This window comes from Xenopus laevis, chromosome 4S (genome assembly GCF_017654675.1).
Source record: "Xenopus laevis strain J_2021 chromosome 4S, Xenopus_laevis_v10.1, whole genome shotgun sequence".
In the NCBI taxonomy this organism is placed as follows: Eukaryota; Metazoa; Chordata; class Amphibia; order Anura; family Pipidae; genus Xenopus; species Xenopus laevis.
Genome location: NC_054378.1, coordinates 70,759,684 through 70,820,631, shown reverse-complemented (window position 1 = coordinate 70,820,631; position 60,948 = coordinate 70,759,684). Strand labels below are relative to the sequence as shown.

The window sequence follows — 60,948 nt, the reverse complement described above, 5'->3', positions numbered from 1 at the left end:
TGACTGTCACCAGCTTTTGTCGGACATAACTTTCATACGATTGCTGTCAGGGGCAGAACATTGGCTGATCTGTAAGTGGAAGGTCGGGAGATGGCACCGATCGTTCATCAGATATGAAGGTAAATGTGCACGTCTATGGCCAGCTTTATTGACACTCCCAGTGAATATGACTTCTTGTTCTTTAATCTGCCATGTCACAATTAGAACATAACTAGAAGTTATTGAGCCCCACAGCAAAACCATTTCAGGGTTACCCTATCCTTTATGAATATATCATCTTTCATAAACATGTAGTGTAAGTGTGAAACTGTTAATTGGTCAGTGTCCCACTGCTGCCTGGGCTCCTACGTGTTTTGAGCCCCTCAGGGGTCGCAGCGTCCGCTTCCTGTCTAGTTACAACCCTGGTTGATCACAGCTGTTTTTAACAGAATTAATAAGCGTTATTGCTTTTTTTGTTAACTAACACCCAGTCCTTTGCTAGCCGTGACCCACCATAATAGTTTGATAGTTTATATTTCCTGCACTTGCAGCCCTGACTGGAACCCACACTTAACATTCTTTATTTCGCTTTATGGTAAGCGTCCAATCGAATGCCACAGCTTCCTGTTAGCTTTTGGCCAATGAGCGTCTGTGCGCGCCGCCGCGACTGCACCACACACCCATGTTACTGTGCGCGGTGTGCGCGCTTATCCGTCCGAGCTGCTCTGCTAGTTAGTAATAGAACGCTGAGCGGACATGGCGGAGGGTGAGGGCGAGGGTGCTCCGCCATCGCTACCGCCACCTCCGGCCAAACGCCTCTGTTCACGGGCTAATCCGCCTTCCCATGCTGCTCAGCAGCACCGGGGCACATCAGGAGTTGGTCGACCCCAACAGTACCCTCAATATGAGCCGGAGTCGCTGCTGGACTGTGCAGCCAAGGCTGTGGCGGAGAAATGGGCCTTCGAACGGGTGGAGGAGCGCTTCGAGCGCATCCCAGAGCCGGTGCAGCGCCGCATAGTGTATTGGTCATTCCCCAGAAACGAACGGGAAATCTGCATGTACTCTTCCTTCCAGTATAGGGCCGAGGAGCAGGGCCCTGTTGGCTCGGGGAACGCGTCTGGGGGAACCTTGGGGAGCTCGGGGGTGAGCGGACAAAGCTCCGCTATAAATGGACTTGTAAACGCTGGAACTCCCGGGGCTGGAGGAGAGGGGTTGCCCTTTCGCCGCGGAATCCGGCTCCTGGAGAGCGGCTGTGTGGAGAATGTGCTGCAAGTTGGTGAGTACGGCCGGGCTGGCCAGGGGACGTGCGGCCTGACGCTTCCATTACTGCACCAGTCACCCACTATGGGCAGCAGGAATGTGCCGCCTGCACTCTCAAGCATTTATTTGAACTGTGACTAGGACCCCTGTGTGACGGTGTCCTAATGCTAGTACTAATGCTACTACTGTGTCCTAATGGTAGTACTAATGCTACTACTTGTGTCCTAATGCTAGTACTAATGCTACTACTGTGTCCTAATGGTAGTACTAATGCTACTACTGTGTCCTAATGGTAGCACTAATGCTAGTACTGTGTCCTAATTGTAGTACTGTGTCCTAATTGTAGTACTGGTGTCCTAATTGTAGTACTGTGTCCTAATGGTAGTACTAATGCTAGTACTGTGTCCTAATTGTAGTACTGTGTCCTAATTGTAGTACTGTGTCCTAATTATAGTACCGTGTCCTAATGGTAGTACTAATGGTAGTACTGTGTCCTAATGCTAGTACTGTGTCCTAATGCTAGTACGGTGTCCTAATGCTAGTACGGTGTCCTAATGCTAGTACGGTGTCCTAATGCTAGTACGGTGTCCTAATGCTAGTACGGTGTCCTAATGCTAGTACGGTGTCCTAATGCTAGTACGGTGTCCTAATGCTAGTACGGTGTCCTAATGCTAGTACGGTGTCCTAATGCTAGTACGGTGTCCCTAATGCTAGTACGGTGTCCTAATGCTAGTTACGGTGTCCTAATGCTAGTACGGTGTCCTAATGCTAGTACGGTGTCCTAATGCTAGTACGGTGTCCTAATGCTAGTACGGTGTCCTAATGCTAGTACGGTGTCCTAATGCTAGTACGGTGTCCTAATGCTAGTACGGTGTCCTAATGCTAGTACGGTGTCCTAATGCTAGTACGGTGTCCTAATGCTAGTACGGTGTCCTAATGCTAGTACGGTGTCCTAATGGTAGTCCTAATGCTAGTACGGTGTCCTAATGGTAGTCCTAATGCTAGTACGGTGTCCTAATGGTAGTACTGTGTGACTTGCTGGCTGCTCTAAAAGACCAGTATGAGTCTGGGTGGCCGCAAGAGAATCATGGCTTCTGTTGACAGAGCAGATAAGAGCACAGACTGACTCATGAGGTGAAGGAAAGGTGACACTGAGGGGGCCTTAAGTGGTCCTCCATCCTCAAACTGTGGTGTTTTTTTTCCCCATAAAGAAATACATGTATTTCTAAGCAACTTTTCAACAAACAGTCAGATTCTCAGTAATTTCTAATTAGTTTAATGCTTTTCTATTGAAAGCAGCGATTGATTGTATTCTCTGCACTCTTGGCACTGGCTCCTGAAACAAGGTAGCCTGAAGCCAGCTCATTGAAAGAGATATGACATCAGTAATGTTGTTTTAAGACCACTGACCAAAAAGGGATAAATGCACATTGATTTTCAATAGCATCTGCTTTTAGAAATAACTTTAAAAATCATTTAACATTTTTGAATTCTTATTTAAATTGCTTGGAATTAGCTTCTTTTTCACTGTGTAAAATACAGTTTTTTTCATAGAGATCACCATTAAGCTTTTGTGCTGTGGATGAACTGCATTTCATCCTATCACAGAAGGCAAGGATGTGTGTGGCATGGAATAGTGTCAGGATGGCTACTGGACTGAAAAGGCTGGAAGGGATAGATGCACAGATAGAAGCTGGCTATGGTGACGCTCTGGAGATGAAGACACTGGTAGACATAACATAATGAAGCTTATTTCACCCAAGAAGAGAATACTGTATAATTGCCTTTTTTTTTTTTTTTTCAGTCTATCAGTCTATAGGGATGGAGGATTGCTGCACCATGTTTGTATAACTTACATTTCATTATAATAGTAAACTATAAAGTCTTTCTAAAGCAAACGTAACTTTTACCAATACATAGCAACAGTAATTTTTATTTCAATTACTTTAAAATGCTTTTATTTGTTGGTATTACTGCTCTTCAAGGGGGTGGAACATGTTACAAGTTAGCAAGTTCCACTTCTTGTAAATTAATTAATGCCCAGGATAAGGGACACAAACTTGCAAAAAATAGTGGGAACACTTACCAGGTACTAGGATTCACCTGTGCATGTCACAAAACCGAAGATCCCAACGGTTGCTTCCAATGAGTAGAGATAAGTTTGTAGGTGCAGCACCAAGGAATCCAGGAAGTTGAAAAATTAAAAATATAAACTTTTATTTCAGCATTTTAAAATGATAGTAGAAACAAGCATGCCCCACACTGAATATTGGGCTGTTCACTCAATGCGTTTCATGGCTCTCGCCACTTCCTCAGGATAAGGGAGTATGACCTCCATTTTCTCAGTGTCACTTGCAGTCTTGTGAAAAATGAACCCCTTTTAACGGGCTAAGGGATAGAGGGTAGGCTATGATTGTGGATTTAAAAAGTTGATATAGTAACTGTGGAAAATGTTACTTCCTCTATTGGCTACCTTTTATGATTAGATACTTTGTTTAATCTTGGCAAATGTTTATTAATGTAAACGTTTTATATACCGGTAGGTATTATATGCCCATATGAAAATAGGGTTTTTATGTCTTCGTTGTTACAATTTGCTTCAGTTCTGTTGAATGAGAGTTTGGAGTATGATTCTACTCGTATAATACGTAGAACCAAAATTGTAGCATGTTGCAAGATTGGGATGCCTCTGTGATGAGTTGTATACACTGAACATAAAGGGAAGCTTTGCACAGAGCATGCACTTGAATATCCAATGCATGTACAAAGGGGCCATGGCACCAAAGATCTTTTTCGGGAGAGTGGTTAGGAAGTGATTTTTCATTTCACAGACAAGTGCTGACCATGAATATAATCTGATTTGGACAAAATCAAAATAGGAGTGGTTCAGTAGGCTTTTGTTTCCAGGAGAATTTGCCTTTTTTGTTTGAATGTGAGTTGTTTTTACCTATCCAAGCAGATAGGGCCATTTGACTGTACTTCGGCATTAAAAAGTCTGAGTGGTTTAGTGCAAGTCAAATGTTGTAACAACCTCAGTGTATTTAGGTTCAGCCTCTTCTTATATCTCTCTGATTTGACATTTTCTAAATGTAATGTTGCTACTGATAACTGAAAAAGTGGTAATGGCCGATAAAGGAATAAACTGAACATTTGTGTCATGTTAACCTTCACTTGTAAAAACTGTGTGTGTGTGTTTCAGACAAATAGTCCAATGAAACATGCAAAGTAACTCACTTCAGACATTTAATTGTGCAAAATCACCAAAGCAGAAAAAAGTGAGACTTAATATAAAAATAAAGGCATTGCATCATAACATACAATAAGGCAGTGTCTTCCACCTGTCTGCATACCTCATGTCGGCCAGTTCCTCATGACGCGTTTCACGCTTCATCAGAGGAGGTGTGTTTCAGACAAGAGACTTTCACACAGCACAAACATGAAAGTCTCTTAATATGCCCTGCAGCATTTGGCAGTGGTTGTGGCCAAATGGGCCAGTATCGCTAGTGACATTCGCTTGAGAAAGCAATTGTAACTGCCTATGACCACAACTATAAACAAGCAAGTGCTGAAAGTGCCACCGTACAGTACAACCAATGTGCTCTGGGTCTCTCTATATGATGTTCATGTGTCTCTTCTGCCAGCTACCATCGATTTGGAGCAGAGCTAGCTATATCAAATGTGGCCAGTCTGGGGCACCTAGTAATCTTTGTGTCCCAAGACTGAGACTATAGATATATAAATGGAGGCTGCAGTTCATGGTCCTTTAGGGCCCACTTTGCATACCTGACAAGTTTAATAAAATGATTTGTTTTACCACCCATGTACCAAAATAACATGTTATAGACATCATTCATGTTTTATTATTTATAAGTATTTCTAAAGCACCATATGTAAAGTTTGGTGATAGCTTTTATTGGCTAGCTGAATAAGTAACAATTGCAAGCTTTCGGAAACCCACAGGCCCCTTCGTCAAAATACAAATGAAAGGCTGGAAAGGCACATCGTCTATACTGTTAGATCATTGAAAAAGGGTTTATGGGCAATAAATTAGAAAGTTACAGATAGACAGAGATAACTTGTAGAGATAATAAAAGTAATTATGGTGGGTTGTAAATAATCCAGGGGTCTGGATTCAGTCAGGTCACATAGCTGTAACTAGACAAGTCAGAATAGGGTAAGGTTAACACAATAGTGCAAATTAGGAATTGGAAAGCACCATAGTATTTCACTGCGCTGTACAGAATCATTGTGTACATGTTTTTAGCTATAGTTACCTATGATTAATAAAAACCATCAATAGGGCACTAGCAAATTCCTATTTTAGCCTCTCTGTGAATTATTCTTTGGTAGTAGGCGTCAGCATAAAAAAGTCTGTATAAAATACATACGAACAAACACTTTCCCCTGGCACATGCTGTAATTCCTGCCAGCTGCATTGGGCTGTTATTGTTATGGTTCACAGATTTGTGTTTAGCTGTAGGGCTAATCCATCCCTTGTGCTTTACAGAACCTCTATTAATTTTGCATTCATATAATATAGGCTGAGGGGTACAGTTTTTTTGGGAAGCCCCCAGTGACTAAAATCCTTGAGCCTGGTAGCCATTCTTTAAAAAAAAAACCTGACTTGGTGCAGGTATGGGATCTGTTATCCGGAAACCCGTTATCCATAAAGCTCCGAATTATGGAAAGGCTGTCCATTTTTTCCAAATAATCCAAATTTTTAAAAATGATTTCCGTTTTTCTCTGTAATTAAAAAAAAGTAAAAACAATACCTTGTACTTGATCCAACGGATGAGCATTTGAAGCTGCGCTCCCCTGCATACCGTTTTTATGCGTTCAGCCGCAGGGGAGCGCAGGAGTAGATGCATTCAGTTTTTTCCATTGGGGCTGTACTCACACAGGCGCATGTAGGCTCCAAACGCAGGAAAAATGCAGCATGTTGCGTCTCAACCTGCGTTCGGCGCCTACATGCACCTGTGTGAGTACAGCCCCAATGGAAAAAACTGAATGCGTCTACTCCTGCGCTCCCCTGTGGCTGAACGCATAAAAACGGAAAGCAGGGGAGCGCAGCTTCAAATGCTCATATGTAAGTGCCCTTAATCCTTTTTAGAAGCAAAGCCAGCCTGTTTGGTTTATCTAATGTTTACTTGATTTTCTAGTAGATTTAAGGTATGAAGATCTAAATTACAGAAAGATCCGTTATCTGGAAAACCCCAGCTCCCGAGCATTCTGGATAACCAGTCCTATACCTGTACTTGCCTACAGGTTACCCCCTTGGTTTCCTTACTCCAAAGGTACTGTAAGCCAGCAAGAAGTACAATACTGTGTGTGTGCCTAGCCCTATGCACTGCTTTATTGCCTGCAGACCAGGGTTAAAGGTTAGTGATGTTAGTCACTGGGGGTGCCTAAGAAACACTCATCTCTACATTTTTTACTTTGTACTTTTATAAAGAGTATCAAATGCATACTTTGGAAACCATTTATTGGTCATACATCCAGTGTTCTCAAAGAAAGCACATTCCAGTCAATATGTTTCAGATTATAATTTAGCCACCCCCAATGCTTTCACAATGAATTAGGTTAAATCCATGTAGCAGACAAGTCACAAATCAGACAAACTGACAAAGTGTGTAGTCTTTTCTATGCAGAGCCATTGGGCAAGGATTAGGATCTGATCCTTTGGATAAACTTTTTTTTTTTTTTTATTAACAAGACTGCATTTCATTCTGTTCGTATACTAACAGTTATACTTAAACAGTTACATTAGTCACAATTAAGATGACTTTTACTTGTTTTGGGCAAAGCAGAAGGCTTTAGTTGTGGCCTATGTTCTTTCTACTTTGTGGCAATGTGAATATGTGCAAGCATTTTCTTTTGTGCTCACATATGTATGTTTATGACCACCATTGCATTTTTCTCTTTATTTAAACTGACTGAATGATTGGGACAGCAGAAAGTCACCCAACCACAATTTTCCATCATGTCTCACATTATTATGTCAGTCAGAATGGCCCTTCTAATGGCATACATGCCCAAATGGATAGGTAGCATGGTTGACATCAGCCATACTTCCCAACCATATCTGGGCACGTATGACCAGCTTAAGCCGTGCTCTTCGACACACAGGAGTTGTCGCATACAACAAATTGGGGAAGAAATCTTGGGGAAGAAATCTTGAATCCACATTTTTAATTCATTATTCTGTATTATTACATTAAGATTCACTTGCTGTTCTGCATACAATTTTTTTGTAAGGAGCTTACAAAATAAAATGTTGGCAACATAGTTTGTGCAGAACACAATATAACATTTTATCAACTTAATTTAATCATTTATACTGTATAGTATTTCTCATTCAGATTCTTTTTTTTTTTAGCCATAGCATATTTTGATTTAATCACCAATTGAAGAAAATTACAGTTTGTTAAATGTTGTTTTTAACATTTTATAGTCTTGCAGGTATGGGATCCATTATCTGGAAACCCATTTTCCAGAAAGCTCCAAATTATGGAAATCTCCCATAGACTCCATTTTATCAAAATAATACATATTGACTTTTTCCCTGTAATAATAAAACAATACATTGTACTTGATCCAAACTAAATATAATTATTTTTTTAGTCTATAGTTGTTACTGGCTCTTTGTGTTTGTTTTATATGTATATCGCAATTGCTTAAAGGGCACCTGTTGGCAAAATATATTATCCCCAACCAAAGGTGCAGGCTAATACAGCCCACAATCTGGCTGGGGTAACAGTAGTTTTTAGTTTTTTTTTTTTAAATTGTCCCCCACCAGTGCTAGGACACGCACACTAGGAGGGAGCTTTCAGTGCGAGCAGCCATGTCATCAGAACACATTCGCATATAGAGCAATTACCGGTATTTGCTCATTATGCGCGTGCCCCAACATGGCTGCTCAAACTGGGAACTCCCTGCCCGTGCAGGTGGCCTAAGCATTGGTGGTAGGCATTTAGAAAAAAAAATTAATAATACTCTTACCTCCAACCAGAGTTCTATTAGCCTGCACCTTTGATTGGCGGTTATATATTTTGTCAACAGGTGCCCTATAAGACAATGTCATTAATATATACACAAACATTCTTTATTTGTATTATTTTTTTTAGCAGACTAATAGAGTTTGTGTAACTTTCCAGAACTAAATTTCATCATTTGGCATACAGTGTTTCCATGGGGAAGGATCAAGGAACCATTGGATAGAGACTCCAAAGCCTTTCTCTAGCTGCTGAAAACTTTAAATGCAGTTTCTTTCATCCCTAAAACAGTCTTTTTTTTTTTTTTTTTTTTTTTTTTTTTTTATAAATCTCAATGCAAAATTCAAAGGGATTTAATCAGGCATTTAGAAAAAAAAATCAGGAACAAAGCTGCTCACAAAGAGGCCATCCGCTTTTGTAGCATGCAGAGTTTGATGTCTGCTGAGGATATGCAATCACATGCGTTTTCATTTTATTTGTTACTACTTTGCAGAAGTAGGAATATACACAGTAGTGATAATAGATTAGCTGTTCCAATAAGCCTAAACACTTTGATTTTCTTCTATAATTACTGCATTATTACTGCCTTTCTTGATTGGAATGATAAGGGTCACTGAACCAGGTTCTGCCAAAGGACATTTTTGTCATCATAACAGTTAGAGCTAAAATATTTGTGTGTGTGTACACACACACACACACACTGATTGAGTTAAACTACAGTGTGTGCCTCGTAACAATCATACCCAGAATTTCCTATGAGAGTCAGATGAGCTGAAATTTGCCACTGGATAACCTCATGACATTGTACATAGATCCATCAATTTCTCTAGGAAATTGAGCACACTCGATGCACACTGGGCAAACAAAGCAGCATGCATGTATGGCTGTTAGAATGTTTATGCACTAATACATGTTTGGAATCTCACCTTCTGCATCTCAGTCCCAGGGGGGAAATGGGCATAGCCAGATTGGAAATTCTCTGAATCAATGTACAATAAGGGCATATATGAATAAAAAGCATTGCAGGTAAAGTTGCTCTACCGTGTTAGCCAGTAAAAATGTTACAGGGCAACCCTTTTGAAATAAAAAAATAAAATAAAAGTGGTATAAAGGTGATACCTTTATTGGCTAACTCATATAATCATAGCAAGTTTTTAGAACATGATTACAATAAAGCTAAGGTGTTCTCTGGTATATACAACATTCAGCTCATAGGTCAAATGACCAACTAAAAGGAATATCAATGTTTAAGGTGTCAGTCATTTACGAGGGGATTTGCAAGAGACAAGCAGATAAGGTACAAGATAATGTGGGTCAAAGAGGCCGAGTATAAATTAGGGCTGAATTATTGGAGTGTAAAATCAAAGGAATTCCATATGATCTCTTAGTCCATATCCAGACACGTTGGTATTTCTGACCTGGTGCAGTCCTTTCTTAGTCCAGATAATTAGCCATAAATCCAATGCCCGGGTTTAGTCCCTTTTTCAGAGTATTGAAAGTTTCCATTAATTTGTTTTCCCACACTTTTCTTTCATTATCTGTTTTAAAATTGCCCTTAAACAAAATTCTTAAATCCTTAAGGGTAAGGCCACACGAGGAGATTCGGGGAGATGATTTTGTCGTCTGCAGTGAGGCAACTTCGAGCGACTATAGAAAACGCATCGCCGTGTGTGCATTAGCGCAGGTGACTTTTCATTGTAGCCTATGGGGAAAACTGATGAGGCAGTTCGCGGAGATAGTCGCTCAAAAGATGAGGCGATTAGTGGCCAGGCGACAAAATCTCCCGGAATCTCCTCGTGTGGACTAGCCCTTATGGAGTGATGAGGGCCATTGAAATGATTTCCTTTTGGTGTATCCAGTTTTTTTATTGTTTATAGTGAATCTGTGGTGTGTATTTCTCTTTCTCAGACTCAGAAATACACACCGCCGTTTTACTATAACCAATAAAAAAAACTGGACACACTAATAGGAAATCATTATTAGCCAACAAAGGTATCGCCTTTAAACCACTTTAATTTCTTTTTTTTCAAAAGGGTTGCCCTGTAATGAAAAGCATGAAATATGAGGATGATTTAGTCAAGCTGTTTGGTCACAGTGTCTTGAGATCTACTGATCACCAGCTAAAGATCTACTGGTAGATCCAAATCTACTTTTAGATGATTTGTGCACAAGCATGCAGGTTGATTTACAGCTTTGGAGGTGGTTGGCAAGGGTGGAAATGCTCATAATGGCCTGTCCATTCATTTGAATGATAATCTTCTCTATAGTGAATTCCAATGTTAGACCATTATTGCTCTGGGATAATTGCCTAACCTGTCAGTGTGCTTTGACATGAACAGTGCACAAAATGCACTTAATGCTACCACAATGGTAGAACTTTGCAATACAAACACAATCCCATTGTAATCATTTTACATAAATCTATTGTTCCCCTTATATTAAAATGTAAAGATTGCACTTACCCTATGTCAGGATGAAACACAGATGCAGATATTGGAAGTGAGTAAAAAGTTTAGCAGAGGACAGCAGCAGCAGCTTTAACCAATCGTGCATGCCTGGGATTCACATATGGAGTGTTGAACTGATTGGCTGTCAGGCAGTGCATTGGCAATATGCAAACACAGTTTCACTTAAAGCTGGGCTGTTCCTCCTCGAAACTTTGTCTTTTGCCAATCACAGGGTGGAGTAAGTCAGCGGCACCCTTCTTCAGAGGAAGGCCGACCTAAGGTGCCTAAGGGCAGTGACACTTATTTTCAATTTGAACAGCAGGGAATTACACTGATAGTCGGCAAAAGCACTAAGCTGGTATTGAGAAGCATGAGAGAGATGGTTTGATTTTAAAACTGACATGGTGAAAAACGGCAAGTAAAAAAAAAAAGTTTGTGACGATAAAACTGCCCGTTCAAATTATTATTTTTATGTTACAAATGCTCATGCTTAATTGAGCACTAAGCATAACTGTGCTGAAATGTATTTGTCCATGAAGTGTATATACCAGTAGCCCCCATGATACCTTTAACTGATGTAGGTGTGCTGAATTCTATGCATTACCTGAAACCGTGACATGAAAGTGGAAGGATGCTGTGTGCCCTATACATGAAGGCTTTCAATTGGAGAAGTCTCTTGTGTAAAGGATTAAACTTGTGCTGCAGCCTTGATCTTTGCAAGAGTTGTGAAAATGGCTTTTAAAGCTTGTATTTAAAAAAATGAATTAAAAAAAAAAAAGCTCATTTGAAAATGTAAGCAAGTTGCACATTCTCACGGGAGTGCTGTCTGCATATTACATTTAATTTTGAAGATTTGCATCCTCTTTAACACAGCAGTGTTCCCCTATAGGCTTACTTGATTCGCATCCCGAAAGTGCAGATCTACAGAGTGAGTCACCCTATCGCCATTTTTCAGTAGACTGGAAGCTGTTTTCAAACAGTATTTTTTTAATAAAGCATTAATATTAATAAACTTTATACAGGGTAGTTCTATTATTATTGTGGGTAGAATTGATTTTTTAATATTTTTTTTGTTACTGGTCCTTTAAAGGGGTTCTGTAACAGGAATACATGGTTTTTTATTTTTCAAAACCCTCAGCTACAGCAGAATTCTGCACTGAAATCTGTTTTTCAAAAGAGCAATTAAAAAAACCCAAAAAACTACGGTTACCCTCAACCGAAGTGCGGGCTCTATTAGCACCTTTGGTTGGGGATATTCTATTTAGCCAACAGGTGCTTTTAATCAAAATGTAATGATGATCAAAGTCACCTTTGACTTGTAGTTCTGTATAACAGAACAATATACTGTATGTTGCGATTGTATGGTCATTGAACTGCGCAGTGACTTCTGAAGTCTCTTTATTTTTGGGTATACATTTTTCCTTATATAGTTTTAACGAATAAAAAGCTCTCATCAACTTAGTCTGGTTAAAAAAAAGTTGCTGTAATATATACAGTGATCTCATTAAAGGGTCACTAACCCGTCACCCTGAATCCTGAGCAAATGCTAGAGCCGGTGCATTCCTACTTTACCCAGAGAAAAGCAAAGAAAACCTGTTTCTAACATATTCTAATCGACAGCCACTACCCAGTTTGTTTGGGCTGAGAGTTTGGAACTGCAGGAAGTAAAGAGGAGCTGCATCTTCTAACTTCCTCATGTGCTGATGCATCATGCACTGACCGATATGGTGTGTTGTGAGATACAATTTTAAGCCAGCCTTGAACAACAAACCAACCAATATCCATGGTACATAAAAATAGATTGGGCTTGTCTGGCCAGCATACATGTCCCCAAAATTGCACTGGATATCTTGTTTTATCTGTTTGTATGGCCAGGTTCAGGCTTATTGTGTCTTGTGCGTAGTCATCTCATGGAGAATTGTGTCAAAGTACTTTCCCCACCTGCAGCCATTCCCATGTATTTGAATGGAAAACACACTGGCACCATCTTTGCTGTACAGAGCTGCAATTTGTTGCCAGTTAAGTCATGTGTCAAAAATATGGCAAGTGCCCTGTGCAGGAACATTCATGTTGCCTTTATACTTGTATGTATAGTTTTATTTATAGGCATGCAGTACTGTAGTTTTTCAAATTTGCTTGTTCTTTTTGCACACTGAGGGGCAAATTTACTTACCTCCGTAGATCCGCCAGCGTTGTCTTTGCCGCACTTCGCCAGGTGTAGATTCGCCAGGACATCGCAAGTTCATGAAGATCCGAAGTTCTGCACAAGTTACCAATCGTTTCCGATGTTGTGCTAGCGAAGGCTAATTTGCATACGGCGCTAAATTTGAATTTAAATGGACGTTTATGCAGCAGCTCATACAGAACACTACACAAGCGCAGGGAAACTTAATACAAGTTTATTTAGGTGTTCTAATGCCCTACACAAAAAAAATTTAGATCTTTTTCAGCCTATCACCCAAAAAACACCAGCGGTTTTTGGGACTTAGAAAAAATTTCAACTATTTTGGGACATTTTTAAAACTCCTATCTACTCTATTGCACTTTGCCTACTCTAACCTGGCGAAGTAAACTCTGGTGAAGGAGCTCACGTTCAGAAAAAGACCAATGTAAAAGCAAAATTTGCGTATTTTCACCCCTTTCGCCAGAGTACAACTTCGCCAGCGTTAGGGTGCCGAGTTGCGCTAGGCTATCTGTGAATTTTCGCCAGGGTGACTGATAGTAAATTTGCGAAGTTGCAAAATGACTTCACGCTGGCGAATTTTTCGCCAGCGTTAGTCACTTCGCCCTTTAGTAAATTTGCCCCTCAGTTTTATATAGCACTTCCATCCCTGGTGGAGAGGGAGGGATAACAAATATTTGCTTCATGCTCTGCAGCATGGGCTTGAGGTGCTAAGATTGAGAGTCGGGCTTATAATAATAAAACCTTAAAACCAGCAGGAGCAGTAAACAGACTTTTTGAAATACAATTGCATTAAACAACTAAAAAAATGAAAACTAATAGCTAACATTTTCTTTCCAAGCCACCAAAATACTGTCCGTTGTCATTTGTAAAACTGCACCTAATCTTTCTTTTGAAGAATATAAATATAATTTTAAAAATCTGTGTTTTTCTTTGAGATTTTGCCAGCTGTAGGAGTTAATTGAATTCCTCTCAATTAATCCTGATGCATTCACTGCAATAATTGCATTTTGTTATGCTTGGGTAACCTTAATTAAAGATCTGTCCAGTCTTCCATTTGGAAAGAGGAATGATTTAAGAGGAAAGTTGTACCTGTGAAATCATTGGGGCAGAAATTCTAGCGCAGGGATAACAAAAAATGTTTTTTGTTCCCTACAGTAGCTTTGATTATTTCATAAAATGACAAACAGTGGATGTAAATAACCTCCCTAGTTATTTTTTCTCTGTGCTTAGAAGTCTGTATATTTTTATTTCCATAAACCATGCTTTTACTCCATCACTGCCTTGGTCAGTCATGGCTAGGTTATTTATGATATTAACAAATTTGCTTAGTCATATTTTGGTGCACTTGGGACTCTTTGTTTAATGGCTAAAAGCAAGGGGAACCATAAGAGGGGGGGGGGGGATTGGTACAAGCATTACATCTGTAGAAGATCCTGTAATTGCAAGTCCCTGATAATCCCTAGATCTTGTGTGTGTGTGTGTGTGTGTGTGTGTGTGTGTGTGTGTGTGTGTGTGTGTGTGTGTGTGTGTGTGTATGTATGTATGTATGTATGTATATATGTATATATATAATATATATTATATATATATATATATATATATATATATATATATATATATATATATATATATATATATATATATATATATATATATATATATATATATGGTCATAGAGAAAAAGATGAGTCCTGGCAAACCAGTAATCAGATTTAAAACTGTGTATAATGATGTGTCTACTGACCTGGAACCAGCAAATGGTTTGTAGTGATACAAGAAATCAGACTTTGGGATATGATTAAATATGTGCCAGATTGTTCAAATTAGGTTAGCAATGTCCAATCCATTCGTTCATATTTACAATTTTATTATTTTATATGTACTCCTAAACTTTTTAGTCTCCTTACAACACCACACCCCTGATTATTGTCCATAAAAGTGCCAAATTTTAATTTGTATAATGGTAAGCCTTTGGTATACTGTTTTTGTGTTTTTTTTTGTTCAAAAGGAAAGGCAACAAGTAGTTTGCCAAATAATGCCATCTACTGTAGAGTGGCTGCTACGTGGTTTAACATTTATCACCGACCCCTCAACTCAAAACAGTCAAACAGAGTTGATGTATTCTGCAACTCTTTACAGATGTCACTGTCACACACAAAACTGTGGTCAAAATGTCTCTCTTTCCTCTAGTTTGTGTCCTCATGTAAAGCTGTGCTGTTTTTTTTGCCAGACTAAGTTTATGGCATTGCTTGCCTCTTAATACTCTTTATACCTCTTAAGACACTTTTTTATTGGTATTAACATGCCAGTATCGCTGTAATATCAACTTAGATTTTTGAAAACTTTTAATTACAGAAGAAAATTTATAGTGTTCTCCGCAGCCCCCTATTTTCGTGATACCTCACTTAGCATTTATTGTAAGCCATCTAGATCTGCTCCCTTCTCAAAGCCTGCCCCAACACTTTTTATAGAATCCAGTATGACTGTACACTGCCCTTTCGGCTTCTGTAAAACATTTTCTATTATGGTGGCGATGTTGGGGCAGGGTTTTGAGGAACCATTTAGTTTGCCCCAACTTCCACTACCTTTTTATTCCTCCTGAAGGTAACATTTTGTAGGGGAGGGGGCTATTCGGTTCTAATACTGCCTTTTTGACTTGGTTGTAGGAAAGCTATTTTCTGAAATGTTGCAGGCAAAAATTACAGACTGTTACAATTCATGACTTGGTTAATTGCATCCCTTTGTTACTATATCTTATTTAAGTTTTGTCCCTCCGCAAAATGATCTCAGCCTGGGAAAAAAAGAACCACAGCAGGGCTCTTGCAAAGGCTTCTTCTGTTTTGAAAACCTCCCTCAGCCCCTTCTGCTAATTAATGTAATTACAGCTCAAGTGAATATTCATAAATTACTCTGGGTCTTAAGGTGGCCATACACGGGCCGATAAAAGCTGCCGACAGACCAAGTCGGCAGCTTATTGGCCCGTGTATGGGGGCCCCCGACGGGCTTCCCCGATCGAGATCTGGCCGAAAGTCGGCCAGATCTCGATCGGATGGGGTTAAAAATCCCGTCGGATCGCGGCCGCATCTGTTCGTTGATGCGGTCCCGCGATCCGACCGCCCGTTTGGCGAACGCTAGGATCGATCGTTGGGCCCTAGGGCCCACGATCGGATCAGCCCGATATTGCCCACCTCAAGGTGGGCATATCGGAGGGAGATCCGCTCGTTTGGCGACATCGCCAAACGAGCGGATCTATCCGTGTATGGCCACCTTAATTTGTGTGAAATGACAGGCTGTTCACCCTTAGAATGATTGAAGAGGTCCGGATTAACTCTGTTTGATTACAATCTCTTATAACTCCCTGTTGCAGTTTTCTTAGGGTAAGGCCACACGAGGAGATTCGGGGAGATTTAGTCGCCAGGCGACAAAATCTTCCCGAATCTCCTCGTGTGGACTAGCCCTTAAACTTGCACTTTTCTTACATTTTATGTTACTTTGAACTCTGGACTGATTTTCTGTTATTGTTCAAGGGGCAATGTCACTCTTTGTAATCCAAGTTTTGACTTTAAATTAGGACGTGTTGGCATCAAAACTCAGGATATTCACACACACACAAACACAAAAGAAATGAGGCCTGCTTATAAAGCAATTCGCCCCTTGTGTCCCGAGTTGATTCTGACATGGGTACTATCTGTGATGGGAAAAAGTAAGTCTTTGTAAAGTGCTGCATAAATATGTTGGCACTATGTAAATAAAGAGTAGTAAATACAAGTTTGTTGCTGACCATTGGTTGATTTCTGTTGACATCATTGGGAAACTATGAGCCCCTTTACAAGTGCAGCTTTGGTCAGTAAACGGTTTTGAACAAGTAATTCTCATAATTGCTCTGGGTATCATATTTGTGACTAAAAGGTATTTTCTGGCATGTTTTTGCCTGTGGCAAAGGAGATCTCCCCATAGGCGACCAAGTGCGACATATACCCTATAATTTACCCTATACACATAATCAGTAATAATCTTGTTGTGCAATTCTGGCTACCCTCTAGTCGATCACTATTCAGATTTTCCCCATTTCCCTACCTCTGTCTTCCAGATAATATTTAGTTTGTTCTTAGTTTTTTTATTTATTTATTTTTTATATTATGAATATCAAACGGCTAAGCTTGTTTTCTCCATTTAGGAGTCCATCAAGCACATATGCCTCTTTACAGTGTTCCAACGGGCTTTCTGCATTGGACAATTAATATTTTGGGCAAAGATTTCACCTTTGATAAAATAGTTATTAGGGAAGTCGTGCCATAATTGTCCATACTTGTCCATTAAGAACTAGTGTCACATTGCTTAAATTCTTAAAATATGGACTATTTTCCAGTTTTATTTTCTTACATTTCATCATATTGCCTGTGAAAAGCTGAAAGCTCTATGGTCATGTGCTTTTTTCCTTTCTTCTTGGATTTTGCAATGTAGGTTACAATCTTTATTTATTGTGATTTTTTTTCTTTTCAGCCCCTTGCTGCATTATGTCTTTGATTTCTCCTCTTGTTTCTGTCTGCAAAGACCACTTAGAGTACAATTGCACAGATTGGAACCTATTTTATGTGAATACTGATGAATGAACATATTGGTATGTAACCCTCTTGTGACTATTAATCTGAATTTTTTCTAGTAGACGAGAGTTAGCAGACTAAGCCAATTTTTGAAGGACTCCTATTCCTTTGTATTTGTCCCCTCCATGTCTGTGTCTGGAGATGGCCTAAAATTTTGCTTTATTTTTCCTTCCCCATTTCAACTTTTTCTAAACCTCCGTTGTCTTTCTACTTGGCCACAACCTTCCATATCCCTGATATAACTCTTTAGGTGTTGTATTGTAATTGGCTTACAATAAGGCTCCTGATGCATTGGAAGTCATGGTCTGACGTCAAAGTAACCCAAGAAAAATGTCTACTTCTGATAATGCTATGGCAGAAGCATTCACGTACAGGCCTTTAGTCTGCTAAGTTATGGATGCACTGAACCCTGTGCTGAAGCTGAACCCTCGTTTGTGCCAGAAACTCCCAGCGAACAACTGTGCATTTTCTTACGGTTATATCAGTTCGGCAATCCAGCTAGCAAAAAGCCGCATTCAAATGTAAAAGAAGTTGGAGAGAAACATAAGCATAACGTGGGGGTGCCTGATATGTTGTGATTGACTAGTGGTATCCCCTATGTGGACTGGCAGCCTACAGGAGGATCTGTTTGTCACTACCCCTGAAATTCAAGATCACACTCCTGCGTTGAGGCTATTGGTAGCAACATCCAATGGGTTGGTGAGCAACATGTTGCTCATGATCCACTTGTTAGGGAACACTGCCCTATATAGGATCAGATTCTCTAAAGCACTGAGCTAAATGATCTAGTGGTATCTGGTGATTAAAAAGAAAGATAACTTGATAACTGATAATTATTGATCCCCTTTGTGATCTATCTTCATCTTAGTCCTCATTCACATCTGATTTAACATAAAATTTGTAGTGTAGTAAGTACAGTAATACCAAAAAATTAAAGTGATAATATAATATCGCCCGAAGTAACCTCACGAGGAAACCTATATAAGGAAATCGGAAATCTATATACGCAATAGCAGTGTTGCAGATGCAAACACAGCTGTTTTAGCAGTGCAGGGCAACACTGCATTATATTTGTTTTACTTTAAAACACTTATTCTTTAATGTTACTGTTCCTTTAAGTCTATAACAGTTAAACATGAATTCAATAGGATTGCTTTGCCACCAATATGCATTTATGATAGCTTTGTTGCCATCAAGTACAACATACTGTTTTATTGTTAACAGGAAATTCAGATAAAAATATTTGCTAGAAATTTGACTTCAATAAGCATTAGTATCTGACCTGCATTTCAGCCGCAGAATCCTGTACAATGCTACAGGAGCAGGATTATAGGACTATATTGTACAGTTGCACTTGTTTTCAGTGGCGGAACTACCAGGGGTGCCCAGTCATGCACCCCCTCAGTAGGGGGCCCACCTACACTGCCTTCCCCCCGGCACGGAGATGGGTAGTTAAGTTACTGCTTGTTCTCCCCAAGCTATCTCTGGACTATGTATTGCCTCTGCCTTTAAGCCAAGGGAGATGTAAAGCATGTCATGGTACTGGCAAGTTTATTGCATCAGAACAGGTTATTTTTATTCCCAGGGAAAGTCTCCTATGAGCAATGACATGTGTTTTGCAGTTTTGGCTGTATCTACATGTATGGGTTCTGTTACCTGGTTTATATAATGTTTGAATGATTTTTTAAGCAGACTTAAAGTATGGAGATGCAAATTACGGAAATACCAAATTACGGGCATCGTCCACATTAGTCAAGACTTGAACTAGTCGCCTGCCAATGTTGGCTTGTGTGTGGGCACCTTGAGATGTTAGCTTAACGGGATTCTTTCACGGGAAAACTTTTTTCCCCCCAAATGCATCTGTTAATAGTGCTGCTCCAGCACTGAAATTCATTTTTTAAAAGAGCAAACAGATTCTTTTTAAATGGTAAAGTGAATTATTTGCAATGTAAACAGTGTAATTTAGAAATAAAAAATAAACCATAAAATTAATAACAGAATCCCTTTAAGGAACTTTTAATATATTGTGACATCTGGCTCCTATGACCTTCATTTGGATCCCACCCCTCTTTTTTTACATTCGGTTCCAGGTTTTTTTTCTTCAGTTGCTAACCAGTTTGAGTGATTAGTGATGATTTAGTTTTCTGTTACTAGGCATATATTCAAGCTTTGGGTGAATTCTGCTGTTGCCATGTCAATGCAGGGAGCAGAAAGGGGTATTAAATCTTAGTTTGCTAACAATTCATAAACCGTATTGGTTGGCATAGCTTTTGCATTTTGTCATATTTAAAGAGATTTGGCTTATCAGTTTGAATGGAACATGTTTATATTTAAAATCCATGTGAAGATTGAATTTCAAAAAAAGCAAACATATTAATGCTGTGTACTTAATTTTATATGATTCTTCCATACATTTTTCTTAAGATCTCGATAATGCTTACTTGTCAGTACCATGTGTAAAATACCACTATGTGTCATCTCTTATGGATATCTAACCGAGACTTTACAGTTGCTATGGCTTATATTATATTAGGCATTTATATATTGCCACATCTTATTTCTGTGGAGGAAAGTTGCTAAAACGCTTTTGCTTGTGTTACTATTTAAGGATAGCCAGTCAGTTGTGCATGCACTGTGGCCAACACACTTCCAATTGACAGCACCACAAGAGGAGATATCTTCTTTAAAAGCCTTTATTTATGGATTCTGACCTGGACCATTTAATGTAATTCAATGACCAAAACCTTATAGGTTACATAACACACTGTATCTACTGTTTTACCTGACCCTTTTATATGCTTGTTTTTTGTTATTGTTTTTTTTTTTTCTATTATGGTTTTACTGTACAATTGGGAAAAAAACAATAAAACGTTTCCTTTAAAAGGTGCTGATAAACATTTTAGTGCGCCCTGGCCAACTTTCAGCATATTAAGCAGTTGAGTATTATATGCATAGGTCATGAAAGTGGATGGGCAAATTTCACTGATTGGCTTACATTTCTCCAGGTGATCCAGGTTGATGTGGCATGTATCGGGGATCTAATATCTAGAGACTATTATCCAGTACCTTTAAGTAACAGTTGGTCCACCCCAGCATAAAATGTTTACTGTGAGTGTTCACCGTATAAAGGTGGCCCATACACTGGCCCACAAAAGCTGCTGACAGAAGAGTCAATAGCTTATTTGCCAGTCTACAGGACTGAGGATCTCATTGATTTGTTGATGTGGTCCTTGCTGTAACCGCCAGCATTCCTGCTCAAGGTGGGCATATCCGAGAGAGAGAGATCCACTCGTTTAATGGGTATTTGCATTAACTGCACTACATATACAGGCCCTTCAACCCTCTTGTTCATCCAGTACTTAGCTTTGTTTGACTCTAAATACCTCTATAATCCAACATAGATGTCCATATTATTTAGTCAAACAAAGCTAAGGAAATGGATGAAAATGTCCTGAATTCTACCTTAAACTTGCCATACCACAAGCTGATCTTTGTCTGATTTTCTCACCAAAATGGTTGGCCAAATTGAGCGGATTCATTTCAAAGGCCAACAGTTCTATTACATAGTGTTCTTGTGCAGTCCGTTAGCAGAGAACTACATAAGCAAGTTCTCACACAAGTGGAGTTTCCAGCTTTACAGATCTGAGTTAGTGCTTGCTTTGTACATTCGTGAATACAAACCTGAATTAGTGAGAAGGCCGTAAAAGCCTTGGGACCAGGTTGAGCTACATTATTAACCTGCATGCAGCTAGTATTCGTGCATTTGGGAACTTGTTCAGCTCTCTTTCTAATACTCGTAGTACAACTGGCCTGGAATTTTGTTTTGGCATAGTTCTCAATACAACCAAACATTATAAGGGAATTTAATAATATTGCAGTGGAAAATGCATAGTACTTGGAGTAATTTTACTGTAGCAACCAAAACTTCATCTACATTAAAAGGTATCACAAAATATAGATTGGTTGCTATGAGTAGCTATGTAGTAATATTTTACACCCAATACTTAAGTATTCTAGGGGACATATATATTATGCTGTGTAAAAAACCGTGGGACAATACACCACACATCGGCGTGCTTCACTGTGTAAAAAATGTCGTAAAAATTTTGGCACTTTTTTTAAAAAAAAATTTGTGACCTCCACTGGAAGCAATGGAAAATGACAGCGTCAAATCTCGACTTCGCATTTTATACATTTAAACTTTTATTCTTTTAGCTGAAAGCTTTAGGCATGAAATTTAAAAAAAACAATCGTGGCCAAACCCTCCATTCTCGTAATATCTAATAGTGATATTAAATAAATCGTCTTAAAAAGAGGATTTATAATCGTTTGTCTTCTTTGAATCTTTATCAGATTTAATTGAATTTATGTGCGGATGTCACAGCAGTTCTGGCAGATTTTCTGGGCACATGGATACAATGACAGAAAACTCTGCACTCAATAGATTCAACTAGAACTGCTCAATTTAATTCTCTGATGAATAATATGAATATCTCTAAGGATTACATTTGGAACCTGACATCCTGCACTGTATTTTTGCTGTTTAATGAGCAATTTTTGATGGTGGAGGTTAGAAGAGGCCATCCTAATTGCCTAACTAACTGTTGAGCAAATGTTGAATAAGCCTGGGACTCAAAATTGCAGCCCCAATGGATCTAGCAGTGTATATTGCTCTGAGCTCTGTTTTGTGATTGCTTTGGTTTGAGCTGATGCAAGAAGTGGAAATATTTAATGGCAGTAAGATAATTGACAAATGGCCTCCAAACAGCCTGTTTGTGTGTTCCAGCATTGTTGGTGATTTTGTTAGAGGTGGATATATTTTGCCTTTCTTTCCTGCTAAGATTTAAGATTCTATTTGTCTAATGTTTAGTTAAGTAGTTCTTGAAGAAAATGATTTACATACATAATAAAATTGTTGTATCAACGTAAAGGATAATGTACTCAAATCAAGTCTCCTTAATTTCTCTGCCACAGTTGTACTTCTGTCATGCTTTTTGACTAAGATTCTGTCTTTAAAACAGAGAATTTAGACCAAAGTGCTCCAGAATTCTGTCCAAAACCCATTGTTTATATCACTGCAGGATTGTGTGCCTTCAAGAGTGGGAAGCAATCCCAGGTACGGGGCAGCATATTGATCACCGCCACAGTTAGGGAAGAACTAAACGTGTGTTTTGACATCGACACCTTCTGTTCTGACGAGAGGAAGCACAGGTGTCGCTTCGGATGCGCCAAATCTAAGGTAAATAATAGGAATGTCGGATGTTGTCGCAGCGTGCATACGACACAACTGTCAGATGAAGAAGCAACAGCATCTGACAGTCGTGTCGGATGCACGCTGCGTCAGTGTCCGACTTTCCTATTACTTACCTTAGGAAGCGAAGGTTTCACGTCAGATGTGCTGAATCTCACGCCCGAACGGAAGGTATTGGATGATAAAACGCCTGTGTAGTTCTACCCTTAGTGAACAGCAAAACAACACAGGTGCCATTTTTACTTAAAGGAGGGGTTCACCTTTAAGTTAACTCTAGTATGTAATGGCCAATTCTAGGCAACTTTTCAACTAGTTTAATTTATTTGCGTTCTTCTTCTGACTCTTTCCAGCTTTGAAATGGGGGTCAGAGACCCCATCTAAAAACAATTGCTCTGTAAGTCTACAAATGTATAGTTATTGCTACGTTTTATGACACCTCTTTCTATTCAGGCCTCTTCTATTCATATTCCAGTCTCTTATTTAAATCAATGCATGGTTGCTAGGATAATTTGGACCCTAGCAACCAGATTGCTGAAATTGCAAACTGGAGCGCTTCTGAATAAAAAGCTAAATAACTAAAAAAAACACAAATAATAAAAAATGGAATCCAATTGCAAATTGTCTCAAAATATCACTCTACATCATACTAAAAGTTAATTTAAAGGTGAACCCTTTAAGCACCTGGTATGTAGAAGAAAGCATCCCCCTTAAAGTGATACTGACAATAAAAAAATAATTCTTCAAAATATTAATGTGCATTAAAAGTTACCTATAGCTCAAGTTGATCGTTTTTCCTTGATATGTCTGTTTTTGTAATTAATTGTTACTTGAAGTTCCTAGACCTGACTGTTTTGCCAACCGGGCTGTCCCTTCTCAACATGTCCGTTAGAGTTTCTAATACTAACAGACTACTGAAGTTCACATATGGCAGCCTCCTCATAGAGGAACACAGGGGATCAGATGGGTAATGTAAAAGCATCTGCAAATACCTTTATGGCAAAATTAGAGATAGCATTCAAACACAATGTTATAATAGATTAAAAAAAAGGTTTAATTTCAGTTGTCTGGCTCCTGCTGCAATCTGAGAATTGCTGATGGGCCAGCAACTCAGGGGTTAATTATCCTGTCAGGTCACTGCACTGAGGCCTGGAGGAACAGAGCAGCATGTCGGCAGATCCCCCTCCCCATTGCATATTCTGTCTCCCTATCACTGACCTGACCGTAAGTCACAAAAAATATGGGTTTCCCCTCAAGGTACCCAGTAGGTCGTTTCATGTTTGGACAGTTTATTTCTATTGTGCTTGGGCACTGTGGCTCTGCTTATTGTATTTTGAGTGAGTGCCCATACCCCATATGTGCTTAGAGGCACCAAATTGGCTCAGTACTAACCCATTGCATCCAAAAGAATGTTTGCTGCTAAACAGGTGACCAGTAATGCTTCTGTTTATCAGCTGCTCTAGATAAGAAGAACTGTAGGAAACGTTGCACCCCTTTTTACATAATACGCTAGTGTCTAACCATCCCACTTCCTTCTTCTTTGAATTGATGTATTTTTATATGGATGAGTGTAAGCTGTCATTATGCATTTCATAGTAGGCTGGAGTTGGCAGCTGTAGTTTCCAGGATGCTGCCTTTTGAATTGCTAGTGTGCAGAAAGTCTTATGTGAATTTAATTATTCCATAGCTTTATAATTACTGATCACTATTCAGTTCTATAATTATTGTTTCATTCTCCCCCGTAATAAATGTTTAATGACCCTGAACCCAAAGAAGATTGCCTATTCCCTTTATCATGTAATGTATAAAAAACCATACACTATTTTGCTTCTAACTCAAACATAACATGGGCTGCACTTACAGCCTGTTGCTGAAAGATAGATAGATAGATAGATAGATATAGAGAGAGATATATAGAGAGAGAGAGAGATAGCATTCTCACTTTGACAAATGCAGCTGTATGGGAAGCCCATTGAACTGCAGTAGAATAGAATGTATGCTAAGCCCATTGAATACAGGGACAACCAACCGTACACAAACCATACAACTACAATGCATGTGCGTTTTTGTTTTTTTTTGTGCACTGTACAGCTGTTTTCAGGTCACCAAACAACTGCCCATGGGCAATAACCCATAGCAACCAATCAGCAGGTAGCATTTACTGGTCACCTGTTTAAAAACAACCATCTTATTGGTTGCTATGGGTTACTGCTCCTGGGCCAACTTAATGCTTTTTATTCCATTAGGGTTGTAAGTTCTTGTGACTCCCCATCTAAAGCTAGCAATACACATACTGAAGTCATTGTTTAATTTATGTTGATAGAGGTCTGACCATCCTGAACAATATTCATGAAATATACTTGTGAGCTCCATATCTGACAGAGCATGATGTATTGGAAGATGAGGAAGTAAAGAGAAGTCAACTCTTCTCTCCACTTGCTGCTGTTCTGATAAAGTCTTACAAGCAGAATAATTTGAAAAATGTGGGTTGATCAGTTTGATATAGTGTGGGGTTGGCCCATGTATGGCCGCCTTTAAATGTTGCATTTGTGGCTTTACCACTTGAGCTTAGTTACAGATTAAAATGATGGCTTTGAAACTGGGGCTTTACTCCCAGTTTTATTGAGCGTCTTTAGCTATGCTAACGGATTAGAACAAACAATAGTTCATTTTTCATTAAAGGCCATGTGAAATGGGGGCTGGGAATTAAATGACATCTGCATATATGAACATTGTATAGGTTACTGCGTAAAACAGTCTATGACAGAACAGATGGGATGTGAAGTGCCATTACTGCGTATGATTAAAGGTTGGACAGGGGCCCTTACGAATCATATTATTTTTAGTTAACAGGATTGAAAGCAAGCTCTTGGTTTTTGCATACAGGGTCCTGGGTGAGGAGCAGATGGTTAGGAGAAGCGTCCCTCTAGCTTTTTCAGCTGCTCAGGGTAGCTTAGAGGCCACCTCTGGTAAAAACAAATGCCAAGCATCTTCGGGGTTTAATGCTGAGCTGTCTGACTTAACTAATTACACATGGAAATGCCTTTATGTAAATAAACCTCTCCATAAACCCACCATTGACCTTCCTGCAACTACATGAAGGTTAGATATTTCCCCTTGACAACTGGTCCGCTCCATTTCTCTACCAAGCAATGCTTCCTCTGCAACAGCGTCTTGTGACACTTTGCTGACAATTGTTCATAAAATAAAATACACAGATATATAGTGGCTTAAATCTAATCCAAATGGGATCTATAGAGTTGCATTTGTTTTATCTTGAGCCATACAGATCAGGCAGGAATTGCTTGATTTCTCTTCAGCACAGTCCAGCCAGTTCCAGGACAATACTGAACAGTGTAGCTCGGCAAGCTCCTGCAAGATGCAAAAATGTGGCGGTTCAATTTTTTACTTTTATTTACAAAGGAGACACTAATTGACATTGCCAGAGCTATCTTGTTCATTGAAGTATCCAAATTCCCACTTTATAAAGGGACCTTCCACTAACCCAAATCCCGTTGTCTGCAATGTTTTATGGCAGAACAATAATTGCTACTTATCTAAGTAGAACAAACTTCCCAGGATTTCATTAGCCACTTTTGTTTGCTTCCTTTATTTACAGGGGTGCAGAAATTGCTGGGGTGCAGTTAACCAATATGAGCTATACTTATGCTGCATGGCATGTTGTTTCCAGACACACATTTCACCCTAATGCATTCTCCTGACTACTGAATTTCTTATACCCCAAAAGTGTTGCTCTAATTACTGACCATGCCACCCTGTTTGCCATATGCCAGGGAAGGTTTTCTTACAACTCAAAAGCTGCTAAGTGGTCAAATCCCAATGTGCTCCCCCATGCTCTCCTTTGTTGTTCTTTTAACACCAGGACTCTGCAGAGGGTTTCTACAGAGTCAAAGAGGAACGACAGCTTATTTCAGTGGTATTCCGTCCTGGCCATTTGTAAGAAAAAAGGTTAATTCTCCCTTGAAGAGAATAAACAAACAATATAAAAATCCAGAGAACAGCATAAAAGAAACGCCCGCATTCAACTAAGATGTAGTGCCTGCCATTCACAAGTGTGCTTTTGGCAGCAAAAAGGTTAAGAAACTAATATGTTTGTTAATGCTTGTTTAAACACTGTTAATTAAGCAGTGACCTCAGTGTGAACTGTGCCTGGATACATAATTAGTGCTTTAAGTAAAGAAAGCATCTAAATGTGCAGTTCCTTAAATTGGTTTTGTTTACATGCATCACTAGCATTCAAATCTTGCAGAATTTGGTGACAGCCCAAGCTAGAAATGCATGTACTTATTTAGCCATATTGTGTTTGGTGGACTCTGTTTCAAATGATGGATCCATCATTTGAAACAGAGTCCACCAATCACAATATGGCTAAATAAGTACATGCATTTCTGCTGAATAAAAAGCTACATTTAAAAAAACAATACAATTTGCAGTTGGGCTTCTTATTTTTGTTTTTTTTGTTTGTTGTTTTTTTAAATGTAGCTTTTTATTCAGCAGCTCTCCAGTTTGGAAGTTCATGAATTATAATGTTGCTACTACCCATGTTACCCTAGCAACCAGGTAGTGAGCTGAATGAGCGACTAGACGAATAGGAGCATGGCTGAACAGAAAGATAAAGTAATAGTTTTTTTTATTTGAAAGCTGAAAGAATACATATAAAGTTGGCCATAGACGCAAAGATCCGATCGTACGAATCGAGGATTCGTATGATTTTCCGACCGTGTGTGGAGAGTCCCGACATTTTTCGTCCGGCGGAGATTGGTCGTTTGGTCGATCGGACAGGTTAAAAGATTTCTGTCGGCTACCGATAATATCTCTGCATGTATTGCCGATCATATGATTTTCAGTGGGAGACTGTCACTAGCTTTTGTTGGACATAACTTTCGTACGATTGCTGTCAGGGGCAGAACATCGTCTGATCTGTTTTTTTTACTACTTTATTTGATCTGAATGGTTAGTGGCAGGTGGGGAGATGGGGAAGTCCAATCGTTCGAGGATTTGAACGATCAGATCTTTGCATCTATGGCCAGCTTAACTCAATAGTATTTTCTTTTAATTAAGACCAATGTAAAAGTTGCTATGAATTGGGTATTTGTTTACATAAAGGTGAGCTTCCCTTAGTGTAATGATACATGGGATGTTTTGTTTCCTCTACTCCAGCTAACATACAAATCACCGCTGGGAATAAATTTGTGGCACAAAACTGCCTGAAGTTTCCTTGCAAGGAAACTTGGTGCTAATTCGGAAAGTAGCCACACAGTGGCAATTCACTTGCTGGTGGAAAGGAAACCAGGGATATTTTGTTACTTGCTGTAACCAAGATTATACGTGGCCAACAATTTTCCAAGTGTTGCTGCCCTTAAAGTACCTTAGAATTTGCGTTATTGATATCTGTTTATTTTACATTATTCTGTCCCAGTAGTAAATTTTTTAAGGGGCTTTGCTACAGCAGCAAATACCTTAGAATTGTGTATGTGTCATAGCTTACTTCCCTAGGTTTCTAAATTTGGTTTTGATCTATAATTTATTCATGCAGAGTAGTTTGAATCTTGAAAGTCAAATCTCTGCAATAATAACAATTGTGGTTGATGAAGCGTTCTACAAATCTGCCCACTATTATATTAAAGACTGGTGTATTCTTTTTATTTTGACTGTGTAAGCAGGTGGAGCCAGTTACAGAATCACCAGGTGGAGCTAGTTACAGAATCGCACCAGATTGTAAATGTGTAATATGTATTTATCTATTAAAACTTTTCCTCACAAGCCAGTTTGAGTGTGGGAGGCTTTTGCAAAAAGAGGTTTAGAAGTAAAAGACTGCTTTCTATTTGTGGCTGTTTTTCTAATATTAAAGTCTACATTTTGTTTTTCATTTTCTCGTTCTCACTGAAGCAGCCCGGGGACTGTCACCATCTCTCTGTAAACTGTTCTAAATCAATGATGCTTTTCTTATCTTTGGTTTTGCTGAGCAAAATCCCAGAGTTTCATTAAAGTAACAGTAACATCAAATAATAATAAGTGTTTTAAAGTAATAAAAATATAATGCAATGATGCCCTGCACTGGTAAAACCGCCGTGTTTTCTTCAGAAACACTACCATTGTTTATATAAATAAGCTGCTGTGTAGCAATGGGGACAGCCATTTAAAAGAGGGAAGGCTCAGGTTACACAGCAGATAGCAGATAAGCTCTGTAGAACATAATGGTGTTATCTGTTATCCACTATTTAACCTGTGCCATATAGCCTTTTTTCAATTTCCTTCATTGCTACACAGCAGCTTGTTTATATGAACTATAGTAGTGTTTCTGAAGCTACACCCCTGTTTACCAGTGCAGTGCAACACGACATGATATTTTCATTACTTTAAAATACTTTTTTGGTGTTACTGTTCCTTTAAATGCAGCTGTTATAATTGATACAATAGTTGCTAAAATTCTACAAATGCTGTTGAGAAATATAAATTTATCTAGCAGAGTGTAACCGTTCAGAATCTACATCTGGATTACTGATGGAGTAACACACCCGAGGCAGGAAAAGTAAACTTTTAAATTTTTGGAAAAACAGTCAAAAATAAACCATGGAAATCAATTAAGAAAAAGCTTTACTTCTGGTAAAGCAATCTGAAAACTGAACTGAAGAATGTTTGGAAGGTGAACCGCTCCTTTACATGAATACCACATTGTATTTGTTATGTTGGACTGTGCTTTTAGTCTATTGATTATTCATTTGTGTTTTTTTTTTCTCCATCCAGGTTTTCATTTGAGTGGCACAGTGACAGAGCCAGCAACACAGTCTGATCCTGAAACCATCTACAAAGTGGCCATTAGTTTTGATCGCTGCAAGATCACCTCAGTCACTTGTGGATGCGGGAACAGAGATATATTCTACTGCGCCCATGTAGTAGCACTGTCTCTCTATCGCATCCGCAAACCGGATCAGGTCAAACTGCGTCTTCCCATCTCAGAAACCCTCTTCCAGATGAACCGCGACCAACTGCAAAAGTTTGTGCAGTATCTCATCACAGCCCATCACACAGAAGTTCTTCCAACAGCACAAAAGTTGGCAGATGAAATCTTATCCTCTAACTCTGAAATTAACCAAGTACACGGTAATTTTCTCTTGCTCTTTGACCTGTTTTTACATTGTTTTCACTCTGATTAAAGTGATACTGACACTAAAAAACTACTTTTTAAAATATTAATGTACATGAAATGTTACCTATAGGTCATGTTGATAACTTTTTGCTGAGAGGTTTGTTTTTGTAAGTTATTGTTAGTTGAAGTTTTTAAACCTGACTGTTTTGCCAACCTGACTGTCAGTTAAAGTTTCTAATTCTAACAGACTCCTGCTGCACAAATATGGCAGACTCCTCATACAGAAGCATGGGGCATCAGAAGAGATGCACCGAATCCAGGATTCTGCCTTTTTCAGCAAGATTCGGAATCGGCCGAATCCTTCTGTATGGCCGAACCGAATCCGGGGCGGGAGGGAAATCACGTGACTTTTTGTCACAAAACAAGGAAGTAAAAATGTTTTCCCCTTCCCACCCCTAATTTGAATATGCAAATTTGGCTTTGATATTTGGCTGAATCTTTTGTGAAGGGTTCGGCCGAATCCAAAATAGTGGATTCTTTGCATCCCTAATTTCTGGTGTCAGTATCTCTTTAAGACAAGGGGGTTATGTGGTCCTCATATGTAGGGATGGGCGAATTTGACAGTTTTGTTTCACCAAAAATTCGCCGCCTGCGAAATGTCAGAGACGCCCATCTATGGGAGTCAAAAAATTTTTGTCGTGCATCTTTTTTTTTTTTTTTTGGCGCACGCCGCCATACAAGTCTATTGGCGTCATTTTCACAGCAAAACAAGGCGAAAAAATTTGCCCATCCCTACTCATATGCTGTTGTGTTTTTTCCTTCGTACTCTACATTATTTATTGTGGGAATTTACAAAATTGTACGAAGACCGCTCAAATGATTTTTACAGTAAGTGGTTTAAAACCATGAGAAAACACACCTAGCTACACACCTGATTGATGGGAACATGATTGTAAGTGCAATAAATACTAGTGATAAATTAAGTGTAAAGGGAATCTGTCGTCATTTTCAACTTTTTTTTTTTTTTGCCTATTTCTAAAGAGTACACCTCAAAAACACTGTCTTTCAAATAAAATGTTAATTCACAATTCAATACATAAGTTATTATTATTATTTTTTATTTTGCCATATCTTCCATATCTGCTCATTATATATTCCTCACGTGCTGCTCTAACAGCAGGCACAGCATTACCTGAGTGCTTGGAGGCAGCAGCTCACTGATAAAAAGCCAAGTTGTACTGTGACATGAGGAACTTTCTGTGTACTCCCCTTCCCCTCTCTGCTGTGTATTCCGCCTCCCCTATCTGTGATGTCAGGAGGGGAGTGGTCACATGGTCTGCAGAAGCGACTGCTTTCACTTGGCTGGTTACTTGCAAGATAAGGTGAAAGAGCTGTGACAGTGTTCCCTCTGCTATCCCATCCCAACACAGACCTTGCTCAGTGCCTGCAATGTTTATTTTTGATGGACTACCTACTGCCTTCTCTCTCTCTCCTTTCCTGAACTATAGAAACCAGCCCCAAACTATTTAACCCTTCCTACACTTCATCCTTCTCAGTTTTCCTGCATCCACAGTATGTTCTTTTTTTCTGTTCCCTATCACCAGCCTTGGCAGTGCATTCCTGTTATGAGGTATAAATAAACCATAACTGAGTACTATTTGTAGAACCTGCACTAACTCAATGATTCCCAATGGCACTCTGCACTGCCACAGCTCTGCTAACATTTCCTAGCCCACCACTGCCTTTCTCCTCCCTGCCCACTAAATGGCCTTCAGACTGGGCCCCTTAGCTCATAACAAGGTTACAGATATATAGAAACATTGGGATAACAGTCACCCTGCATTAATTCCAGGAGTACCCAGGGTACAAATAAGCACTCACCCCACATTTCCCCCTAACTGACCTTCAGACTGGACCACCTTAGTGTTAGACAGAGAAAGTTACGACAGTGCATATTGCATGCTATTATTACACACTGAAAATAGTGTTTTAGTGCCCCATAGCAAGTACAGTAAGGTACTGTATAAGTCAATTCCGTCCAAGGCTGTGGAGCAAAGCACTGGTAACAGCAGGCAGACACAGAGCTCCTCCCAGTCCAGTCAGCAGAATCCTTCTGAAGAAGTAGTTATCTTGATACCTGCCTATTGTTCAACTGACAGGCTGACCAGACAAGGCTCTGTTTCCATTACAGCAGCTGGTAGGGGGGGTGATATCACTCCAACTTGCCGTACAGCAGTAAAGTGTGCCTGAAGTTTATCAGAGCACAAGTCACATGATCTGAGGGCACCTGGGAAATGTCAAAATGTCTAGCCGCACAGCAAATTTCAAAATTAAATTATAAAAAAAAAATTTGCTCTTTTGAAAAATGAATTTCAATGCAGGATTCTGCTGGAGCAGCACTATTAACTGATGCATTTTGTCAAAAACATGTTTTCCCACGACAGTATCCCTTTAAGAATAGAAAAAGACCTGTACAGCCGTTTGATTTTTGTTGTTATGGTAGAAGATTTGTTTTGTGGTTCTGAAATCCCCATTTTGGCCATACCATAACCAATGTTTGATGAGGGCAAGCATAATTTTTCTTGATGATTGTGCTAATTTCGTGTAAATTCCTTGCATTATAGCCATCTATTAAAAATGCTGCATCTGTAGTTAATTTTTATTTGGCAAGCAATGTTCACACTGAGGGTGTCACAGCTGTTCTGTTTTTAACTGTTAATCTCTTTTGCCAGTTTTAGTTAATATCGACTATAATCTCGACTCTTGCCTTTTCTTTTAGGTGCCCCTGATCCAACAGCTGGCGCAAGCATTAATGATGAGAACTGTTGGCATTTGGATGAAGAGCAAGTCAGGGAGCAGGTGAAGCTCTTCCTCTCTCAGGGAGGCTACTACAGTTCTGGGAAACAGCTCAATTCCATGTTTGCCAAGGTACTTTGGTTTTCAATGGTTTATAAAACCAGGTATTACTGTGGGGACTATTTTTGTTGCCCCCTTGTCCTTAAAATATTTATTTGAAATCCAATTTTCTCAAAAGATGGAAAGTAAAAGGTTGTGGGGTATTGTTGTTTGTATTTTTTAGGGGACATTGTTGTTGTGATATCTCTATACAAGTAATGAAACTGCTATCTACTAGTAAAATGCATTACTTAAAGGAGAACTAAACCCTAAAAATTAATGGCTAAAAATGCCATTTTGTATATATACCAGCCTAAAGTTTCAGCTTCTCTATAGCAGCAATGATCCAGAACTTCAACTTGTCACAGGGATCACCATCTTGGAAAGTGTTTGCGACACTCACATGCTCAGGGGGCTCTGAGCAGCTGTTGAAAAGCTAAGTTTAGGGGTCATCGCAAATGATCAAGCAGAAAATTGGCCTTTAATATAAGCTGATGCTACATGGCTGATTATTAAATTCTGATTCTAGTTGCACTGGTTTCTGTGCTGCGATGTAGTTATCTGTTTAATTACTAATCAGCCTTACATTGTGACATGTATATTCTATGTGTACTGTATATTTTGAGTCTCAAAGCTCAGTAACTGACAGCAGCATAGAGCATGTGCAGTTTATCAGATGTTGTGCTACTGGGTCATCTTTGGAGGCACAGATCTCTCCTGCTAAAGGGCTTTGATTCGCTTGGGCTGGTAGAAGCTCAAAACATAATGAACAACATCTTTAAAGGGAAAACATGTTTTTTTCAAAACACATCAGTTAATAGTGCTGCTCCAGAAGAATTCTGCACTGAAATTTCTCAAAAGAGCAAACCGATTTTTTTATATTCAATTTTGAAATCTGACATGGGGCTAGACATTTAGTCAATTTCCCAGCTGCCCCTGGTCATGTGACTGGTGCCTGCACTTTAGGAGAGAAATGCTTTTTGGCAGGCTGCTATTTTTCCTTCTCAATGTAACTGAATGTGTCTCGGTGAGACATGGGTTTTTACTATTGAGTGTTGTTCTTAGATCTACCAGGCAGCTCTTATCTTGTGTTAGGGAGCTGCTATCTGGTTACCTTCCCATTGTTCTTTTGTTTGGCTACTGGGGGGGGGAAGGGAGGGGGGTGATATCACTCCAACTTGCAGTAAAGAGTGATTGAAGTTTATCGGAGCACAAGTCACATGACTGGGGGCAGCTGGGAAATTGACAAAATGTCTAGCCCCATGTCAGATTTCAAAATTGAATATAAAAAAAATCTGTTTGCTCTTTTGAGAAATGGATTTCAGTGCAGAATTCTGCTGGAGCAGCACTATTAACTGATTCATTTTGGAAATTTTTTTTTTCCCCATGACAGTATCCCTTTAAGTAAGCTTAAATTCTCCTTTAAACCCAATTGTTTAAAAATAGATTTGTGTGCTTTCACCTGTTCTCATTCTGTGTGAAGATTTGGATTTTTTAAAATGCAGCTATGGGATCTGTTATATGAAATGCTTGGGACCTGGGGGTTTTCAGATCAGGTGTTCTTTCTATAATTTGGATCACCACACCCAAAGTCTAAAAATCATTTAAGCATTAAATAAACTCAACAGGACTGTGCAGCTTAGTTTGGTTAAAGTACAAGGGACTGTTGTATTATTACAGTGAATAAGTAAATAATTTTCAGATACATGTATGAGATCAGTTATCCGGAAACCGGTTATCTGAAAAGTTTTGAATTATGATAAGGCTGTCATCCATAGACCCCATTATAATTGAATAATCAAAATTTTTAAAAAATTTTCTTTTTTTTTAATAAACAGTAGCTTGTACATGGTCCAAACTAAGATATAATTAATCCTTATTGGAGGCAAAACCAGCCTATTGGGTTTATTTAATGTTTACATTATTTTCTAGTAGTCCTTGGGTGTGAAGATCCAAACTATAGAAAGACACGTAATCCGGAAAGTCCCAGCTCCGGACTATTCGGCATAATAGGTCCCATACCTGTATTAGAATCATTTGCTTAAAATAGAGTCTATGGGAAATGGCCTTTCAGCAGTTCGGAGCTTTCTGGATAAAGAATCCTATACCTGTATAAAAATGTGTTACTTGTATTTTCCTTAATAAATCTTTTTACAATAAAGCAGAATTTACAGATTGACAGTGTACCTATTATTCTCTCCCTCTTAGGTTAGAGAAATGCTCCGTATGAGGGATTCCAATGGTGCACGAATGCTGACATTGATCACTGAACAGTTCATGGCTGACCCTCGGCTAGCCCTCTGGAGGCAGCAGGGTACAGGAATGACTGATAAGTGCAGGCAGCTTTGGGATGAGCTAGGTAACAAATTATTTGCTTGTACCCCAGGTTGTTCATTTACAGCACCGTAGTCCACTTAATAATTAAAAGGTCAGAATTAATAAAAGCTTAGGATGAAATGCCAAAGAAATCATGCATTCCTTGACCTTTGTGATGGTTTTTATAGCACAGCAGTATTTTACTTGATAAATATACACAAAAATAAAATGTTATGTTTGTTATGCGCCTTGTACGGTAATTCTCAAGCTTTATAGATTTAAAAAGTTATACAAGGCCATTTAAGTTAATGCAGATGCATGAGAAAAATGTGCATAATTTGTGTGTAGACACAATTTTGTACATGATGCAGTCTTTCTGGTGAATGCATATATGATTGTGCTTCTAACTTTAATGTTTTCTAGCTAAGGCAAATGTCTGTCTGTCAGCCTTGTTATACAATCAGTACATTTATTTTGCTGTTTTCTGACTTAGGGGCCCTTTGGGTTTGCATTGTTCTGAATCCTCACTGCAAACCAGATGAAAAAGCCTGCTGGCTTCGGCAACTGCGAAAGTGGCATGACATGGATGTCTGCCCCTTAGAAGACGGAAACTATAGCAATGACCTCCCTAACATTACCAATGCTTTACCACAAAATAACGGTCACGGTAAGTTCTTGCAGAAAATCTAGCTCAACAATTTTAGTCTCTGGACAGCATGTTGGTGCAGTATCAAGGATAATAAAATATTTTTTAGAAAGTGTATTTAAAAAAAAAAAAAGAAGTAAAGTAATGTTGAAGGTCATGAATATGTATTAACCAAGAGCAATTGCACATGGACATTTTTATTCAGTTTTACTAGCCCAAACATACTATTCCAGAATGACAGACAGTTGCACTCCATTGCCCACTGCAAAACTTTCAGACAGCTGTTTGAGGGCAGTAGAAGTTGGTTTTGTGCATTTTGGCATTATGTGTTTGAAAACTGCCTGTCCATGATTGCCTTAATGTTTAAATAAAATTGGTAGACATTTACCCCGAAATAATTCAAACCTTTATTGCTGGAAAAAGGTGACTTAATTAAATATTACACAAACACTGAATATGATTTTGTTCAGGATTATCTGTTTAGTGTATGTGTGAATGATCGCTTTGCTAAAATCAGGGAAGGACAGATTTGTTCTGCTCAATAAGCCTGCAGAGGACTTTTGTTTGACCCATGCCATCTTTTTCCTCTTCATATGATGAGCAGTATAAATCAGTGTTTGAGGCTTTGTTAGGTGCACTTGTCCTGATTGTCCTACTTGCAATGCTCCTCTTAAGAGGACAGGAGGTTGATTAAAACTGTGTCTACCTCCCTACTGAGCCAGGATTATGGAGTTCTGCTCCATAAGCAAATTATTTTTCAAAAATGATCTTAAACTGAAAAAAATGATCCATTTATAATGGCAGATTTTGCACTGAAAGGGTCTCCAATAAATGTAATTTTTCAAAAAGAATTATCCAAACTGAAATGCTCCAGCAAACATTTTTATTTCCTTTCTTTAGATTCTTTAGTAAGACCCAGAAGAACAGTATTTACCCGGGCTATTGAAGGTTGTGACCTGCACTGGCAAGATAGCCACTTGCAGAGAATTATAAGTAGTGACTTCTATATGTCACCTTCCTTCCAAAGAGATGGAGAGAGCTTACTCTTCAATGCTCAGGGCCAACCCCTCTGGTTAGGTAAGTGTAAATATTTCAGTCTAAGTAAATCCTTGTTAAAAGGACATCTTGTTATAAAATGCCTGATTCATCTACCATTTCATCATTTCCGTGACAGCTTCACAATAGAACAATTGTCATAACATTAAATAGTGACAAATAGAATAGATGTCATAACATTACAAAGTGAGAGTATAGTGTCTTGCTAATGTTTGCTGGTCTGTATATTGTACATTGCCCTTAAGTGAGCAGTGTTTATAACCTGCTATAATGAAATGCTTTTTGTTAATTTGCTGCATAACTGTATGTTAGTGAATGGTGTCTATGTATCTTTACTTGCGTTACTGCAGCCGTGTTTAAGAATTAACCCAAATTTCTCTGCTTATTTCTTCCCTTTTTAATGCAACTATCTTAAAGTGTAATTGTGCATTTTTACAATGGTACATTATTATCCTTATTTATATAGTGACATATTCCACAGAATTTTACAAGGTTGCTCCCCCAGAGAAGTTAAAATCTAAGGTCCCTATCACATTTGCACTAGGGCCAGTTTTATCAGAAACCAGTTAACCTACCTGTATGATTTGATTTGTATGGGAGTGTGGGAGTAAAACCCACAAGTACAGTAGAACATATGAACTTCATGCAGATTGTATGTAATCAAACCCAGAGTCCCAGTGCTAGGCTTCTAACCATATATGTTTACAAAATCCTTATATGAGCAATGAGTACAGTACCTGCACAGTTGCTATAAATGTGATCCAGAGCTGCATGGAAAGCTGAAAATGCGATTGGCACAGAGTAAAATTTGTTTGATTTAATCAAAAGGTGTTTTTTTTTTTTAAGGATTTGTATAATGTATTTACAGTATATAGTTCAATGTGAACTGCATCTTGTCTTTTAGATGACTGTTAAGAATAATATGGTTTACAAAACAAGCAGGGCAGTGATATTCTCTAAACAGACTTCCACTATGTAATGCAATTTTTGGATAATAGTGTTCTCTGCCTGGCACAGTTAGCATTAAGCCCTAATATTACTGACCCATTCAGATATTGATCGTTGAGGGATTTACTTTTGGTCTATACAAGGGCTTATTTGTTGTAGATTTGGTTGGATCAGCATCCAATGTATACCTCTGGCACTTTTGTCCTATATTTCTTTTTCCTTTATTTAGAGCATGTTCCTACAGCATGTGCCCGAGTGGATGCCCTGAGATCCCATGGTTACCCCAAAGAGGCTTTACGCTTGGCAGTTGCCATTATAAACACCCTAAGATTGCAACAACAGCGACAACTGGAAATTTACAAGCAACAGAAAAAAGGTAGGGTGTGCAACTCATCCACTGAGACTGAAGAAAATAGTTTACTTTAAACTATGTTAAATATTGACTTATTAATGAAGCAACAACTTTACATTTTCAAGCTGTTTTCAGATGTTTCTTAGTTTCATCTTATAATACTAATTTATTCTCATAGAACTGATACAGAGAAATTCCACCACAATAACCAATCTGGAGGGATGGGTGGGACACCCACTTGATCCTATTGGCTGCTTATTTACTACTCTTACAGAAGCATGCTTGTCTGATGAAGACAATGCAATGGAAGTTATAGGTAAGATGCCTTCACTTATTGGTCCATGACTAGTCTCATAGTATTTTGTCAGTGTAGTTGTTTTTATATTTATTTTAATATTACTGTTTTTTGCACAGTCAAATGGAGTAAATGACATGCTAATCATTCACAGTCTACCTGCTGCTGTCCATTAGCACTCTATAAAAGCTTTATGCCTGATCATTGGCACTTTGCTTTGAGAGGAAGCAATACCACTGTAACGTCAGATCAGTGTATGACCAGTGTATGACACCCATTTAGCTTCATAAAATGCACAGCTCATTTGCTCTGACTATAAGATTCATTGGTCTCTATGATGCGAGTAAAAGGCACATTTTGATAAGAAAAACGGCTGTGTGTGTGTATTCTTAATATACAGGATTCAGTGCATCACATTAAATCTGTGTTTTGGCTTTAATGGGAATCTGCTACATTTTTTACTTTGCGGCACTTCCAGTCTTATTGTGCTTTCTCCCAGCATGCAGTGTGTTAGTGAGGGGCAGCAAGCACAGGCAAGGGTATTCCCTTTGTTACCGAAGGATTGTTGAAGAAATGATGGTGCAGCTTTGGCTTTATACTGTTAATAGAATTTTTCTAAAAGTTTTCAGTAATTGAAAACAATGTTAATTGCTGGATAGGTCTAGAAATGGACTTGACTACATTTGACAATGCTTACTGTTTAGTTGGAATTTCAGGTCCCCTAATCTGTCTGAAAAGCCACTTTGTTCCCATTTATAAAACTTTCATTTAAAAACTGTCCTTGGATAATCTATTATCTATTACTCCAGATATCCATTGTGATGAAAACTTACAAATGCATTTATAGTCTGAAATATTTTTTCCTTTTCTCCCGGTGTTTCTTTTCTAAAAGCGATTGACAGGATTAAATAGAATCCATTGCTACTTGGATAAAGCAAATATATAGCATGTTTGTATTTGTACTTTACAGTCCAGATATTGATGTCTCACAGAAATGTTGATTAAGTAGTTTGATTAAAAAGTCTTGGCACTAAGAACTGTTTCAAGGACAAAATCTACCGGATTTACAATTTTTTATTGCTTTTGTGGGCTGACATTTTATTGCTTCCTTTTGCTCTACAGATAGCAGTGAGTCCCGGCGGCCAGTCTATCAGCATATATGTGTACAAAATGGCTCAGTTGAAAGTGGTGAATCGTATTTGTCCTTGGCACTGGAAGTAGCCCTCATGGGCATGGGCCAGCAAAGACTCATGCCTGAAGGTCTGTATGCTCAGGATAAAGTGTGTCGTAATGAGGAGCAAATCATTGGACGACTTCAGGAACTGGAACTGGATGCCATACTTGTACAGACACTCCGCAAGCAATGCATCCTGTTGCTTGAAGGTAAATTTTAACAATTCTGGGGGTCTTTTTGTTGTTGTTTTTGCTGATGGTACAAAAAGAGAATATTATCAGAATGTTCATATATTACAGATATTATAAGCTGCAACAGTAGATTTTATATAAGAGGGATATAGGAAGCTTTTAGCCTTGTAAGATACAGTTTAATAGCGAATAAACTTTAAAGGATTGTGCAGGTATAATTATGCTGGACATGCCCCTATATGCAAAAAAAACTATGCGCTATATTTCCATTGAAAATTCAGAAGAGATTACAAATAAGTATTATTGTATGTAAATATCTGCAGTCGTCTGAAATAATGTTTAGTACAAATTGATTGGGCATAGATAAATGAATCGGGAGATATTGGTTGCTGATACAGAAATATTTGTTTGTTTGTTTATATATTTTCCCAATGCATTTCAGGAGGCCCATTCAGTGGTCTTGGGGAGGTGATACATAGAGAGAGCGTGCCTATGCATACCTTTGCCAAATACTTATTCACTGCGCTGTTGCCACATGATTCGGATCTGGCCTATAAATTGTCACTCAGAGCAATGAGGTATGTATGTGATTTATTAGAATAAAAGTTATTTCATTCACTTAAACAGTGCCTACAGATTTGGAGACAGGAAAAACAAAGCATGTGGTCTATCTTGTCTGCCTATTGAATGTTTAAAAAGAAATCTGCTGTGTATGCCTCTTATCTCATTAATGAGAGAAGGAACATAGATATTCACTTTATTAATCATTAGGTACCTAATATATATATTATATACTGATGTTTGATGTGTGTCATCTTGTTTTAGACTTCCAGTGTTGGAAAGCAGTGCTCCTTCTGTGGACGTATCCCATCCTCATCATATTGTGTCTGTAGTGCCAAGCCGGTACCCCCGCTGGTTCACACTTGGCCATTTAGAATCACAGCAGTGTGAGCTAGCTTCTACCATGCTGACTGCTGCAAAAGGTAAGAGAGGCATTCTCTGATACAGCCCTTAGGTGCCAATAATACATCTTTACAGCTCTCACTGTAAAAAATCCCTTCCAAATATTTAGACAGAACCTCATTTCTTCTAATCGGAATTCCTCATAGCTAAGATTTTCCATAACTTTTACCAGCTTAGTTTCCCTACTCTGTACCCTCTCTAATACAATAATGTCCTTTTTGAGCACTGGAGACCAAAACGGTACGGCATATTCTAGATGGGGCCTTACCAGTGCTCTGTACAGTGGAAGAATACACCCTTCCTGCCGTCACTCTATGCCCCTTTTAATACAGCTCAAGACCTTATTTATGCTTGATGGTGCTGACTGGCATTGCTTTCTACAGCCAAATTTTTTTTTACATACAAGGACTCCAAGGTCCTTTTTCTTTATGGATTTGCCTAGTGCAGTCCCATTAAGGTTATAAGTGGCTTCAATATTTTTACAGGTGCATGACTTTACATTTATTAACATTGAATCTCATTTGCCACTTCGCTGCATAGATTGCCAGTTTGTCAAGATCCTGCTGCAAGGATGCTGCATCCTAGATGGAATTAATTGGGCTGCCTAGTTTTGGGTCATCTGCAAACATGGTTTCCTTTTTATTGGCGACCACTGGATCACCTGACTATAATTTGTAGCTTTGTTTTTCTTTTATTATTATTTAGGGATGCACCAAATCCATTATTTTGGATTCGGCCGAATACCGAACCGAATCCTAGTTTGCATATGCAAATTAGGGTGGGAAGGAGAAATATTTTTTTACTTCCTTGTTTTGTGACAAAAAGTAACGTGACTTCCCTCCCCACCACTAATTTGCATATGCAAATTCGGATTTGGTTTGGCTGGGCAGAAGGATTCAGCGAATCCTGCTGAAAAAGGCCGAATCCCGAACCGAATCCTGGATTCGGTGCATCTCTATTATTATTATCATTATTATTATTTTTGGATAGTATGCCTGATGTTTCCCGGTTTTTCTATATCTTCTAGGTGACATGCTGCGTCTGCGCACTGTGCTTGAGGCCATACAAAGAAATATACATTCTTCCTCACTTATCTTTAAGCTGGCTCAGGATGCTTTTAAGATTGCTACCCCTGCAGACACCAGCTCTGACACCACACTTCTGAATGTAGCATTGGAACTGGGACTGCAGGTAAAGTGCTGTCAAGGAAATGAATACTACCGTTTTACATTTTTTTTTTAATTTAAATAGTAAAAAAAAAAAGTAAAATCTGCTACAAATAAAGGGGAATGTGTGTCTCTATGTAATGTGTGTGTGTGTGTGTGTGTCTATGTAATGTATGTTTGTGTCTATGTATTGTAGACTGGCTTCTATTTGAATATGGACCATTTTAGACAAATACAAGAGTCCTCTGCACTCACCACGTTATCAATATATTTAAGCCATTGAAATTTTGTGCATACAGCTACTAAAAAATGCCTTACCCTTTAAAGAAAACAGGGATTGTTTGTCCATATATTGCGATATATTTAAGCTGGCCAACTACGTCAAAGTCATCCCATATCTGGCCAGTTCTACGCAGTGGCGGAACTACCGGGGGAGCAGGGGGTGCGAGCGGGCCAGGGCCTGCACCCCCTCACACCCCGGCAGTTTGCGCGCCGCTTATTCCCGGACAGTTCCGGGTGTACGGAGGGGGGCGGAGGCCCGGCTGCGTGTCCTGCGCCAGGGCCCGCCCCCTCTAGTTATGTTTCTGGTCCTACGCTCAAATTGAATCTGATTCATTAAGAATTCTATTGCTTCATTATACATTTTACACAGGGACTAAGTTTTACCTGCAACTAACTTGCTGCTTTGTAAGTAAAACTCCCAAACTTGGCTGCCCTTTTATTAGACACCAGTGGGATCACCTGACTACAGCTGGAAAGGGTGGGAGCTACAACATGGAGCTGGTCACTGCTCCTATATAAGGTGTAGCCAGGTGAACGGAGGGCCAGTAAGTACAGACGAATTGAGGGGCACGGATCAGCCTTCATTTTGGTGTCACCAGTAAGGGGACCCAAATAAAATATTTAAATTGGACCCCACCCCCCCTTTGACTTGGGTGTGGGTGTGAAAATCTGTCAAACCCTAGGACTCAAAGCTCCTTTACTTTTATCTGCTTTTTATATAATGTTTCCTTACCTGCTTTGCTATTTTGCAGTATGAGAAGTTTCTTTACTTTTCACCTGCAATGGAAATATTAGTTCTTCCTGCTTCTCCAAAAGATTGGCATGAAAGTTGTCTTTTACAGGCACATCGCTTTCATTATTCCAGGCTCTCCTAAAGCATTCACGTTCACTAATTATTTCTGCTTAATTGTTATTCTTTTTTCTCATATGTATATTCTTTCACTTAAGGTCATGCGAATGACTCTCAGCACCCTAAACTGGAGGCGGAGAGAGATGGTGAGGTGGCTTGTGACTTGTGCCACAGAAGTTGGTATGTAAATTAAATTTTTTGATGCACTGATTGCTTTTAAATATGTAGTGGCTGTAACGTTACTAAATATATATACAAGTATTTTCCTTATTAGGATAGTATAATCTGAAATAAAAAGATGCAGTCTGGAATTATAAAGAAGTGTACAACATAACTATAAACTAGGGCTTGCATTAAAAATGTGTTCCATTAAAATCAACAAATTTTTTCTGTACTGAAAAAACTTTCTTTTTGTTTGTATAAAAATTAAGCCTTGTCACAATTTGTCTTAAAAGCTAATCTTGACAGGTAAAAAGAGCACATAGACCATACAAATAGTCAAAACAACATATATGTGACGTGTTGTTGAAACTGATAGAATAAAAATCAGTATATCCTGAGAAAATCAAATATTAATAAAAATCAACTACAACTTGGCTAGATTAGATCTAAAAATCTCCAAGGCATCTATTTGTCAAATTTTTCAACATGATTTCCTTTTTCTCTGTAATAATAAAACAGTACCTTGTACTTCATCCAAACTAAGAAATTAATCCTTATTGGAAGCAAAACCAGCTTATTGGGTTTATTTAATGTTTACAAGATTTTTTTTAGTAGACTTAAGGTATCAAGATCCAAGTTATGGAAATATTCATTATCTGGAAAACCCCAGGTCCTGAGCATTCTGGATAACATGTCCCGTACCTGTACTTTGAGATATCCATGCTAATATTATATTATTTACTGTGTGTGTGTATATATTTATATACTGTATATTTATTGCCCACATTTGTTCAATTTTTCAGGTGTGCGTGCACTAGTTAGCATCCTGCAGAGCTGGTACACACTGTTCACACCAACAGAAGCAACAAGTATTGTTGCAGCAGCAGCCACCTCTCACAGCACAGTCCTGCGACTCAGTCTAGACTATTCACAGCGTGAGGAGCTGGCAAGCTGTGCACGGACTTTGGCCCTGCAATGTGCAATGAAAGATCCACAGAATTGTGCTCTGTCTGCTTTAACTCTTTGTGAAAAAGATCACACTGCCTTTGAGACGGCCTATCAGATTGCTGTGGATGCAGCTTCAGGAGGCATGACTTACTCCCAACTCTTTACAATTGCCCGTTATATGGAGCATCGTGGCTACCCATTGCGTGCTTTCAAGCTGTGCTCCCTGGCCATGAGTCATCTCAACTTGGCATACAACCAGGACACACACCCAGCTATAAATGATGTCTTGTGGGCATGTTCCCTCAGCCACTCGCTTGGCAAGAATGAGCTGGCAGCACTGGTACCTTTAGTGGTTAAAAGTGTGCATTGTGCCACGGTGCTTTCAGATATTCTTCGCCGATGTACATTGACTGCTCCAGGGCTGGCTGGAATTCCTGGCCGCCGGAACTCTGGCAAGTTAATGTCAACAGACAAGCCACCTCTGCGGCAATTGCTGGATGCGGCAGTTGGAGCCTACATTAACACCACCCACTCGCGCCTTACACACATAAGTCCTCGACATTATGGGGAATTTATAGAGTTCCTCAGCAAGGCTCGGGAGACCTTCCTACTAGGGCAAGATGGCTTGCTACAGTTTGCCCAGTTCATAGACAATCTGAAGCAAATCTATAAAGGAAAGAAGAAACTTATGATGTTGGTAAGGGAGCGCTTTGGATAACTCGCCAGTCTATTCTTGTCATTTGTACGTTTCCAGACAACATCTGTGAAATTCCCTCTTTCTGATCTCCTGGATTACTTGCTCCTGATATTTAATAGTCTGAGCCATGACTATCAGAAGATGCCTCCCAGACTGCATGAGACTTATGTTACATTTCATTCTGGTGAAACTGTATTATTTTCTGAGGAACTGATGAAGGGTCTTCTAAATTACCTTAAATTTTGGGGTAAATGTGTCATTAGTTGTTACAGGGTTGGTTGTTTACATTGGATCTTGTAATAGGACCAACCTTGACAGAATTATCTCTTTTTGGGCTGGTTATGCTTAGGTGGGCAGAAATGAGCATTGTGAAGCTTAAAGTAACTTCCACAAACATCTTTGTCTTAAACTGTCAGGGCATTAATAGGTGTTCCTGTTGAACAATAACTTTATGTAATATTGGCAGCCTAAAGTAGTAGAAGAACATTGCTGGTTGTTGTGTTTGTCAAACTTCTCTGGCAAAATGTTATTTGCTAGCAGAAGGGTGTAAAGAAAGCCATGCAATGATGCATGCAGAGCATTAAGGTCCAGCATTCATTCATATTGATAGCACTAAAATACATATATTCACTCCAAGTTCATATAGGATTTCCTTCAGTTTAGGTAGTACACCAAGTGATTGTAGCATAAAATGAGCAGCCACAATCAGGACCATAGTCAATAAATGCTGTACAGGTGTTGGAACCTTTTCAATAACAAAAAAATGTACAACATATATTAAGTTCCTGCTTGTACTTTTATGGAAGAATCACTTGGTTCTCCCTATGCTGAAGTTCTGGGGGCATGTGCACCTAGACCCCAGTGAGTCTACTTATTGTTCAGAATAACCTAATTCACTCTTTCAAGTTTACATATAGGATTTCCTGCAAAATATTTTTGGATATATCTACAGAATTCAGAATAACTTGTAAATCTTCCTTCGAGAATATATATCCTCTAGAATGTTGCTCCAATCAGCATATCCACAGTGCTGTCATTAAGTGTTGATTGTATTATATAATCAACACCTAATTTAATGATATCATTCTGGATTATGATAAACAGATTATGCTGATTGGAGCAACATTCCAAAGGAAGATTTAGAAGTTATTCTGAATTGAGAAAGTCAGTTGGATGACTGGTGAAACATCTTCAAGGAAAAAACACAGCAAGTCCAGTTGATTTGACTTATTTCTGTAGATATACCATGACCTTGATGAATGAGAATCTTCACAAACATATTTTTAGATATGTGGATTACAGACGTTAAAGCTGTGGCTCTCTCTGCTATTGAAATTCAATTCCCACATTCCATGAGCTCTAGGTTAACAAGAACATTAGGTACCGTAATTAGTCAACACCAAGAAAACACTTGTTCAACAAATAGTCACTGTAACCATGTCATTTGAAAGTTCAATTGAATATAGAAAACTTTTGTTGCCCTGAAAATATTGAACTAGGGAAATCCATGTTAAACAATCCTGCCTAGATATGTGCCAGTCAGGTGGTTAGCTCCCAATGAAATAGCAGTGTTTGGCTTTTTTTTTTTTTAATGAGAAGCCAACTGTGAGGCAAGAATTGCGTTTCTTCTCATTTTCTGCCAACTGTGTGCCCTTCAGTTCTTTTCGTTATGGAAAGCCTTACCAAAGTCTGTAGTTTCTACACATTCGTCTCTTCTTAAAGAGTTGAGAGAGGCAGAATGCATTCGGCTTAGAGAAATTGACATGCTTCTGGTCAAGAGCCAAAATTTGGAAACATCACTTTGCTGCTAGCTTGCAAAAACATGTATTTTACCGACACATTCCTTATTGGATGAAATCCTGTGAAATCCACACTGACCAGATTAGATGGGTGTATTAGTTTCAGTGGGCTTATCTGTTGTTTTCAGAACTGTCATTTTACTACATGACTGCCACAATACTAGGAAAAAATTGTTCCTATTAAATTTTTATTGATTTACTTTTCGGTTTAGCAGCCTAGAAAAGGTTCTCTCTCATTTTTTAGATTTTGATGTTCGAGTGTGACCAAATGTAGATCTGAGTTGTTTTAGTTAGGCATTGACTGAATGCTAATCTTTAGTGATAAGTGGGCGATATGAAATTCATGTAGTAGGGCTGGTGCTCATAATTGTGTTATTATGCCCTGTTGGCTAGGGGAAATTACCAGCCAGGTGGCAACCCTATTGCTGGCTTAGTGGATAAATGGCCAAATTTATCACCAACACAAATGGTATACACTGGTGTGAGGCACGCAGTTAGTAATTGAACTGTGGGCTTATGCCTGATGTCAGGAAAGCCTCTTGTGATTGGTCTCATTTTATTGGAAGGCACAGCCAATGGTTTGGGATTATTTCAACCAGATCTGCTCTCTAAATTTGCCAGTAACTCTTCTTCTATTATATCTGATCGGTGCAATCACTTGGTGATACAGCAAGAGCTTACTGCTGCAAGATGAGAGCAGACTGATTGTCTGAGTGCATTAGTAGCATCATAATGAACCTGATAATTGTTCTAACATATGGCCTGGATCAGCAGAAGAATGTTCAAACCATTAACCACTTGCCTTTAAGATTTGTCCTTTGGCAAGGTAAAGCCAGGCTGACGTTATACTTTGTATTGTTATTTCGATATTTTCCTGTATTACAATAATGACAAATGTAAATTTGCATTAACAAAGTAGTAATCTCATGTGCAAACAGCCATTCAAAAGGATCTATTCACACATAGTCACTGCAGATCTATGGAACTGGAAAAAGCATGCTTTAGTGCTATCTATGGGACATATTCTCTTAAATTCATCATTTCCCCATTTTGATTTGAACAAGGCCTGTCTCTCTGGATCACAGTCACAGTGGAACTGCAAGCTGCTGTACATCCAGGTAGCGCTATGGCTGGAGCTTGTGGGAAGCCTTATCATCAAATCAAACTGCTATCACTGTCAGTATGTTCATGGCTCTGTCATCAATTCTAGTTGCATTTCAAGATCGCCTTACTTATTATCCTGCCCCCATCTGGTCACGATGGGAAGTGTTTCCCGCATTCTCACTGAACAGACTGCAATCCAATCTCAGGGAACACTTAACACAAGAAAATTGTGACAACAAAGCATTTATCTACCTGTAAATACAATAATATATGTCACTTATGAAATGTAATGTTCTAATTATTTATAAAGGTTCTGTCTTTTCCACAGGGCTAAGGTGAACTTAAATGCCTTTGCCAAGGTGGTGCTTTAAATGCTTTGCTTTTCAGTGAGCTTTCTCAGGTGGTAGGATGGAGTTGGTCAGGTACTGTGCAATGAGGATAGCTCTGGCAATAAGTTCAGGAACTGTTGGCTATCCCTGGGCATAACCCCGAACATGAAAAAGTGAGCAGGACTGTGCCAAGAAACTGTGTTTGCAAACAAACCCCCCCCATCTAATGTTGGATCATGTGACCTGAAGTGCTTTGCAACACTTGCTCCTTTACATTTTTAGAGGCCATTGCAATAAAACTAATGAACTTCACCCCCCCCCCCCAATTAGGAGCCTGTTAATTATCGTCTCTTTTGAAACAAACGCTGGATGTTGAATGACAGGCTTGGATTGGAGCTGAAGCCAACTGGAGATGCATTTCTTCTGACCTTGCATATATACATTGGCCAGTACATAATTCCCTTCCCACTGCCATTTTTTTTTTAATTTCAGCATTCGCTATGAATGAGTTAATATGGACTGTGAGTTTTAGCAATAAGCAAGGTGTAGTGAGAGCCAAGGCAATGTGAGCCCAAAGTGAACAATATCCTGTGAATGCTCTGTCATTAGCTTCTCTGCACCACCTATTTATTTTCTCCTCACTCCATTTCCCAGTTACCTGTCCTTGTCCTCATTTCTTTACTGATTTTGTTTTTGGGAGGGAGGTAAAAGAGTGGTCAAATCCGGGCCCCCGATTATGGCCGGGAACTGCAGCCGTCACTGACCACTTTATAATGGTTTAGTTTTCTGTTTGTACTACTACTTTCACATATAAAGATAAAAACCACACACTTTTCCTCAGTATTCCTTGCCACAGACGTATCCTGTATCTGTTATTTTATTTTTACTGGTTTTAATTTGTACTTTTGTTATTTGTGCAGCCTCTTAATGTTTGTTAATATTAATAAGAAAATGAACCCTATTTATGTATTGCTGACACCATTTTATATGAATTGTGTTGAAAATTTCAGTGCTTTTTTTATGAATAAATTGTGAATCACAATAATTATACAAGCTGTGTACGACTGTGTCGTGGTATTTGTTGGTACATATTGGAGGAAAGTGTTAGGTAATGTAATTGTCCTGGTGCCTCCTCACTGGACATACTGTGATATATATATATATATATATATATTGATATATAGACACATCACAGCTGTCGTGTGTAATCTCGATGCTCAGTCCTCATTGAGCTGCAGCTTTGTTTGTAGTGTATAGACTGGGCATGACAATAGATCAGACATAACGGAAATAATCTGAATATGTTAAAGGGGTTGTTCACCTTTAGCGCCATGACTGACGGAGATTTCTCACCCGCAGTCAGTTGTTTTTTTTGGGTTTTTTTGTGGATGACATCTCAGCCATGGCCCTAAAGGTGAATAACCCCTTTAACATGCTTTGTTCAGATGCACATATCCAGATTATTTCAATGATGTCTCTGATCTATTAGCATCTAAAGGCGATAGTGGCTGATGCCCAGCCCAAATCTCCCGAAATTATAGCTTCTCGCCAGCTATAACTGACATTGACGATGGTAACACCTATAAGTTGCTTTATTCTTCTGAAAAAAACTTCAGACGACTTTGGGATTTTATTCTTGGCAATTTCAATTATAGAAAGATGAGAAGCCTTTTTGGGTGATTTGTAGCCCAGTCAATCGACAAATCTCCCTGTTGGCCATCACCCTTTAATGAACTTTTAAATGAAAACTAAACCCTAAAAATGAATATGGCTAAAAAAATGCCATGTTTTATATACGGAACATATTGCACCAGCCTAAAGTTTCAGCTTGTCAATAGCAGCAATGATCCAGGACTTCAAACTTGTCACAGGGGGTCACCATCTTGGAAAGTGTCTGTGACACTCACATGCTCAGTGGGCTCTGAGCAGCTGTTGAGAAGTTAAGCTTAGGGGTTGTTGCAAATTATCAAGCAGAAAATGCGGTTGGTCTGTAATATAAACTGATACCTAGGGCTGATTATTAAATTTTGATGCTAATTGCACTGGTTTCTGTGCTGCCATATAGTAATTATCTGTGTTAATTACTAATCAGCCTTATATTGTGACATTTATATTCAGCATATTGTGTGTCAGTCCCTAAGCTCAGTAAATGACAGCAGCACAGAGCATGTGCAGTAAATCAGCAGAAAAGAAGATGGGGAGCTACTGGGGCATCTTTGGAGACACAGATCTTCCCTGCTAAAGGGCTGTGGTTGCCTTGGGTTGGTACAGAAGCCCAAAACATAATCTACAAAATTTCTAGCTACTTCTTTAGTTCTCCTTTAATATGATGTAGAGTTATATTATGAGACACTTTGAAATAGTTTTTCATGTTTTATTATTTGTGGTTTTTGAACTTTTTATTCACCAGTAGTTGCAATTTCAGCAGTCTGTATGCTAGGGTCCAAATTACCTTGCAACTATGCATTGATTTGAATAAGAGACTGTGATGTAAATAGGAGAGGGACTGAAAAGAAAAAGGAATAATACAAAGTAGCAATAACTAAATTTGTAGGTGTAGAGAGCATTTGTTTATAGATGGGGTCAGTGACCTGTTTTAGAAAGCTGGAATGGGTCAGTAGAAACAACTGAAGACCAATTGAAAAGTTGCTTAGAATTAGCCACTCTATAATGACTTACTATTTAAAGGGGTGGTTCACCTTTACGTTGATCTATCCGGTTTGCCACAGGATGAGATGAATAAACTCCATGCTGCCATACACTCTAAAATGTTGAGATGTAATAAATGTAAAATTTATTCTGGTCTTCTAAGCTCAACCTTTTGTTTTAGCCAAGGTATTAGCAAAAATTTGTGCCAGTCATCTAATTTTGTGCTAACAATGTCACCCGCTGGCCAGTTTTCCCACTGTGATCCATTAGGCAGAACATGTGACAAGAATGGTGTGTTGCTCTGGCTGGAAAGACTTGAGAAAGCTCAGATGGCTTTTCCTCTTTCTTCCCTGAGCAGAGCAACATCAACAGTTCTTTCTTCTGATTGTGGGAAAACTGACCAGCAGGTGGCACTGTTGGTATTTTTTGTAAAGCAAAAATGTAAACTGCTTAGAAACAACACTGTGGGCAATGTTATATTTGTTTTAAAGGTTTATATTTTTTATCCCTCTGCCTCAACACTAAAGTGCACCCTGTCTCTGTATAATTGTCTCTATTCTGTCCATGGGAATGGAAAAAATGTAGCGACAGTGTTTGTGATTTAGCTTTACAGAGGACTATGGTGTGGGCGAATATTCAAGTGCTCAGTATACCATAATTCATCTGTTTATTTATCCAAAGTTCTACCGACTTTACATATCATCATAGAAGTAACATTTAATATAAACTAAATTCAGGGACGACCCCCCCGCTGCCAAATGTCCTTAGAAAAGTATTTAACATCACTGGCAGTAGTGGTCAGTCCAAAAAACATTATGATTAAACAGGCCCAATGACACCTGAACTGTCACACCTGCTAGTCCAGACAGTCACTTGTTCCAATTAATTCTCCTTTTGCTGTGAATATTTGTGCACTGCTGATATAAATGCCCCCACATGATCTGGATCCATATCTGGGTACAATCCATGGCCCAGATTTGCAATGTACCCACGACGGCCAAAGCCTTCTATCATCTTCTTCACAGTCTTCTCAATATCCCCCTGCAAAGCACACAAGATAGTGTTCTCAATGCTGCTAACAAATAGAACTCCACAAGTTGAGCTAGTGTCTTCCATCTAAATTATACTATATTTAAAAGCAGAAAAATTTGGGGCTTTCCTTTACATCACATAAAAAAATATATATAATATATAAGAAAAACTCATCCTGGGGGGATTACATGGCCTACCTTGCTGGCATACAAAGCGCAGGGATCCATATTGCCCTGAAGAGTCACTCTTTTGCCTGTGCGTTCCCTGGATAAAGTAAATGTGTTAATAAGGCACAATAAAGGAACTACGTTGATATAAAAAACTCGGCCAGCCAATCTTCTGCAAACACAGCACACAATCAACCTATTCCACCCATCTAAATGTGGCCATAGATGCACCAATAATATTGTACAAAACTTAATTTCGTACAATGTTCGGCGCGTCTATGGTGGGAGACGAGCAGACCTCTTTCGGCATAAGACTTGGATATCGGGCACCTTTGACGGCAGCCGAACATCGGCAACTGTGCTTAATTGTCAGATACAGGTAGACTTCTATTGTTTCTAACTTTATACCTGACAATTCAGCTCTAACAGATAGAGACAGATTTATCACAGAATTTTCGGGTTTTTTTATGGTCAAAACTGTCAAATTCGACCAGGGAGTTCGATTCGAGTTTTTAAAAAAAAAAAAAAAAGTCATTTGGTTTTCGAGATTTATCATACTCCCTTTAAGAATTTGAATTTGACTATTCGCTACCGAAAACCTGCAGAATTGCTGTTTAAATCAATGGGAGAGAACCAGTGAGTAAAAAAAAAAAAAAAAACTTGATTAGTGTTCAATCAATTCGAGTTTTCAGGTCGTTTAAATTTGTCCGAGTTCGTAAAATTCTATTGTATTAATACAATTCGATTAGTCTAATTTCTAATTACTCAATGGTCGCAGGTAAGATCATAATTAGAACCTCTATTGCCACCTAAAGGTTCCATGAGATATCAAACTTGGGTGGTTTGTACATTATATCAGTTATTGACGGCTTGATTATGTTTAAATATACGGCACTTCTTTGACTTTGTGACTCTTTTGAGAAGTTTTTCCATACATCCAAATACTGCTTCACAAAATTTGCCTTGCACCCAAAAATATTTATTTTCTTTTAAAATTCTTTTTATTAAATTTTCAATAAAATACAATGACTTAACAAGATAAAATACATATGTTTCCAAAAGAAATTTTTTTTTACATATGATGAAATTCCAAAGATTTCTTCATGAAAACAATAAAAATAAAAACAAAAATTAGAAACAAATTGACCTGTTATTTTCATTTCAAAATAAATACAATGTGGCCAAAACAGTGACATGAATGACTTAGACTTTACAAGGTTACCTTATTCGTTCATAATCTCATTTTACCCCATAAGTTTAAGAATAAATTCCTTTTTATTAGTCTCCAAGGATGAAATATAAAGGGATCATCTACATTTAATTCTATTCCTTTGAAGTAGGTTTTCCATTCTAAATCTAATTACCTCCTGAGTGCATAAATTAAATAAATATGAAAGCACATCTTTAAGAGTTGGGGGATTCACCCTAATCCGGCAAAAAAATATTGATTTTCTAGTAGCTGCCATAACTAACCAACAAAAAGACTATTTCATCAGTGACAACTATCGAAGGTCTAATATAGGACTGTTGAAAGTAACCTTTCATATCTAGCAATGCAAACTGTGGGTTCAATTTTAAATCCAAATGGATTGTTTTTTTGATAAAACCAATAATTTTTTCCCATAAATTTTTAATAAATGGGCACTCCCAAATATAGTGGGAAAAATCAATATGCTGTTCTTTACACTTTGGACAGAAAGAAACATTCTTAGAATCTATAGTACTCTGGAATAGTAATCCATAACCCAAATGAATAAATCGAAATTGTTGATCTCTCCAACTGTCAGAAACTATATTAGTTCTAAACTTTAGAAAAGAATTTAGGAGATCCTTGGAAGAGATATTAACCCCTAAAAATAAAGACCATTTTTTACTTGGATTCTCAAGTGGATCGAAATCATTAGAACATGAATAAAATAGATGAGATGAAATCCATGAAATACAATTAAGCTGAGGATCTTCAACTAATTGTAATATTGAATTATAAAACTGATGTTTTAGTTGTGACTTGGTTTCATTACCAATTAGTTGAAAACCATGTCTGATCTGCAAATAACTCAATCTCTCTTTTTCTGAAAGACTATATTTTTCCTTTATTACATTCCATGGAAAGGGATCTCCCGAATTCTGATCAATAATATGACTGACCTGATATATACCAAATTTTCTCCACTTATAAGAAAATTTAATCCTCTGTTTCGTAGGGAAACCTCCCAAATAGAATGGAGAAAGGAACGGTGAAATATTAAAGTTTAGATGGTTTTGTTTGCATAAAATCTTCCAAGTACTAATTGTGTCCCTATAAATTGGGTTTCTTTTAATATCAATATGCTGCTCAGACCAATTTTTATGTAAAGCAGAAATAATATGTTCCTTGGAAGTTAAAAATACTCCAAAAATCTAAAGACCTCTGCCTTGAAAACAAAGTATTTTCTGTTTCTAACTAGAATTCAGTTCCTAAAATTGCAAATAATGATGCCTGGTCAGCTGTTCTACCTCCTGGATTTCAGACCTTTTACACAATGCTACTTTGGTAAATCAGATCAGACATGGTTTTCAACAATTGTCCATAGGTGCATTATAATTATCTTTTATGCTATGTTACACAGCACTTAGAGATAATCCCATGTTGTACTGTATTTCTACTGGTAAGATTCGGATATATTAGATCAGTATGAATAAATAAAAGATGGAGAAGTAGAAAACGAATATTTCTTGGCATGTTTTTTGTGTAACTAACTGTATGATCTTACCGGGCTTCCTGAGGTCGAATTGTCCAGTCCAATCCTACCACCTCGTAGTCAGACTGGGACAGATCCTCCAGTGCATAATGGGCATCTTTAGCAAAGACAATCTACAAGAGAGACAGTCAGGAGTAATGAGGCATTGTGTAATGATGAATGTAGGAATCTACAGGAAAGATACAGTATAATGTATTCAGCATGGGCACGGTAAAATGCTTTATAATTTACTGCACTGCTGAATTTTGTGCCCAGTGTCCCATACACACAATGGGTTAACAAATATCTGCCTTTCTATCACTGGCAACTGTGAGGTGCAAGCCTGCTCATCCTGCCATAAAGCAATCTTTGCAGCTAAAGTACAGTCCATATCAAAGAGATGCAAATAACTGGACACACTGATGTGGGTGCAGGGATAGCAGGAGTTCCCAAGGAAAAATGAGGCCCTGTTGGATCAACAAGGGAGACCCGGAGCATTGAACTATGGGATTTGATCTACTGTGCAGCTTGGTTTGACTCCCTCCTTTGTCTGAGAAGAGCTCTCCAAAAAATGGTAACATCGCCCTGATTGGCTGGAACTGTCTTTTGGGTGTGGTTGTCCTGGGAATAGGGTAGTATGCTTTAAATGGTTTTCCTCATGTATACAATGAGCATTTATACATAGTTGGTTAGACACTTTCCCTTCCATTGTACCTTTTCCTATCCCTTTCTTTCTCCCTCCATCTTAGTTAGTTCCCCTTCAATTTGGATTCTTTTTTTAATAAATATACCACTTAATTAAAGATCAGGCTGTCTCAAGTCACTAGCCTGGCACCCCAAAATAAAGCAGATTCCAACAGAGAGCACACATTCATTCAACCCTCCCTGTACAGAAACCGACATAGGCATGCACAGAAAAGTAATCCCAAACACTATGCATGCCTGCTGTATGTGGGCATGTCATGTGATTCACACGCCATTGCTGATGTCGAAAGCATTTAGCAGTATAGGAGAAAAGATCAGGCAAATCCGGGAACAGTTGAGAGTTTCCTCCTAAACAATGAATACATCTTACCCTCTCTGCCTACTCACCATGGGCACCTGATTCAGTCCCTCGGCTTTCAGTTTATGTTTTACTCTGCGGGAAATATCTTTGAGATACGGGAGAGAAAAATCAGAGAACTGTTGAGGTCCAAGACAGCCAGCATGGGACTCGAACACTTGCAAGGCCTACAATACAAAAAACATTCATTAGGTGAAACTTTCAACCCAAATAAAATACCACGTTTATAGCAAGTTTTTAAAATTATTGTTCCTGCACATTTTTGAAGGCTGCATGAATACATAATAAATGTAAATTATCCCACTAGTAACAGTAACACCTGGAAGTATCTGAGTTTAGAGGGAATTTATTAACCAAGGCAACATAGTCAGTGTGCAGGACGCGGAGTGGCTTTACTCAACAAGAACATGGCAGGAGAAGAAGATATTAAGAGAGGAAGTGATGGAGGTTAAAGGGATACTGTCATGGGAAAAAAAATTTTTTCAAAATGAATCAGTTAATAGTGCTGCTCCAGCAGAATTCTGCACTGAAATCCATTTCTCAAAAGAGCAAACAGATTTTTTTATATTCAATTTTGAAATCTGACATGGGGTTAGACATTTTGTCAATTTCCCAGCTGCCCCTGGTCATGTGACTTGTGCCTGCACTTTAGGAGAGAAATTCTTAATGGCAGGCTGCTGTTTTTCCATCTCAATGTAACTGAATGTGTCTCAGTGGGACATGGGTTTTTACTATTGAGTGTTGTTCTTAGATCTACCAGGCAGCTGTTATCTTGTGTTAGGGAGCTGCTATCTGGTTACCTTCCCATTGTTCTTTTGTTTGGCTGCTGGGGGGGGAAAAGGGAGGGGGGTGATATCACTCCAACTTGCAGTACAGCAGTAAAGAGTGATTGAAGTTTATCAGAGCACAAGTCACATGACTTGGGGCAGCTGGGAAATTGACAATATGTATAGCCCCATGTCAGATTTCAAAATTGAATATAAAAAAAATCTGTTTGCTCTTTTGAGAAATGGATTTCAGTGCAGAATTCTGCTGGAGCAGCACTATTAACTGATATTTATTCCCATGACAATATCCCTTTAAACTGCTCCTGCAAGAATGGTGGAGATATCCAATCCAAGTCGTGTGATGTCCATGGGAAAACCCATGTATGAAGATAGTAAATAGGGATAACCTTTTACAAAAGTCAACATACATAATTCACTTCATAACATTCTCCAAAAAAACAGTGTTAAAGAGGAAAAACTCAGTTTCATGTTACCAGCTTACCATACCTGTGCACCTGCTGCTACCTGGCCCACCAAATATTCCACAATAACATCAGTGAGTTGTTTCAGTAGCTGGTGGCTGGCGGAGGGGTGTTGGTACAGCCAGCGCTTTGCTTTGGACATAGTGTTAGATCCTCCTCCTTCTATCATGTAGGTCATCAAAGTCCACTATCAGCAGAAAAGATGAGATATAAATGTTATTGAAATCTCAAAGCCATTCAGCTGCTTTAGAACTACAGCTCTCAGAATCCTTCTGCTGTCTAAAATGGTGTAGGGTTGCCATTGGTTTTCCCCCCAAAAAAAGTGCTCACTTGTGGGCAAGAACATAAGTCTTCAGCTTAGTAATAATGGCTTCTTGTAAATATGAATACTATTACACTCAATAAATACAGAAGAAAATGTAAACCTTTTTCATTATCTTTGGAGCTGCCCTCACATTACTCTTGTTTGGCAAAAAGTAAGAGATTTTATTAATGCTAAATTGAAAATAAATCTAACTATATCTCCAGTTTATGCCCTTTTGAATATTGGCACCCCTTCTTTTTCTTTGAATAAACATTGTAAATCTGATCCTGTTTTGATCTCAAACTTAATTTTACGGTTTATGGCGGCTACAAAAAGGCCATATTTCTGTTCTGGATTTCAGAGTCTACTCCCTCCTTAAAAGAAATTTTAGCATATCTAAACCAGTTATGCTGGCAAGAGGCCATAAAAATTAAATTTGAAGAACCACACATTAATACTACGTTTTCTAATGATTGGTCTCTTTATTTCGATCAAATAGACTCTAAATACAAATCTAATATTCAAGAGCTATTATTGATTTAACTATCCTAATGTCTGGGCAACATAATTAACTCAGTGTCAAAAAAAAAAAAAAAAAAATATTTATATTTACGTCATATGTACTCTTATTTGAGACAAGTATAATCCTCATGTTTTCACAATTGTATTATTCCTTTGTAGTGGAAACAGCACATTAAATGCATTCAAATAGTTTAATCATACTCAATTTACGCTGTGTAAAAGTAATTCTGTATATTTTTGAAAACCCAATAAAAATGTTGAAAAAGTAAAAGTAAATAAATACAGCAATCCACAGATTATTGTCACGGATGCTATGCAGGAACCTCTCCAATCAGAAACCACCTGTATTGTTTGCCTTCCATCCAATCCGGTGCAACCGTTACATCTAAACTGTCTAAAACTGCTTATATCTCAGGAACAATTTAAAACAGGAAAGTAAAGTGAATTCCAAATCAGTAAATGACAACTATTTGTTTTGGGGGTTATAAATCTTCTTTAAGCATGCTTATGGATAAACTGTGTATTATAGGCATCATGTTGGCAACACTTACCGGTGCACCAGTAAATCCAATTAGGGGCACCTTTCCTTCTAGTTTGTGCCGTGTAAGTGTGATGGCACGAAATACATAACCCAGCTCCTCTGACACATCCACTGAACTTCTAAGTTTCTGCAGGTCCTGTGGGGTCTGTAATGGTTCAGGGAATACAGGCCCCCTTCCAGGTTCCATCCGGATCTCCATTCCCAGCGCCTGTGATGAAAAAATGGATTCATGCTGAACTTTTATTCAGATTTTATCAAATATAACAAACCCATTCATTAGCTATAAATAAAATAAGGAGAAATGCTTATTAATGCTTCTTACAAACTTCAGATCCATTTAATTCCCTGTAACGTTATAGGTACAATATGTGCTACAGTTCCAGTTCTGGCAAACTAGGCTCAATCAATAGTGACTGTCTATGGGACCTTACAGTAGCCTCTCTGGCATGTGCCAGATTATATAGATTGCTAGTCTGATACGGCTTGGGGATCTTGACCAGTAGGTGCTGAAGCTTCTGCCACCACAGGCAAATGTATCAGTTCATCAGTATCAGACTGTAAAACTTAAATAAATAAATTATCCACCTACTTAAAGATGCATTTTTTTTATTATATGAAAATTCTAATTAGTAAAGAAGATAACGATCATAGGGTGTTGAGGTGCTTGTAGAACTCCTCAAGTGAAACCTCATTTATACTGTAGATGAGAACAAAGCTAATGTGATATCCGTAAACTGCCTGGCTGAAGACTATCATTTGATGAACTGCACTGTTGTCTTTTGCCCACTCCAGGGTTAGCACCCATTAATACGTCATACTGATCACTTTTATTAAATCTTGACAACATAAATGGTTTATTCTGCTAAGTGTAGCGTTCTATATATTAACTAAATGTCCTGCCAGAGATAAGCATGAGTATATTTGAATCTGCATTTGTAGTAGTTGAACTACATTCACTTTTTAGTATCTTAAGGGCAAGAATGTATTGCTTAATGTAATTATATAACGAACCCTAACCTATAGGATGTGAATGTATTTGGTGCCTTCCTGTTTTTACCTGTGGTATCACAAGGATGTCTGAGAAAATGATAGCAGCATCAAGAGGAAACCTCCGCAGGGGCTGCAAATACACAACAGGAATTAGGTCTACCTAAGTCTTCTGACCTTCTCTTTGAAGACAAACTATCATAACAACTTATTTCTGAAAACAATGTAAGTATTGGACAACTGATGTTGAAAACATACATGTACTACTGATATGACTAAATCCTAAATCTAAATCTTTCCTTTGAAGAACAGTAGCCTTACGTATTAGCCGTCTATGACATGTTATAATGGCCATGACTCATTGTCTACTGATCACTGCTTCTTGGGCAAAATATTGCTATTTTCCCTAGATCACTTCCTACTCATTCGAATGGGAAGCAATGTGAGTCACCAACTACTAATGCCTAAGGGTAAGGTCACACCTGGAGATTCGGGGAGATTTAGTCGCCCGGCGACTAATCGCCTCTTCTTTGGGGCGACTAATCTCCCCGAACTGGTTCCCCGTGTCTTCCGCCTGCGCCAATGCACACGCGACGCTTTGTTTTCCGAAGTCACTCGAAGATTACTCGTGAGAAAACTTTGGGTGACTTCGGAAATCAAATCGCGCAAGTTCATTGGTGCAGGTGTTTCTTCATTCAAGCAGGCGGAAGACACAGGGAAGCAGTTTGGGGAGATTAGTCGCCCCAAAGAAGAGGCGATTAGTCGCCGGGCGATTAAATCTTCCAGAATCTCCAGGTGTGCCCTTACCCTAAGAATGTACACTCGCTCCTTGGCAGCCAGAGATGTGGGAAGCAACCCTGGGAAATAGCTCTATTTTGATGACTGCCGTAAGCAGCAACCAAAATGCTGTGTATGCTCCATGGTCCTAAGATTTGCAAAGGAAAGCCATAAGTCCAGTTTTATTAAATTTAAAGGGGTTGTTCAACTTCCAGACACTTGTTTCAGATCAGTCTTTATATTGTTCACAAAAAATAAAAAACTTTTTTCCAAGTGCTTTTCATTTTTTATTTTAAATCATTTTTCCAAAATTGAAGTTTAAAGTTTAATTGTCCTGTCTCTGGTGTCTCAGTCTGGCAGCTCAGTAATTCAATATGCTACATTAGTTGATAAATTCCTCAGCAGCATCTGTGGAATATTAGCAACTATTGTATCAATTCTAACAGCTGCCTTTAATGAAACTCAGGGATTCTGTTCAGCAGGGACAAAGATAACAAATGTATCAACTAAATGTATCAATTTAGAACAGTTACAGAGTCGACGACCCCCCTCCTCCCAGAGCTGCTTCAGAAAGTCAATTTTGGAAAAATGGACACAAATAATAAAATAGAAAGTAAACTGTAAAAAAAAAATCTTTGTTTCTGGTGAACTATATAAAAACAACTGAACTAAAAAAAAAAAAGGTGTTGGAAGGTGAACAACCCCTTTAATTTTAGAAGAACTCTATATTTAAAGTAACCAGATACTGCACACCTTTTTCATTTACACATATAAAAATAAAAAGAAATTGTGTGATACCGATTCATATTTGAAGCAGAAAGACGTGAGATTGAGCTTTATTATTATTATTTTTATTACAGGTATGGGACCTGTTATCCAGAATGCTCGGGACCTGGGGTTTTCCAGATAACAGATATTTCCATAATTTGGATCTTTGT

At 38.6% G+C, this 60,948-nt stretch overlaps 2 protein-coding genes across 3 annotated transcripts in view; one reads left to right on the top strand and one right to left on the bottom strand.

The window, feature by feature from the left end:
* The first annotated feature begins 671 nt into the window (after window positions 1–671).
* Window positions 672–49,049, top strand: LOC108715559 (zinc finger SWIM domain-containing protein 5). Of its 2 annotated transcripts, XM_018260836.2 has the most exons (15): window positions 1,116–1,255; window positions 17,367–17,484; window positions 29,484–29,840; window positions 32,606–32,754; window positions 34,930–35,080; window positions 35,531–35,704; window positions 36,584–36,760; window positions 37,917–38,063; window positions 38,218–38,355; window positions 39,457–39,717; window positions 40,142–40,277; window positions 40,525–40,682; window positions 41,690–41,853; window positions 43,059–43,140; window positions 43,926–49,049. In XM_018260836.2, the coding sequence occupies exons 2-15, from the start codon at window positions 17,469–17,471 to the stop codon at window positions 44,786–44,788; spliced, it is 2,973 nt and encodes a 990-aa protein (XP_018116325.1). In that variant the 5' UTR covers window positions 1,116–1,255; window positions 17,367–17,468; the 3' UTR covers window positions 44,789–49,049. The 2 variants fall into 2 exon arrangements, with proteins under 2 accessions (XP_018116324.1, XP_018116325.1); XM_018260835.2 differs by lacking the exon at window positions 17,367–17,484 and having other exon boundaries at window positions 672–1,255.
* Window positions 49,050–51,296: 2,247 nt separating this feature from the next.
* Window positions 51,297–60,948, bottom strand: part of urod.S (uroporphyrinogen decarboxylase S homeolog) — a 14,800-nt gene continuing 5,148 nt past the window's right edge. Inside the window, 7 exon segments of the mRNA NM_001091087.1 lie at window positions 51,297–51,689; window positions 51,878–51,944; window positions 54,601–54,701; window positions 55,660–55,797; window positions 56,905–57,066; window positions 58,257–58,454; window positions 59,304–59,366. Of these exon segments, the coding sequence (NP_001084556.1) occupies window positions 51,531–51,689; window positions 51,878–51,944; window positions 54,601–54,701; window positions 55,660–55,797; window positions 56,905–57,066; window positions 58,257–58,454; window positions 59,304–59,366 (888 nt within the window). The 3' untranslated portion in view covers window positions 51,297–51,530.

Coding starts and splice junctions, on each gene's coding strand:
- LOC108715559 (XM_018260835.2), top strand. CDS start 736: ATGGCGGAGGGTGAGGGCGAGGGTGCTCCGCCATCGCTACCGCCACCT. Junction 29,841..32,605: donor TGAAATTAACCAAGTACACG/GTAATTTTCTCT, acceptor CTTTTCTTTTAG/GTGCCCCTGATCCAACAGCT. Junction 43,141..43,925: donor GACTTGTGCCACAGAAGTTG/GTATGTAAATTA, acceptor TCAATTTTTCAG/GTGTGCGTGCACTAGTTAGC.